At 44.0% G+C, this 58,882-nt stretch overlaps 3 protein-coding genes across 8 annotated transcripts; 2 read left to right on the forward strand and 1 right to left on the reverse strand.

Annotated features, from left to right (window-relative positions):
* Positions 1-248: 248 nt before the first annotated feature.
* On the forward strand, positions 249-31,533 carry NADK (NAD kinase). 5 transcript variants are annotated; one of them, XM_026681535.2, is made up of 13 exons: positions 249-454; positions 9,976-10,169; positions 14,393-14,476; positions 22,660-22,789; positions 23,300-23,408; positions 24,389-24,474; positions 25,550-25,652; positions 27,159-27,313; positions 27,905-28,004; positions 28,482-28,639; positions 29,049-29,131; positions 29,375-29,532; positions 30,617-31,533. In XM_026681535.2, the coding sequence occupies exons 2-12, from the start codon at positions 9,988-9,990 to the stop codon at positions 29,523-29,525; spliced, it is 1,341 nt and encodes a 446-aa protein (XP_026537320.1). In that variant the 5' UTR covers positions 249-454; positions 9,976-9,987; the 3' UTR covers positions 29,526-29,532; positions 30,617-31,533. The 5 variants fall into 5 exon arrangements, with proteins under 5 accessions (XP_026537320.1, XP_026537321.1, XP_087800786.1 ...); XM_026681536.2 differs by having other exon boundaries at positions 30,761-31,533; XM_087944661.1 differs by lacking the exons at positions 249-454; positions 9,976-10,169; positions 14,393-14,476 and adding an exon at positions 18,839-19,597 and having other exon boundaries at positions 30,761-31,533.
* Positions 31,534-33,708: 2,175 nt separating this feature from the next.
* LOC113430069 (uncharacterized) lies at positions 33,709-42,408 on the reverse strand. The gene is made up of 9 exons (XM_087944668.1): positions 42,126-42,408; positions 40,782-40,902; positions 40,268-40,421; positions 39,220-39,365; positions 38,917-39,093; positions 38,197-38,313; positions 37,654-37,740; positions 35,596-35,743; positions 33,709-35,003 (listed from the first exon to the last, which is right to left on the reverse strand). The coding sequence occupies exons 1-9, from the start codon at positions 42,143-42,145 to the stop codon at positions 34,972-34,974; spliced, it is 1,002 nt and encodes a 333-aa protein (XP_087800794.1). The 5' UTR covers positions 42,146-42,408; the 3' UTR covers positions 33,709-34,971.
* A 1,443-nt stretch (positions 42,409-43,851) lies between these two features.
* Positions 43,852-57,540, forward strand: SLC35E2B (solute carrier family 35 member E2B). 2 transcript variants are annotated; one of them, XM_087944663.1, is made up of 10 exons: positions 43,852-43,907; positions 44,887-45,007; positions 47,028-47,507; positions 48,552-48,687; positions 49,756-49,883; positions 51,556-51,676; positions 51,908-51,961; positions 52,399-52,471; positions 53,749-53,894; positions 55,110-57,540. In XM_087944663.1, the coding sequence occupies exons 3-10, from the start codon at positions 47,159-47,161 to the stop codon at positions 55,360-55,362; spliced, it is 1,260 nt and encodes a 419-aa protein (XP_087800789.1). In that variant the 5' UTR covers positions 43,852-43,907; positions 44,887-45,007; positions 47,028-47,158; the 3' UTR covers positions 55,363-57,540. The 2 variants fall into 2 exon arrangements, with proteins under 2 accessions (XP_087800789.1, XP_087800788.1); XM_087944662.1 differs by lacking the exon at positions 44,887-45,007.
* The last annotated feature ends 1,342 nt before the right edge of the window (positions 57,541-58,882 follow it).

The following is a 58,882-nucleotide window of genomic DNA, read 5'->3' on the forward strand; positions in this document are numbered from 1 at the left end:
GAAGATTTTTATTTTTTTAAATATTTGTTTAAAATTATTTTTAATAATCTGATTTCCGGGTGGGGGAGGCAGCGAAGGAAGGCAGAAGGGACTCGCGACGCAACGCCGCGCGCCCCTCTATCTTTTTTAAACAGCTCTCTCGGCCACCCGGGAGGCGCGAGTGCGCAGGCTCGCCGTGACGTCACCCCCGTCCCGCCCAGAGGGCCTCCGCGCGCCCAGCCTTCCCTCACGAGGGGAGGGAGGGCGCTGAGGCGGGCCGAGGGGCGGAGAATGGGGGCGGCGCGTGGCGGGCTCCGCGCCGGCGGCCGCCTTCGGCCGGATTCGCTTGCCTGGAAGCGCCCGCGGCGAGCGGCGACGACGACGGCGACAGCGGCGGGAGGCCTGTGAGGAGGCCCACCGCCGAGGCGCTCCGACTTAGCAGCGGAGGAGGAGGAGGAGGGGCCTGGGCGCGAGGGTGAGTGACGTCAGCAGGAGGGGCGGGCCCGAGCGATGGAGGGGCAACAGGCTGGGACAGAGGGGAAAGTTGGCTTCCCCAACCTGGCGCCCGCGATCCCCTTCCCCGTCAATGCAGTCTGGTCTCCTCCCCCCACCTCCCCAGGGACGCTGGATCACAACTCCCATCATCCACCCAGCTAATACCAACCAGGCTTTACCCCCCCCTTCTCCAAGGGGCTCATCCTGCCCATCATTGCATTGCACACACAACACACACACACACATACAACCTGCCTGGTTAGTTTTCACCTTTGCTGTTGGACCACAACACCCATCATCCACCCAGCCAACACCAACCGGGCTTTCTCCCCCAAGCTAAGGGGCTCATCCTGCCCACCATTGCATTGCACTGCATTGCATTGAATTGCATGCACACACACAACCTGCCTGGTTACTTTTCAGCTTTGCTGGGGCTGTTTTGTTGCATGAAGCGCAACTCCAAACCTGCTTAGTTAGTCAAGGGTTCCGCAAACCATGATGGGAATGAGTTCAATCCCCAATTAAATGTGTTGTGTAATGTAAAATGCTGCCTTTCTTTTTTCCTCCTCCTCCTCCGACTGGGATTTGCATCAACTGAGCCCAGCCAGCCTGTGTGTGTAGTTATGAAACGTGGTTGCGTTATATAATTCCTGACATTCAACTTTCTCGCAATGCATTTTCAAATGTACCGGATGATAACTCTTTAACGTAAGTCATAATTGACATCCCAAAGGTGCTTTTTTTCCCAAAAGATGAGTGGATTTTCTTGCTTCTTTTAAAAAAAATTGAAAAACATTTCGCTTCTTATCCGGGAAGTTTCTTCAGTTCAGAAGTGAAAGGTTTTCAAAGATTTTTTTTTTAAAAAAACTAAGAAAGTCCAGTTGTCTTTTGGGGGAAAAAACACACCTTTGGGACAATCAAGACCTGGATGATTGAGAATCTTCATAGATAATAATAATCAATATATTTGACACCTTCAAACAAGAACATCTGCCTTTTCAGATCCTTGGGAAGGACTTAATAGGTGGATAAAAATGCCAAATCCAGTCTAAACATCTGCCTGACTGTGTGAAAGACCATAATAAATGATATAAGGATATAAATGAAATAATGGATTTCCATTCCATTATGGAATGGTTATAGGCACACCTTTGGATTAAATATAAGATATAATGTAGATTGGAGGGATGTACCATGTTGATCCTAAACATATTAGTTTTATGTTTACTCTTTTTTGATTGTTTATTATATATTGATCTAGAGAAAGCTTAGGATGATAATGAAATATAAAGTAAAATAAAATAGGTGGTAAGCTGAAAATGGAAATAATAGGGGATAAAGAGTTGAAAATAGATGTGTGGATGAAATGATATAGACATTGAACTAATGAATTGAAATATGAAATGGAAATTTATTTAAAGATCAGTGGAAGATTTGAGGTGATATTAAATAAGATAGGTGGAAATGTAATTATGACTATGTGTAAATGTAATCTGGAACTACGTTGCTCATGTGAAGAGATATGTTAAAAACAAAAATAAAAAATCTTTAATTAAAAATAATAATAGTGGATTTCCAGAAAAGAGGTGCCATGTCCAAAGTCTTTTGCAAGCTTTCTTTCTTGGCGAGTATTTGCTGTAATTGTGCATCATTTCATAACTGGTTCTATCCTTTGTTTCATTGCTTACAAAATAATGGATGTTCTTGGACACCTATCAGATTTTCTTTACTCTGTTGTTTTGACTCTTAAAAATGCAGTCTAATCATTTTTGGCTCTTTTGTTAGACCTGGAATGTTTGCAGAAAGAACGAGAATGTTATCTTAAAAATTCACAGTCCAATAAATAGGATGTTATAACACAACTGGTTATATGACTAGATTCACAAAAGAAGCAAAAGCCAGCACTTTTTGTCAAATATCCTTTTCTATCTCTTTAAAGTGTATTTTTTTTTTAAATTAAAATAAACTTTATTAAACATTAAAAAGTATTTACACATTACAAAACATTTAGATTAAAAACAAAACCAAGATGAAAGAACATAACCAATAAACATAAAACATGCACATATACATTTCTAATTGCTTAAACGGTGTATTCCTATCAGATTATTTTCTAATACTTATCTCCTCTATCTGGTTAATACTCCTATTATAATCTCTATATATTTTCCCTTCCCTGTCCTATTCAATTGCTGGTTTGTATCTTTTATCCAATTATACCAGTTTTCCCAAACTGTAAAATATTTTGAGTCTTTTATCCTTTAATTTTGAGTGAGTTTATCCATTTCCGTGCAGTCGTAGATCTTCTAAAGTGTATTATTTTATTTGGGAGTTCAACCAGTCATTTAAAGAAAGTAAATACTTACAGTGCTTTCAGCAGTAAGACTTCAAAATTCGATGGGGTACAATTAATAAAGGGAGAATTCTAATCCATAAATGGACAAATTGAAATTAAGAGCCTATTTGTAAGAGACAACAGTCATTGAGCAAGTGATAGAGATACCCATGTAATAGATAATGGGAATGCTATAGATGTATCTTATCTTACCTTTTAGAAAAATTAGAATAACAGAGTTGGAAGGGAAATGTGTATACTGAACACACAACTGTTTGCAGTTTCATAGTACAAGTATTATGCAAAAAACCAATAACCATTAAGTGGAATTTTGTTGAGCTGGTCATTTAGCAAACCAGACAGGAATTGTGTTACCATCTGCCTTGGTAGGGGGTGAATAAAATCTGCAAGACTAAATCCAACAAGTCCAAAATTTCAAAGATGACTTAAAGCAAGGCTGTTGAAAAAAAATTGTAATATTTGGGGTGTGTAGGGATGATGACTCACTTGAAGCTAACCCTGATTACCTCATGTCTTGGGAGAACTGAGAGCCATAACATCATTTGCTATTGGCTGTATACACTTTGTGCATCTCATCCATAAGTGCGTGAAAACCAGGGTTCCTAACTTAGGTTGTGTCGGCCCAGCCAATTCCAGGTTATTCAGTAAATGTGGCCCAGCTCAACCAGGCAGTTGGCTTAGCTTTAAGGAGGTTTATTCAAGTCACATGCTTAATTCCTATTCCTGATTCAAGTCACATGCCTGTTTTTAATTCCAACCACCCTTTTGTGTTTTTGAGTGGTGCAAGAAAAATAACATAAACAAGAAACCACCTTACTTAAGAGAAGGACATTTCGGTCTTGCAGTTTCCTCTTTTCTGTTTCTTGGCAAGGAAAGATTTTGCAACCGGAACAAGTGAAGAAATTCTTAAGTCCTCTCTGCCCATTTGTTTACTATGCTGTAGTTCAAATTACAAGCAGTAAGACGACGACGCCTAAAAAGCCGGAGCTGGATGACTGCAATAAAACCCAATGTCTGATTCAGTCTTCCTTGCAGTGTCATTGGATGAACTTTGGTTTTTATCACTGTACTAGCTCTATACCTGTGCTTCGCTACGAAACTATGTGGTTGGGCTTAGTTTTGGGGAGGACAATAAGGGGGGAAAATTCTGCCTCTGCCTACCAGCGTTCATTGGTATTCATCTGGCTAGCGTCCTGTCGGTGTGTGAGAGAGTGGAGGGCTGTTTGGAAATTGAAAGAGTATTTGCTAAAATTGAGCTAAAATTGAGCCAGATTGTCCAGCAGGAGGAGGAGGAGGAGGAGGAGGAGGAGGAGGAGGAGGGAGAAGGAGAAGGAGAAGGAGAAGGAGAAGAAGAAGAAGAAGAAGAAGAAGAAGAAGAAGAAGAAGAAGAAGAAGAAGAAGAAGAAGAAGAAGAAGAAGAAGGGAGGAGGAGCAGGAGGAGGGAAGGAGAAGAAGAGGGAGGAGGAGGAGAAAAGAAGAGGAAGAGGAGGAGGAGGAGAAGAAAAAAAGGAGAAGGAGAAGAAGAATTCTTTGTTGGCCAGTGAGGAAACTGAAAACTGAATTTCCAGCCAATAATAAACAGCTGTGCGTTCTTGTAAAGGTGCTCGAAATGGCGCAGAGAAAAGTTGGCCAGCAGAAGAAGAAGAAAAATGGCACATTCTCCAGTTATCTCCTCTTTTGTCTGCCTGAGGGAGGATAAAAATAGAACTGAATGGTTTAGGGCGGTAGGTCTGCATCTTTGACAAATTGTATAAAAGGATGAATAAACCACTTCATTTGCAAAAATAAAAAAAATGAAATAAAAGAGAGGTCCGTGGCAAGATCAAGTCCCCGTTTGTTGTTCTTTTTCTGAACGTCTCTTTGTTTCCTCCTGATGGGAGAATTCAAGCAATTTCTTAAAAGGATTCAGAAGAAAGACAGGATCTTTCAGGGAATATTTTCCTGGCCCCGTTGAGAATAGCATTTGATGTGGCAATGCGTGAACTAACCAACTGGGCTTAAACTGCCAAGCTTGTATCGATAGTCCTCGACTTGCAACAGTTTGTTTAGTGACTGTTTGAAGTGACATAAGGCACTGGAAAAAGGGAATTACGGTTGTTTTCCATACTTAACAGCTGCCCTGATTCACTTAATGAACGCAGCAAGAAAGCTTGTAAAAGGGGGCGGAACTCGTTTAAATGTTTCACTTAGCGACAGAAATATTGGGCTCCACTGTGGTCGTAAGTCGAGAACTCCCCATTCTCGTTCCTAATTCTTGGCTTGTTATGAGAAGAACCATGTAATATTAAAACCACAGGCCATTCCTTAATTAATTTAACCGGCTAGTAATAAAGTAAGAGAGCTGGAAACATCATCACACAAAGGAAAGTTACGATAAGCTCAAATTTCCAATTATCTTTATGGGGGAAAAGGAGCCGATCATTGCCGGATTTTTCTCTCCTTTGAAACCTCAATGTGTTTATTCCTTTGGATTAGGTTCACATTTTTAATTTTATTTTTTTTTAATTAAAATTAAATCCTTTTATTTTTTCTGTGAATCACCCTCTATGTTGGGTATGGTAGCTCGGGTTTTATTCCTGCAACTGCCCCTGAGCTGGCAGCCATAAACATTTCTTTTCATAAATAAAATAAAAACAAACAAATCCTATAGACTGGAAGTGCTGAGTTCTTAACATTGGCCAATTCTCTTCTGCCTTTTTTTTGTGACACGCAACTCCCTATTTCTGTTTTTTTTTTGGCCAGAGTGGTTCTTCATTTTACCCATCGCATAAACAAACACCGATCAAGAGAGCCAAGCATCCTCACCATCTAATTATACGGTACTTATTTTATGGATTTGTGGATCTCCCCGCTGTGAGTGTGTGATCCCTGCCAGTTGGGTAGATCAAATCTAAAGGGTTTCCTGTTTTCCTACCGGTAGTGTTTATATTTTGAGAGATGCCTGCTTTAATAAGCTCGGCTGTCAGTCTGGCCTGGCAATATAAGTCCGGATGGAACAATGGTCTGGTTCTGTACAACAATTTTTTTAATGCACCATTGTTTTAATCTGTAAAAGGGGTCGTCATCATCTTCGTTTAACAACCCCATAATCCCTTAGGGGGTGGGGTCTGGGCAACTGAATGGAGCTAGCAGAGTGTTTACTGGCCGGATGCCCTTTCTATCTCCAATGTGGAGTGTAGTTCAGCAGATATATGTTCTCAAATGTGCCCAGAGAGAGGAATACCTGCCTCTACCTAGGATTGAACTGTGAGAGGGTTTATGATAATAGGTTTAACTTAACTCTTTATAGCCTTATGACCTCTATTTATTATCTAGTTAATAGCAATTTCCTAACTCCTTGTTTACTGTGTTTTTGCCTTTTGTAAAGCTCCTTTAAGACATGGTGTAGTTTACTTAACTCTAATCTGGGCACAGGATACTTGAATTAAAAGGGGAAAAAAAAGAAATGTTTGGTCTGTGGGTTTCTCATTTCAAAAAGTTGGCTCAGCTAATAGATTTTACCAAGACGCTGAAGAATATACGACTGTTGTTCTAATAAGCCAATAGTTGTTTTATTCATCTGTGAATCTGATGCAGAATTGGCAAATACTATAATAGGCAGATATAGATCTATTCCTATGAACTGTAGATCCAGTAATTTTCAAAATTATCCATTGAAAAAGGGTGGAGGACGAAAGAAAATAAATATTGATTCATTATTTTTTTTGTTCTCTTTATGAATATTCGGTATATTCTCCTATTGCGCAGTGAGCCTCGACTTCCTCATAAGCTCTGCGTCTCCACCCGGTTGGGAATTTTATGCTGCTTTTTGTAGATTTTTTCTTCCTCAAACTTCACAAGATTAGCTCCCTTTAGAGTGGGACACAGGTGAATCTGAGCAATTCAGGAAGAGCAATGAAATGCTCAGGCCACAAACGCCTGCCCGTCTCCAGGTATGTCAGAACACTTACAGAGCCCCCCCCCCCCATTTCTTTGGGGGAGGGAACCACTCTGCGAGTTGAAAAGTCAGGGCTTAAATATTAAATATCCTTTAATGTTTCAATCATGGAGTCTTGCAGCTCCAAAACCCTCCGACCACTGCAGCATCTTCAAAAGATTAATAAACCGGGCCACGCCAGCTTAACATATTAGGTTAGCTAATGTCGTCAATCCTCCATTTCTCCTGTTGCAAGCTTAGCTTATGTTTGTGTGTCACGCTTATCGTTAATGGGGGGGGGGGATTGGGGAGGTTTTGATTAGCACCATGCGGAGGCCCAGCTGTTGGGGGTTTACACCCCATGGTTTTATGTCTTGGCACAGTGAGTGAAGTCAGCCAGTTGTGACTTATTCCCCGAGTCACAAATTAACCAGGATAATTACGAGACGTGAGCTGGGGGGCGGGGGGAACCACTTATTTAATCCGATGGTTGTAGCTTTTCAGGAAACTTCAGGCTACAATCTGGCAAGTCTTCAGTTAAGCAGATCATTCATCATAGACACTGTGAAACATCTGTCTTGCAGGAAAGGTCGTAAGACGAGGCCAAACTCACTTAACACGTGGCTCTCTGAGCAACAGAAATGTTGGGCTCCATTATGGTTGTAAGTCAAGGACTAGCTGTACTGAAATACATTGTTATCTGGCAGGGTGTGTGAATGATGGGGTGAACTGAGGATTTCTTTCTCTCTCTCTCTCTCTTACACACACACACACACACACACACACACACACAGGTTATGCTCAACCAAAGCCAGATTTACTGCAATATTTACTTTCACACTACTACCCAGTTTAGCAATTGCACTATGGAAAAATTAAGAACGGCACAGAATCAGTGCCATGTCTTGGCCGTCGACATGCCAAGCCATCTAAACTCCAAATGCCAGCTCAGAATAACACTGTCTTAACTAACTTGAGGTGGGACACAGTGGCTAAGACGCTGAGCTTGTCGATCAGAAAATTCGGCGGTTCGAATCCCTAGCGCCGCAGAATGGAGTGAGCTCCCGTTACTCGTCCCAGCTTCTGCCAACCTAGCAGTTCGAAAGCATGCAAAAAAATGCAAGTAGAAAAATAGGAACCACTATTTTGGTGGGAAAGTAACAGTGTTCTGTGCACCTTCGGTCTTTAGTCCTGCCAGCCACATGACTACGGAGACGTCTTCGGACAGCGCTGGCTCTTTGGCTTTGTAACGGAGATGAACACCACTCCCTAGAGCCAGAAACGAGTAGCATGTAGGTGCAAGGGGAACCTTTGCCTCTTTAACTAACTTGCAGGTGGCTAGTAGGATGTTAGTGCAAGGTGTGAACACTTCTCTTGTTTGAAGGGGTCCGAACATGGTCTGTCCCGGGTCTCTTAATGCCTTGATGATACCGATAATCCTTATTTTTCAATCTTGAACAATGCTCAGTGGGAGGTGGAAGACACAATAGGTTTAAAGATGGTATTAAATCTCACCGAATGCTGACTGAGGAATTCCGAGAATTGAAATCCGCATGTAGCCAAGGCTGAAAAACACTGAATAAACCATAAATATAGGTTGGTATTTGTATCTGGTGGCTGATAAATGAAAAATATCTGCAGCTCAGGATTAAAAGGAGGGTTAGTGGTTTTCTTGCAGACATTTCATTACCCAACTAGGTAACATCATCAGTGCTATTAGCTAAGATAATGAAACGGCCCGCAAGAAAAAACAACCATTTTGGTCAGAGAGCACTAAGGACCCCTTATCTGGAGGCTGTTTAACAGGAAATTAACTTTAGTCTTTGGTATCTATAAATCAAAATATTTCTCTCAGATTTGTCTGTATCCATACTTCCTTTTCCTTCCTGATAACATTTCGTATACCAAGCTAAATTGGCAAATCATTCTTACATTGGATAAAAATAGACACTGGTCAGAAACTTGCACCAAAACTGTCCTTTTTGTTGTAGCTGAAGAATTAGGAAATTTTGGGAGATAGCACTGTCTTAAGATGAGAGGGTGGTTTCCAAAAAAAGGAAAAAACAACCTCCACAGGGGGTGGGGAATTTCCAAATTTCTGATCATTCACCACTATTTTGACTTCTTTTTTCTTTTTTTTACTTCTGGCTCTGATTTATTTTTTAAATCGGCGGTTTGAAATGCAAGCACTGATGTATTGGGGCTGTGCAATCACGGTTTGAAACAATGACATCGCTAGCTGGTTTAGACTGAAGGAAGGCAAATTAGAAATACAGGTGGTCCTCGGCTTACGACCAACAACTGAGACCCAAATTTCTGCTGCTTAAGCTAGATGATCGTTAAGTGAGCCTCTGCCATTGTTAAGTTAGTCGGACAATCGTTAAGTGAATCCGACTTTCCCCATTGATTTTGTCAGAAGGTCACAAAAGGGGACACTGTGCAACCGTCATAAATACGAGTCAGTTGCCAAGCATCTGACTTTTGATCACGTGACCCTGGGGATGCTGCCATGGTTTCAAGTGTGAAAAATGGTCATAACTTAACTTTTTTGCAGTAATGATGCTGTAACTTCAGTCACTAAATGAACTGTCATAAGTCAAGGACTACCTGTGCCATCATGGTTTGAAACGAGGATGTCGCTCGCTAGCTTAGCCTGAAGGAAAAGCAAATTTGAAACACACATGCAAATACAATACCTAGAGTGGTGCAGTGGCCTTAGAGGTGGAGCTCTCACCTCACAATCAGGAGACTGTGAGTTCAATCCTAGGTAGAGGCAGATATTTCTCTCTCTGGGAATATATCTGCTGAAAAAAGACTCCACACTGGCGACAGAGAAGGGCATCCGGCCACTAAACACAGCTCCATTCAGTTGCCCAGACTCCACCCCACAAGGGATTATGGGGTCGTTAAAAGATGATTGATTGATTTCTTTATTGGCCAAGTGTGATTGGACACACAAGGAATTTGTCTTGGTGCAAATGCTGTCAGTATACATAAAAAGAAAAGATACATTCATCAAGAATTATAAGGTACAACACTTAATATAGTCATAGGGTGCAGTAAGCAATCAAATCATACTAGGAAACAATAAGCAATCAGTGATGATGATACAAATACAATACCTAAATGCATGCAGAAGCTTAAATTCTGAGTTTTCTGGGACATGAACCCAAAAGTAATTATACATTTTATTTCTTTTCTTTTCTTCCTCTCCTTTCCCTCCATCAAGTCCCTTCTCAACATGGAGTTGCAAGCAGAGGCATTTGGCCCAGCTGGGGAAGACTTAAGCCCCGGCACCATGTGCTACCAATGCCCCACCTGTCACGCTGACGAGGAACGGAGCTGTACGAATTCCCTGCGAGGACGGACAAAGACGCGGAGTTTGTCTGCTTCTCCTGCCCTGTGCAGCACCAAAGAATTCAGGTACCACATGACAGCATGATCCAAGATCACGCAATCACGGGAGGCTTTTAGTGGTGATCTCGAGATAAGCTCCTGAGCTATGAATAATCATCCTGAACGGATCTCTCAGAGGGCAGGGCCCAGCCCAATTCTCCCTTCATGATTGTCCCCTGATTAATTGTACCATCCAGTCATTTAAAAAACACACTGTTCTGATCAAGGCTTCCCGAGACTGTAATTAAGAACACGCTTAGTTAAAACAACTCTTGTTTTTATGTTCATTCCCAGCCGGTAATGAGTCCCAGTCCCTCGAGATAAGCACCCACCTTTCTCTCCTTTGAATTGCTGCCAACAACTAGAGTGCCAAATGAATTATAAAAAAACCAACCAAAGTACAAAGTCCACACAGAGCTTCAAGGTTTAATCCTAACAGAGCGAATGACTTTGCTTAGCGGCTTAAAAAAACTTGGCAACTTTGAGATTTGGACTTCAACTCCCAGAATTCCCCAGCCAGCCATGCTCCCCTCTCCTCCATGAAACCATCACGGGCTGGACACCCTAGGCTGTAAATCTCGGGTTTGTAAACCAACAGCGAGGTTCTGACAGCAGGCCAGGATGAAGCACTGGCGCGAAACCCATCCATTTGGGGGAAACGAAGAAACCAACGGCGCTTTGCTTATAAACCATGTTCTAATGTATGGCTCCTCCCCAAACTTTTCAATCCTTTTTTGCATCCCGCAAACCGCTTTTTTTTTTTCCCCCTGTAAGAAAAAGTCCCTTTTTTCAGTATTTGATTTCCTCTTGGTTTTGTTTCTTGATCCCTTTGCAAACAGTTGAGTAAGGTGGGAAGGTTTGGGCTTCGGCTTTGTGGAAACCCTGATGCAAATAGAGAGAGGCTGATGCAGGTACACGGAGCCGTTAACTCTTTGACATCACCATCATCCCGTTACTTAAGGGGATAATCCCCCCCCCCCGGGGAAGCGATTGGTGTCATTGTGACACGGTTCTTCTTCGCTGGTTCAAGAAGATCTGCCTTCTGTATACGTGAGAGCAGACCTTACCTAAGAGCCCCTGAGCTAGTCGGAGGAGGCTGCAGAAGAAAGGAAATAAATCCGTGTTATGGAATCTCAGCCTCAAAGATTTTCGCTGGACCGTTTTAAAGCAGCCTTCGAAATCATCTGTGCAGAATTACTCCGTAGCAGCTGTATTACTCTTTTTTTAAAAAAAAAAATTAAAATAGGCTGTGAAGCTAATTAGGCAGCCAGTTTGGTTTAGTCTAGTAGGTAAGGCACCAGGTTAGAAACCTGGTGGGTGACTTTGAGCCAATTAGACACTTTCAGCCCAGCCCAGAGTTGTTGTGGGGAAAAAGATAAGGAAGAAGGTTTGTGGGATACGTTCGCCACCTTGAGTTATTTGTAAAAATAATAAAGGCAGGATAGATTAGGAGAGGGTAGGGTAGGATAGGATAGAAGAGAAATAATAGGATAGAAATAGAATAGAAATAACATAATAGAATAAATAGAATATAAGATAGGAATGGATAGGATAGGATAGAATACATGAAGAATAGAATAGAAATAATAGAAATAGAATAGAATAGAATAGAATAGAATAGAATAGAATATAGGATACAATAGGATAGGAATGGATAGGATAGAATAGAATAGAAATAATAGAATAGAATATAGGATAGGATAAGGATAGGATAGGGATAGGAAAGGAAAGGACAGAACAGAATAGAATATAAAATAGAGTAGAATAGAAATAGAATAGAAATAGAATAGAAATAGAATAGAATAGAATAGAATAGAATAGAATAGAATAGAATAGAATAGAATAGAATAGAATAGAATAGAATAGAATAACAGAGCAGAACAGAACACAATACATAAAGTCAAATAATAGCATGTTTTTCCAGGCTGACAACAGAGAAAGGAATTCCCTTCACGAAAAGAAAGGAACTTATGAACAAAGGGGTTTTAGGAGGAACCTTGAAGATTATCTAGTCCATCCCCCTGCATTATTGACTTCCAACAGGGCAATTCGGTTTGTGTTGCTTTGATCCTCAGCCCGGAAAGCAGTGTGTAAACCCGAGCTTTGGGTTTTCAGACCACGGGGATGTAAAAAAAAACAAAAAACCTCATCCTGAGGGCCTCTGCCTTGCCATACAAATGCACACTCACACGGACCTCTGAGGCATTCCTTATTTGCGGGGACATAATAAAGGAGGTGGTGTGGGTTGACTTCAAACGTGCAAGAAAAAAAACCAAAACAAAAGATCTGTTGTCCAACTCTGACCTTGGCCGCAAAGACCAAGGGTGGGATCAAGCTGGCAGAGAAAGTGCTGGCCTGCGTTGGGAGAAGATTTGATAAGACCACCTGCTTCAAAAGCTGTCCCTGCCTTAAGATACCAGGTTCTGCCGTGCAAAATTTCTAAAAACCAGCATAAACCTCCTTCTTTTCCCAGGCATACCTGGACAGCCCTTTAATGATTTATTTTTATTGATTACACACACACACACACACACACACACACTTCTACAGTCTGCCAATCTCTCGCGGTGACTCTGGGCAGCGTAAACAATAAAACAAAAAGCAGATAACAGCCAAAATAAATTAAAAAGATTCCTAAACTGGCCCCCCACAAATACATTTTAAAAAAGTCCCAATCAGTTTGGAGGTGCAGGCAGTGCCCAAAACACACACCCCTCTGGTCCATGGAAAAAAAAACCCCTCCACAGAACCTGTCCCTGGTGCCCAAAAGGTGGAGAGCCACTGCCCTAGTCGATGGGACCCATAACATGCGTCCTCTGCCAGATCTAGTGGGATTGGGTTGTTATAACTGGGGAGAGGCAGTCCCCCCAAATACCCTAGCTAGCCCCATGCCAGGTAGGGCTTTAAAAAGTCACAACCAGCGCCGGAAACAAGCTGACAGCTCAGACGTACCCTGTGTTCTTTATCCATTGCTGCAGGTGACAGGTGAAAAGGTTAGGGACAGGTAATTTTTCTTAGTCCCCCGGGGCGAAGAAATATCACCTCCTGGTGACCACAAGGCATGCCGTTCACTTGGTTCATTTAGATTGCTAATCGCCCCGTGAGGATTATTGGAAATGGGGGCGGGAAATGCGGACAGGTTTTGTAAGGCTGCCTGACTCACAGATGCTGGTAGGTTTGTGACGGTAATCTGCTTTAATTGCCGTGACATAAGGCGGAAGGATGGCCCCCACTGATCTTCCCCCCCCCAAAATAGCCCTGAATTGCTTGGATTGTGACACCAAACAGTTATGCACATTTTAAAATCCCATTGGACGTATTCACTCGTCTTGAACCATATTTCCATCCAAAGCCAAGTACTCGGAGGTCAAATCCGTGCCAAAATTGGGATCCACCCCAGAACAGTAGCCACACCTGGAGATCTCTGTGAGCAGTGAACCATTGTTTTTGCAACATCTAAACAACTCCAGGGATGTCTTTAAAATTGTTTTAATGATCGGGAATCACACGGTTTTATTTCTTTTCCTGGTGGGCTGGAACAAACCAAAATGGCAGCTCTTGTTTTGTCAGCTCTGAATATTGTAAAAATGCGCCACTTTTGTTGCGCCAGGACAACCTGTTCTAAAATCCCTCCTTTGGAGGTAACCTTCTGTCGGAACAACAACTGACAGAAATTTCTAATTCGTGGTCAGAAATTCTTGTGGCACCATACCTGCAACAGGAATGAAGAAAGCATTTTGAGAGATTACAACGTTCCTAACTGAAAACTTCTATTTCCACCCCCAGCAGGAACATTCGGATGGTGACACCGGATGTTTCAACCTTGCAGGAAATGGCCTCTTTTGCCATATTTTATTTACCGTTCGTTCTTTTCTTGGCGTTCTTTTATTCTTCCACATGTTGATTTCTCCTGATATCTTACTTACGCCAATGTTTCTCGACCCTGGCGCTTTACAGACGGGTGGGCTTCCACTCCCAGGATTCCCCAGCTGCCTGGGGGAATTCTGGGAGTTGAAGTCCGCCCATCTGTAAGCTGCCAAGATTGAGAAATACTGAATTAAGCTGCAAACTATAGTTTCCAGGGGTTGGATTCTCCTGCACATCCTTAAAGTCAAACTCACCACATTGTCTTGGCGTGATGGGAACCCATTCTGTAGACTAGAAACCGATGCTCTTTTTTTAAGTCCTCGAAGACAACGCTGCATCTTTTTGAGATGTTAGGAAGTAAATCCTGCCGTTTCTCTTCCTAGGAGGACACGTTCCTTACATGGACCATGCCCAGTCACTACCTTTGGACCAAAAGCTTGCATGTTGCAGAACCCGCAAGCCATCATGTAAGTAGAAATTTCCTCTTGTCTTCTTTATCTTTCCAGGAAGAAAGGCCGATTAAATTAAGGAAATGTCGCAGAGGATTCCAGACACCTTGATCTAAATGATATAATTTGTTTGTACTTTGCTTGGTTAAACACAGCGGCTCCTTAAACAGTTTCCTTGTTTTTCTCCCATAAAAGCTCTGATTCACTCCTTTAAGTGCTTTGCAAAGATGGATTTATATGTCTTTGATCGTGTCTATAAAAGGGCAACTGAGACACATTTGTTTCTGAATGGAGAGAAGGTGGTAACTGATTATCGAGGTGTGGTTTCTCCAGGTAGATGTGATGTCTTCTGTTGTCTACGGAAGACTTGGCTTGAGTTCCATGTTTTGGAATAAGTTTTGGAGAACTTGACCTCACGAATTTTTCAACAGAAAGGGCCTCAGAAGTAGATTGGCTCTGACCAAAATCCTCTCCCAAAAGGGACATTTAAAATGGGATAAGGTAAACTCACTATATTAGACTCATATATACTATATTATACCTAATAACGGTGGCTAGAATCGTTTTTGCACAAAATTGGAAACAGGACAATACTCCCATAGAGAGTAGGGTGATTAAAAAGGTGCTTGAATGTGCAGAGATGGACAGACTAACGATGGAATTAAAAGATAAGGGAGAAATGGAATATTACATGATTTGAGACATATGGTATGAGTGGTTAGAGAATAGATGTAAAGACTAGATATAAAGGTTACTCAAGAGCGACAGGAAATGTGTGTGTGTGTGTGTGTGTATTGTGAAAAGGCAAAATATATATGTAAGAATATTACAAGAATAGTACATAAGAGGAAAGGAAGAAAAATGAAAATACTAGTGTGTAATTATGAGTCATACCGATACTGAAGCGGTGTAAAGATTGGAAATGTGGTGTAAATGTTGGAAAATGTGTAATAAAAATCATTTATAAAATAAGATGGGATGAGGTATGTGTACATAAGCGTTTCGACTCGCATTGGAAAGGATTGTACATTTCCCATTGCCTGTCACCTTGCATATACTTTGGCAATATTCAGCGGCATATTTACAGTGGCCCTTAGAGTGAACAGGAATTAAGACAGGTCCATGGAGTGAGTGGACGACTTGGAAGGTCATTTAATTGATTTTCCTACACAACGTCGAGGGGTTGGTTGGTTTGCAATCGTGCTTATAGAATTGTATGATTCTCGCATTCAGTTTTCTTCGGCTGCTACCGAGGGACTTCTTTGATATAACAGCTTTTTTCTGACTATGAGTCTCCAAACATTTAGGGGGCGTAACCTTGATCTCTAACCAAAAACCTAGTCGGCAGGCCTTGGTGGGAGTTGTTGACAGATGTTGGCAAAGTCAAGTTTGGGAAGGAGGTTGCGTTTATGAGGTCAGTCATGAATTTGGGAAGAGGAGAGAGAAACATTCGTATGTCACTTCAGCCTTTCAGTGTAGAAGATCCATAAAAAAATTGTTTAATCATGAGTTGAAAAGCATCACTTCTTCTTTAGCTCTGCCAGCTGCTAACTTTGTTTGAAATGGGGAAACAGTTGGGGGGAAAATGGTGCAGTATTTTCAGCCTGTAGTTCCAGTCATTAAGAGAGGCTGGTCAGCACGGTTGGCGTGAATGCCCATTCTTATTTTTTAGCATGTATTAGGCATTAATGAAAAGGTTTTATACCTTTATATAGGGACGCGGTGGCTCAGCGGCTAAGACTAAGGAATTGGAATATTGAAATATTAGTCTAGGATTGAACTATTAGTCTAGTTCTCCTGTTTCTTAAAGAGGTTGTTGGTTTAATATGATGAGGGCTAGGTGGTATTCAGCAGGTTCTGACCAGTTCTGGAGAACCGGTAGTGAAATTTGAGTCGTTTGGAGAACCGGCCAATCCCATTTCTGACTGGCCCTGCCAACCCCATCTATTCTCTGCCTCCCATTGAGTCCCAGCTGATCGGCTGGGTCTTCTTTGGTTGCCCTGCACAGGAGAACGGAGCTGGAAAGCAGGTTAGTGGGGCGGGGAGGGAATGGGGATTTTACAGTAACCTTCTCCTGCCACGCCCACCAAGCCACGCCCACAGAACTGGTAGTTAAAAAAAAAAATGAATCCCACCACCGTGTAGAATCTTGTTTTGTGTTTAGGGTCATCAGTCAGTAAAACTTTGCAAGCTGGTAACAGGGCTTGTGGGGAGGAAAAAGTCTGTAGAACTTTAATCAGCCGGTAGAGAAAATTCTGCATTCAGTGGTTTTGTTTGGTTTCAGTTCCGTGGATTTCGTTCACATAATGCAGCAGATTTTCCTGTAGCTTTACGTCATTTTTGGCAGGTCTGCTTTCACAGTGAATGGGAGTCTTCGGGGTAATAGACTATAAATGTCTGACTTGAATTATACTTGTTGAAGTTTGATGGCTTTGGCCTGAAGTCGCCTTATTCCATCTCTTGCCTGGATGAAATTTGAGTTCAGGAATATTCCCTTGTTTTGTAAGCCGGAAAATCCAGCGACTGGGGAAAAAATGGGTTCAACCCACCGGACACTAGCTGAAAAAAAGCAAATAAAAATAACTTTGCGACGGGACCTGCTCAAGGTCTGAATTGTTTTTTTTCTTTCCATCCCTTGAATTTTCCAGAGATGGAAACCTTGGAAATTCTCAAAGACCCATCTCATCCTGGGCACCCTTTTTTTTTTTTTAACTATTACCATCTGGCAGACGGTACAGGATAATAAAAACAAGGACAGATAGGCTGAAAAACAGCTATCCCTCCGCAGATCTTGGATAAAACCTGGTTCCGTGCTAATCTGCTGGGGAAGGCTGGTTAGGTGAGCAGTGAAGTCAAATTGAGGCTAATCTCAACAGCGTAGCCTCAGCCACCCAATGCCAGCTACATTCTCACAATCCGGGGAAGTTATTTGGGCCAAACCTACCCACCCCCAAACTCCGTTGCTTTCTGCAGCTGCTGGGTCTTGCTCTCCCACTCCCCTGGGAAAGTGCCAGCTTTGAGCAGGTTGTTAGATCAACTGATCCACTCCTGGGGGTTTGGCATCTTGGTTTGTTTTGTTTGTCCCCCCCCCCCTTGGCAATTTAAACTTCATTCTCCCATTTCTCGGCTCCTTCGAAACAATTCACGACGAAGGCAAGGACGCAAAGCAAGCCGAATCGGGGTCATAGAGAGACAAGACAGGGTTAATATTTGTTGACTCGCCAAGCTACGTAATCCGTGTCCTTCGTTTCTTCCCCTCTGAGTCAATTGTGGTTTAACTTGATTCCCCCTCCCCAAACTCCCCAATCTGCATCCGCAATCCCGTGCATTCATTTTAAGGGACTGGCTTCTTATAAATTGGACAATGAGCTGATTTGCGCTCCTTCCCATTCCAGCTGGGGTTTTTTTTCCTTTCTAATTCCTGCGCTTTTGCAGATTGCAAAAAAAGAAAACAGAAAAAACCAACAACAACCCACCTACCCACAAATTCCTTGTGCGTCCAATCCCACTTGGCCAATAAAGAATTCTATTCCTATTCTCTATTCTATTCTATTCTATTTTACTTTATGTATTGTGTTCTGTTCTGCTCTGTTATTCTATTCTATTCTATTCTATTCTATTCTATTCTATTCTATTCTATTCTTATTCCTATTCTATTCCTATTCCTATTCCTATTCCTATTCCTATTCCTATTCCTATTCTATGTACACTGAGAGCATTTGCATCAAGACAAATTCCTTGTGTGTCCAATCACATTTGGCCAATAAAAGAATTCTATTCTATTCCATTCCGTTCTATTCTATTCTATTCTATTCTATTCTATTCTATTCTATTCTATTCTATTCTATTCTATGTACACTGAGAGCATTTGCACCAAGACAAATTCCTTGTGCGTCCAATCACACTTGGCCAATAAAGAATTCTATTCTATTCTATTCTATTCTATTCCTATTCTATGTACACTGAGAGCATTTGCACCAAGACAAATTCCTCGTGTGTCCAATCGCACTTGGCCAATAAAAGAATTCTATTCTATTCTATATCTGCACAACAGAGCAAAGACCCCGAAGCTGACCAACCTCCCAGCAAGACAAAGAGAAAGGAACAATACTGACTCAGTCCCATTTTGCCAACACCCAACACACACACACACACACACACACACACACACACCTCCCTCCGTTCCAGGTGACAGTCAGGCGCTCCCGTGGTTTGGGAGCCCACGGGTTAAAGGCAGGCTTGTCACTTATTCAACTTTGGACTCACATCACTCGGGTTTTTTTTTTTTTTTATTTTAATCACCAGGTTAGGACAGCTGAGACGTAGGTGCTCCTCCTCCTCCTCCTGGGATTGTACAATATGATAATGTGTGCTGAGATTAATCCACTGGCCAAGGAGGCACCGAGAGCGTTTAATCTAGACTCGAAAAACCGAGTGTGAAACATCCAGGAGGAGGAGGGGAAAAAACCAAGAACAGGAGGTTGTTAGGAGGAAAGAACAGCTGAGCGATTTGAACTTTCCGGCTTCGTTTCACACACCCTTTTCTTTCAGTTTTGGATTTCTCTGGCTATTTTTAAAAAGTCCACACCGACTTCTCCAAATTGTTTTCTTTTCCTCCTCGAGAATCCCAAGCTGCCTGTTTGAGGAGGCAGTAGCCGGCCTCGCCATCTCTCTTTTTCATCGGAAACTCCGACATGAAGCCGAGGACAGTTGTGGTTTGTTATGCAAAGACTCAGCTGAGGTTGATGAAAACTTGTTTGTAAAACCACTCTTGTTCGTGCAACAAGCAGCTGGAGGAGCAATAGGATTTTTTTTTTAAAAAAAAAAAATACTTAACACCGAGCACTTTTTTCTTTTCTTTTTTTTCTTTTGGAAAAAAAATATATTTTATGATTTGAGAGGTCCTGGATAATTCTTTAACGGTGGGCTTTTCCCAAAAAAAACAGCAATAATAAAATAATAATACAAATTAAAAAATGGAAGTCGGACTTCAGAGCGCTGGGTTTTGTCTAAGGTAGCTGTTTGGCTCCCAAAAGATTTATTTCGAGGCTCATTCCTGCCTTTGGGTTCACCGTGTGCCTGGGAGAGAAGAATGAAAATTTTTCAGCACTGTTCCTTTGGTCGGGCAACCTGGAAGTGGTGAGTCTTGGGAGGAAATTGTTTTGAGTAGAAAATAGTAGAGAAAGCGAAGAGAAAAGGATTTTGATTTGAGTTTTTGGCAAGGAGATCCTCCGAAGGGGTTAATTATCACCGGGCTGGTTTGTCTTAGAAAAAGTTACTCAAGTTACTGAAAAGCTGGGATGATCTTTTCGAAATGCTGAATCACAGTTTTCCTGGTTCCACCTTGAAGTAAACTGCAGGTTAGGATGAAAATACTTTACAGGGTAAAAGTTCTCCGAAGTACAGTTTCTAATTCTCTTTTCTTTCTTTTCATTATTTCCCAGTCTTCCTTCCTTTCCTCCCTCCCTCCCTTCCTCTCTTTCTTTCCTTCCCTTCCTTTCCTCCCTCCTTCCTTCCCACCCTCCTTCCTTCCCTTCCCTCCCTCCCTTCCTTCTGGATTTTTCTGATTGGAAGTATATAAGGAGCATCATGTAAAAACTTTAAAACCAAGTTCAATGTTCTGTGTTTTGTTTTTAAGACAAATGTTTGTTAATTTCTTTCTTTTGTCGTGTTTGTGGTGTTGTAGCCTGCCTGTCTTCTGTGCAGCTTTAAAGTTGGGTTTTATAATCACCTTTTGGAGGTTATGTAAGGTGGTAGAGAGATGGCTTAGGATTTATCCCGAGTTCATTGCCAAAGCCTTTCTGGCTTTCTTAGAAACACAAAAAACAAATTTATGTCCAGATTGGAAGTCTTGCTTTAAGAGAGCAGATAGGCTACTGATTTATTTTTAAACATTTGTCTCCTGCTTTTTACTGATAAAACAGCCAGGGAAAATATTTGTCTAATATTTTGTAAGTGTTAACTTAATGGGAATGATTCTAAATTGCAACACCACATTTAGTTAATTGTTAATATAATATAGAGAGAACTATATACTGTAACTCAGTGAAGAATTCTGTATTCCTGCCCTAGAAATCATGGGTTTAGTTTAATAGAATTTTTACAGGTATATGAGATAAATAGATTAGATAAATAGATTAGATTAGGTAGGTAGGTAGATAATAGACACAGACAGACAGATAGACAATTTGCCACTGTAGAAATACTATATATATAAATATAAATATATGTATGTATGTTTAATTACCACTGCTAGCAAAGTTCACATGGAATCCCCCAGTTTGCAGCCTGCAAATAAATGTCACTTTTCATCTCCCTTTAAGAAGAAACCCAGCCTAATTTCTTTCTCCACATGCAGAAAGATTTTCAACAAATACAAAGGATTAAGCGTGAAATATCTTTCCTCTTCCCTTTGGCTTGTATTCTTAAATACCCAGATTCACCCCAAGCTAAAACTTACTTTAAAAAGAAAAAGGAGAAGGAAAGCATAAGAATGCCGTTTTTTAAAATCAAGAACTGCCCCTTTTTTTTAAAAAAAAATGTGCTAAATGAAACTTTTTGCGAAGTGATAAGAAAACTGGTTTGATAATAAAAGCTCTGTTGGATTGCAAAACATTCACAACTCTAGGCTGGCCAGCTTCTCCAAAGGAGACATCAAAACCGCATGAGAAAAAAGGAGATTTTTACCACTGTGATTTGCCAGTTTTATCGAATTCTCAACTGGGACACAAAGTCCTTGGGAGAATCCTTGCATGGTTGCAACCGCTTCCTTCCCAACAAAACTTACTAACTTGATCTCAGATTCCTTGGGTCGATCCCTTCTAGGCTTAGCTACTGCTGCAGAATCTGGCTAATTATTTCACTCACCGGTGGGATTCAATTAATTGAACAACCAGGTTCTCTGCCCTCATGATTTCTGCCAACAACCAGTAACACCAAACTGCTCAGAAAGTTAACAACCGGTTCTTGCAAACTGCTGCAAACCGCTGAATCCCACCAGTGATTTCACTGTTTCAGATCGTCTCTAAGAGCTGAGTTTTAATATTTCCCTAACCTTCTTAATGGAAAGTCTGTGGTGAGATCTGAAAGCATCTAGCCATGTCCTACTTCCTTTATGGCAAGTATTTTAGGGACATGTGCTATAAACTTTATTTCATATCTTTAAAAAAAAAAACAACCACATACACACACAAATGCATCGACTCCATTTCTAGATTCTCCAAACCAGCATTGCCTTTATTGTTTGAGCAGGGGGTTGGACTAGAAGACCTCTGGGGTCCCTTCTGACTCTTGTTATTCTTTGACAGAAAGGTATGCCTTTCCTCTCTCCCCCACCCCACCTAAAATGTAGCTTATCCCCAGGATTTAAGATTACTATCCTCTGCCCTTAGCACTTGAAAACTCAGAACAGCAAGCTTCCTTGTCAACATCTCCACCCTAGAAAAGGAGCGGATTTAAATCACGTGGGATTTTTGATAACAGGCCCTGGCTTACAATAGCGCTCCTGTCTTTACGAAGCAGAGATTTTTCACGTACCATGGCGTTCGATGCTGCTTCTACCCTCTCTGCACAGTTGCTTGGCATAAGGGAGAGCTTTTGTCTTCTTATTGCTCCACTCCCAAAATGTAATTTGCGTGAGAACGGTGCGTGGGGTTAACCTGTTCAACGACCGGCAATCCAGAAAGAACACCTTCCCTACATTGGCATATTTGCGCATTGCGTAAGGCAGAGGCAGAAAACTTTGGTGTGGGCAGCAACATGGGTGTTTGGGAGCTGGAATGTCCCTTGGGAGTTCAGCTGCCTTGGGCAGCGTTTCCCAACCTCGGCGAGCTTTTAGGATGGGTGGACTTCAACTCCCAGAATTCCCCCCCCTCCTGCCCCGGCAATGGGGCATTGTGGGAGGCATGTAGGGAGTCTGGCCAGGATGCCAAAGTTTGGGAAACCTGAATGCAGTGCGACCTAAAGTATGGGCAAGCCAACAGGTTTAATAAGCAAATAAAACGGGATGGTTTGAACTCATTCCGTAGTCTCTTTTTTTGCAGTTGTAACTCTTTAAAAGCCCCTCCCCCCTCTTAAATATTGGGGTTTTTTTTCCTTCAAAAATCCAGGCCTGGAGAAATTCACATTTCAATCCATATCGTTGGAAAATTCTACTTCTGGCGCCAACAATTTGAGCATGTCCTGGTCTTGTCTTCCCACAGGCACATTCAAGACCCGGCCAGCCAGCGGTTGACATGGAACAAACCTCCAAAAAGTGTCCTTGTGATCAAGAAGATCCGAGACGCCAGTCTTCTGCAGCCCTTCAAAGACCTCTGCATCTATTTGACTGAGGTGAGCTGGACTTCGCTTGGTCCCCCCCCTCTCTCTCCTCCCTCCCTCCCTCCCTCTCTCTCTCACACACTCTCTCTCTCTCTGTCTGTCTCGCTGTCTGTCTCTGTTTCACTCTGTGTGTGTGTGTCTATCTGTCTCTATCTCTGTCTCTCTCTGTCCGTCTCTTTCTCTCTTTCTGTCTCTCTGTCTCTCTCTCTGTCTGTCTCTCTCTCTGTGTGTGTGTGTGTCTCTTTCTCTCTCTGTGTGTGTGTCTCTGTGTCTGTCTGTCTCTCTATCTCTGTTCCTCCCTGCGTGCCCTAGGATGAAGAGGGAGGGTGGGCCTGGGTCTTCCTCTGAACTCCCTCTCCCTTGTTCTACCTCTTCCCTGCTTTGCCCAGTCAGACTTTGCCCTTCCCCAGTTTCCTCCACAGCCAACGGGAGCCACACTCCGGCTCCCTGTCAGCTGTTCGTCTTCCTCCTCCTCGGATTCAGACTCTGACAGGGGCATGACAGCCACTTTCTCCTTTCCAGGTGAACAACATGCTGGTTTACGTGGAGAAGAAAATCCTAGACGACCCAGCCATCATGAACGATGAGAGTTTTGCGTCTGTGAAGAAGCGGTTTTGCACTTTCAGTGAAGGTATTTAGGAACTTCCAAGTGGATCACAAGGGCTGGTGCACCTCTTGCCACCTAGGAGGAAGTCTACGAGAAAGAAAATCAGAAAGATAGTAGAGGTGGTGGTCCTCAGCTTACGACCGGTTGCTTACTTACAACCTGGTTCAAAGATCCGATGTTGGGGGTGGGGAGGCTTTATGGTCATGTGACCACCTTTACAAGGTGGGCTTGGTGCAAGCCAGCCATGACCGCAGTTCGTGATGATATTGCAGGAAATTGGTGGAGTGGTGCGGTGGCTTAAAGGTGGAGCTCTTTCCTCACAATCAGGAGGCTGTGAGTTTGATCCTAGGTAGAGGCAGATATTTCTCTCTCTGGGCACACTGAGAATATATCTGCTGAATAAAAAAAAACTCCACACCGGCGACAGGGAAAGGCATCCGGCCAGTAAAACACTCTGCTAGCTCCATTCAGTTGCCCAAACTCCACCCCCGCAAGAGATGAAGGGGTCTACGTGAAGATGACGATTGCAGGAAATTGGCATTTATTTCCAGTTTCCAGCAAAATCAGCCCATAGGGAACAAAGGGCTCACTTAACGACTTAACCACAGAAAATGTCATAAAATCAGGGTCAGGCATGTGTTGACCTGCTTTATGCCTGTCACAACATACAGCTAAATGCAGAGAGCTCAGTTACGGTCATAGCTCAAGGACTGCCTGCATATGGAGATATACCAATTCTATGGGACAAATAGGTAGGATTCTTGTCACCTTATCCCATTTTTCTCAACAAATCTTATTAAAGAAGAGTCTGTTAGAGTCTGGAAAGAATAATTTTTGGTGTCCAAAGTTGCCAAAGAGCCCGCCGTGAACGGTTACAGTTAAAAGAGGACCAGAGAAAAAGGATCTTTCATTCTGTCAGCCCGGTGTATCCTTTGCTTGTTTAATTGGTAAGGTTAAGAATCAAAAGATCTTGAAACGTTAAATTTGTTTTCCTTTTCTTGTAGATTATGATGATATCTCCGATCAGATAGACTTTATCATCTGCCTGGGCGGAGACGGGACTTTACTGTACGCTTCGTCGCTTTTCCCGGTAAGCTCATCCCTCCAACCCAGTTCTTTACAACGCTTGGTCCACTTCCCGTTATCTGCAGTTGTGTGTTCAACATCCTTTTCAGAATTTTTTTTCCCCTCTCTGGTTTATTATGGGCTCACTTCCTATCCCCTTTCCACATTGGCAACAGTTAAATTTCCCTTATGAGCTCAAATACCCATTTGTTTTTGTTTTTAAAAGAACCGCACATTTATTCTACCAAGACCTTGAGGGGGGGAAAAAAAGAGTCCAGATTAAATTAAACACAGACAGACATGTAGAACACAAGGACAGTGCAGCTGCCTTAAATATGCAATAGAAGAGCAAACAGCAATTATTATTATTTAACTCCAACATGGTCTGTCTCCCAGTGATAATTCTTAAAATTCTTTGCAAATTCTTAAAAATGTTTTTTTTAAAAACAGGAACGGTACCCCCAAAAAACCCAACCTCATAGCAACACAAAAAAACAGAGAAACATGTCTAAGGACTGCTACTTTCTGCAGGTGGCTTTAAAAACTTAGCATAGTTAGCTTGGTGTCAGGACTCCATTCAAATCATAAGTCTCTAGCCGAATCTCTCAGAGTAAAAAAGATTGATTTATTAGGAGTTGACATGTCGGCATTTCCGGGTTGCAGCCGACTCTAAGACACATCATTTATTTCCCCCTTGACTCTGGTCTTTCACCCCCCCACCCCCTGGATGTATATTCTCCAATGGGACACATCCATAGCCAAGAGTCATCAATCACGCTCTCCAGTAATAATCTTGTACGCCAGCAGCTTCGGCTGCCAAAGCGATTATCTGAAGCATTTAAGGAATGCACTGCTTTCCCCACTCAATTTCTGCTGGCAACTAAAAAGACCACAGAAGTATTTTTAGTTGGCATTTGGCGTATTTGACCCTGGATTTTGAACTCATTCCCCATTCATACAAAATAACCCAAGGGTGTTTGTCCCAGATGTAAGAACGAGGACAAAAATGCCCAGAAGATGCTGTTTTCTCCAACACTTTATCTGCGATTTCTAATATCCCTTTCTCCCCCCCCCCCAATTTTTTTTGTCTTTGCCAACAGAGGAGTGTACCCCCAGTCATGGCTTTCCATTTGGGGTCCCTGGGCTTCCTCACTCCCTTCAATTTTGAAAACTTTCAGTCTCAAGTCACCCAGGTCATAGAAGGTAAGTTCGTAAGGGTCCTTCAGTGTTTTCTAGGGGAAGGTGTCGAATGGGTGAATTCTGTCTGCCTCTGCACTGATTAATTCAGGATCCCCAAAATGCTCTCTAATGTACTGGAGGGAGGGAGGGAGAGACACAGACACAGAGAGGGAGACAGAGAGAGAGAGTCAGAGACAGAGAGGGAGACAGACAGACAGATAGAGAGGTAGACAGACAGATAGAGAGGTTGGTAGGTATGAAGGTAGGTAGGTAGGTAGAGAGAGAGAGACAGACAGACAGACAGACAGACAGACAGACAGATAGATAGATAGATGATAGAGACAGAGAGACAGACAGATAGAGAGGTAGGTAGGAAGGTAGGTAGGTAGAGAGAGAGAGAGGGACAGACAGAGACAGACAGAGAGACAGATAGATAGATAGATGAGAGAGAGAGAGAGATTTCTGCGTAGCAGACCGCATAAATAAATTCTAAAGTGTATTTATTTGTTTAGTCTCCATTTTGATGCCATCTGACTCCAGTTGATGGAGTTCTGCAACCTCTGGGCACCTTAAGTTGCCATCCAGGTTTTTTTAATAAATAAAGAAGTAAATAATAATAAATTGCCAATCCATCCTCGGGCTTGTCCGCTGCTTCATTTGCAGAGGATGCCTGCCAACTTTGCGAGGTCGTGCAAACACGAGGCACGCCCAGAAGAACTAGCTCAGGTGTCTTGCAAGGTGACATTAGCAGAATCTTGAAAGTCTGGAAGTACATCGCTCGCCCCCTCCTTTACAGCACAAGCTACTAAGGGTGGGGGTGGGGTGGGGGGGCCTCTTCTGAGATGTCTGCCATGCCCACATTCCTGCTGTGAGCTCATTTGCAAAACTTTCTGGAGGCAAATTGTTCTGCCAAGAAATTTCTCCTTAGTTCTAGGTTGCTTCTCTCCTTGATGAGTTTCCACCCGTGGCTTCTTGTCCTGCCTTCAGGTGCTTTGGGGAATAGCTTGACTCCCTCTTCTTTGGGGCAGCCCCTGAGATATTGGAAGACTGCTATCCTGTCTCCCCTAGTCCTTCTTTTCATGAAACTAGACATACCCAGTTCCTGCAGCCATTGTTTATATGTTTTAGCCTTCAGTCCCCTAATCATCTAATCGTCTGGAAGAGAGCAATGTCACCAGTTTGCCCTCTGCTCAGGGGTGATTCCCTTGGTGGCAGCCATTTTGTGAGGGTGCCCATGACATGCTTTCAAAATCCCAGATAGATCCCCCCTTTTAAGATCACATGGCGGGCACGGTGAGACAGTGTCCCCTGTAGCAAAGAAGTCCAAATTGATTCAATCCAGAGTATTTTTGCCAGCCGAGTGATTGTCTGACTGAAGGCCGTTCTTCTGAATTGACTCAGATTGGAAGCAGGTGGTGGCTGTTATCGTTCCACAAAATGGATCGTGTCGGCGGTTATTCAGCGGAGGTCCTTCTCTTGCCGATGCGCATTGCCAGTTTCATCCCTTCTTGTCTTAATTCCTCCTGGCAGGCAACGCAGCCCTCGTTCTCCGAAGCAGGCTGAAGGTGAAGGTGATTAAGGAACACTGGGAGAAGAAGGCCGTGATTCAGAATGGGATCGAGGAAAACGGTGTGGTGTCTTCAGGTCTGGAAAAAGAAATGTTTAAGCAAGCCACTCAATATCTGGTAGGCATCCCTGGAATGCTATTTTTATTTTAATTTCATTTTATTATCTTATCTCATGAGTGGTGCGGTGGCCTAAAGGTGGAGCTCTCCAAGGTAGAGGCAGATATTTCTCTCTCTGGGCACAATGAGAATTTATCTGCTGAATAAAAAAAACTCCACACTGGCAACAGGAAAGTAAACACTCAGCTCCATTCAATTTCTCCGACTCCACTGCATAAGCGATTACGACGTCATGTTAAAAAAAAACACTCATCTATCTTATTTTATTATTTTCAAATTCCTGACTCAGCCAAGTGAATGATAGTCATCTTTTCCCCTTCCTTCCTTTCTCAATATCATTCAGCATGAAATGGATGAGATTGAGATTCCTCAAATGAAATGTTCACCTGTTGAACTGGTTCTAATCTAGACACCCCCTACCCCCAGAGTCCTTTACCACCGGCGTTTTTCAACCTTGATCCCTTTAAAACTGTGGCTGGGGAATTCTGGGAGTTGAAGTCCTCCCGTCTTAAAGGGGCCAAAGTTGAAAACATTGCCCGAGGCCAAGTTTGATGCATTTCACTTGTAATATTCCTTTTTTCTGTATTTCAGGTCTTGAATGAAGTGGTCGTGGACCGAGGCCCTTCCTCTTACCTTTCCAACGTGGATGTCTTCCTTGATGGTCACCTTATCACCACTGTACAAGGCGATGGTGAGCCCCGCAAGCTAACAAGTCTGTCTGTCTGGAAGATGAATAGTTCTCTGCCACATCTATTGATCTCCGCCCCCTGCCTCTTATCCCCAGAGCGAGGGTGGGGCTTTGCTAGCCGCGGTGGCTCTTCCGTCCCAAGGACCGGCCCATAGATTTCCACTGCTCTCCTCTCCTCTGCCTTCCGTGCATCTGCGCGTCAGGCACTGGGCCCAGCTGTTCCTCCTCTTCCAGGGGGTTGTTGACTCTCCATCTGAGGGCTGATGGACCGCCCAGGTTCCATCTCTGTCTCTCTGGCAGCTCCGTTCCCTCTTCCCCCTCGGAGCTCTCAGGTTGCCTTGAGGCTGACCCTGACTCCCACGCCTCCTCTCCTCCTCCTCCTCCTCTGATTCAACTGCTGGAGAGGCCGGCGGCCAACAGGCCATAACACACTAGTTGCTCCTTCCCGTTGTTCTTAAGATGCTCATTTCTTCCCGCTAGGCGTCATTGTCTCCACGCCGACTGGCAGCACGGCATACGCAGCCGCTGCGGGCGCGTCAATGATCCACCCGAACGTCCCCGCCATCATGATTACCCCCATCTGCCCTCATTCACTGTCCTTCCGGCCTATCGTCGTTCCAGCTGGAGTGGACCTGAAGGTAGGTCGGCTTAATTGGTTGCCCTAAAAGAGAAACTTTTTGTTTCCGGGCTGGTTTGAACACGGAGACCCAACCCCTGTGCTCAGCCCGAGATGCTCGAGAGTTGCCTTTGAGCCAGTCCTGTAGGAGGTGAGCAGGCTAAGCGGCTGCCTGCAAAAAAAGAAAAAAAGTCCTTAAATGAGGCGTGGCCCCTTGCTTAACGATCCTGATGGCTTACAACCGAAATATGGGCTTAATTACAAGTGTAAATTTTTCTGGCTTTGCCAGAAAATTTGGGTAATACCAAATTTTATACCAAAAATCGCCATCTTGTCTAGGATCTCTTCTTTCGCTCAAAAATATTTTTCCATCACAGAATCTAAACTTGGAAATCATGGGTCCTTTCTCTCCCCCCCCCTTTCAATCCTAGATCATGCTGTCTCCGGATGCCAGGAATACCGCGTGGGTTTCGTTTGACGGGAGGAAGAGGCAGGAGATCTGCCACGGGGACAGGTGAGGGTGTCTGAATGATCCCCGATTTGGCCAAAGAAAGGGCTTTTTCCCTAAACAATCAAGAAAGGCCCAAAAATAGAGGGGGAGAAAGGGGTGGGCATTCAAAACTGGTTCTTTGGCCTTAGAGAAGCCACTCTGATTTAAACCCCAAACAACTGCTCAATCCGAAGCAATGCAGATATTTGTGGAGACCAAAAGCCTGGCTTTGTCTTTAACTGGCCTCCCTTCTTGGCTTCCCTCTAGCATCAGCATCACAACCTCCTGCTACCCTCTCCCTTCGATCTGCTTCCAAGATCCTGTCAGCGACTGGTTCGAAAGCCTGGCTGAGTGTTTACACTGGAACGTTAGGAAGAAGCAAAATCACTTCGCCATCGATGAGGAGGAAGGATTTTGAGTGTCTGGTATGCATCGGAAGAAGAGGGAACAAAAGGGAACTTTCCTAGTCTATAAGTATTTGCAGCCTGTAGCCTTTTAAGAGTAACTTTCCCCTTATCCGTATATATCCATCTCTCCCTCCTTCTCTCTCTCTCTCTCTCTCTCTCTCTATCTATCTATCTATCTATCTATCTATCTATCTATCTATCTATCTATCTATCTATCTATCTATCTCTATACCTACCTCTATGGATATATGGCTATATATAGATATATAAATGGATATATAATATAAATGGACATTTATAGAGAGGGGGAGGGAGAGAGAAGTATATATGGGTACATAAATATATGGATATGGATATATAGTTGTACAGATGTAGATATATACATATATGTAGATAGAAAGTGATAGATGATAGATAGACAGACAGACAGACAGACGGATAGATGTGGTTACACACACACACACACATGCAGATGCAGCTAAAAAGTCCAAAAGAGTATCTTTTAGTTGACATTGAGTCCTGACAGATAGATAGATAGATAGATAGAGAGAGAGAGAGAGAGAGAGAGATCTACACACACACACATATATATTTAGATATATAGATATATATATAGAGGTAGCAATGTACCTCATATCAGTCTGCCCTACTGATGCCCAGCTGTGCTGTTAGTTTCCTACCTTGTTAAACCAACTCTGGAGAGAAGAGGGACAGGCACAACATGGCTTAACCTGGCCCACGGAAAGAAAGCAGCAACTTTGTGAAAAACACACCATGCTGCCTTCCCAGCGACCGATTCCACGTCCAGCAACAAGGGAAGCTGTCTTGAAAGGAACGACATTTGCTCAGTCGGTTCCCAAATATTGTCAAATCCACCCACGATTCCCAAGGGCCGTAGCGAGGGGGACAGGGGGGGAAGACTGGCATACAAACAGCCTCTTATCCATCGGCAAATTTGCCACCGCTAAAATTTCTCCTTACCGCCGGTGCCTTTTCTTCCTTTCTCCTCTTTCCTCAGTTTACAAAAAAAAGGAGGCGTGTTTTGGAGGTTTTTTTCCCCCCAGTGGCTGCTTAGAACCCCTTTTCCCTTTTTCTGTTTCAGTGAGCCTCTTTTTTTCTATCTGTCTTGTGTGATCCGTCTGTCCTTGAAGGGACCAAGGCAAGCTGGACTCCTGTTCGTTTTTTGTTTTTTTTTTCAACCCGCTTTCGGCATCTTCCAAAGTAGTTTTGTTGTTTTTTTCTTCAGTCTCTTTCGGATGTAACAAACAAACGAACAAACTAGCAGGTGAAGCCTTCCATTTGGAGACTCTGCTCTCGTGTGAGAATTCTTGGCATCTGAAATAATTCCGACACTCTGCTCCAAATCCATACTTTGAGTTACGGCGGGGTTGAAAAACCTACCACGGTCCAAAAAAATGAAAGAAAGGAAAACAAAAAAAACTCTTTTGCAGACATTCTTCCAACAACTCAACTTTTTTTCTGTGGTCAGGATTCCTGCAATTTGCTCCTCTTGAAGTCATGGCCAAACATTGACATGGTCAAAAACAAAAACAAAAAAAAACGGATGGAGAGTAGAAATCCTGATTTAACAGCTGAGGACAATCCTGTGAAATTCTGCCAGACACGGAAATAGCTAAAAATTCCTATCCTTCTCTCTGAGAATCCAGTGTTGCTGAGCTGTTTCCTTCTGGGCCACTCAGGGCTAAAGCTGTTTGAGACAAGGATGCCTTCGATAGATTTTAAGTCCTAAGGAATATGAAGCTGTTGCTGATGGAATGGAGGATACCGACATCTCTTCGAGATCAAACCACTGCAAGAATATCCAGCTGAAGTTGGGGGGTGGGGAGAAATCCTTCCTATGTTTCAATTGTCTTCAAACATACTGTGTGTCCTTTTTCCCCCCCCTGTTGTTATATTATCTTCTCTTGTTATTGTCTAAGTTTCTATCTCATGAATATGGGGAGAAAGATAAAGAGACGGCTTTTACAGAGATAAACAATAAAGGGGATTTTTCAAGAACGGGGAACATCCATACTTTTGAAATTCTCCATCTGTATCCAAAGTCTGCTTTTGTTTTCGTCCAGGAGAGGACAAAAGAGATCATTCCCTGATTTCGAAAGAAATATATATATATATGAATTTTTTTCCTTGCAGGAAAGGAGTTTGCTATTCTTGTGTTTGGTTATTTTTGAAGGCAGGAATCCTTAAAGTGAATATTATTATTATTTTTAAATGGGTTAGCTGCTTGCTCCCTTGATCACTCTGTCTGGTGGAAATAAGAGCATAAGTTATTTAGAATTCTTTTTTTTTTACTGTTCTCTTCAGTATTAAGAATTCCCAGGATCTCCAGCCCTGTGTTTGGTCTTTTTCTCTCTAGATAGATAGATAGATAGATAGGTAGGTAGGTAGGTAGGTAGGTAGGTAGGAAGGAAGGAAGAAAGAGAAAGAAAGAAAAAAGAAAGAAAGAAAAAAGAGAAAGAAAGAAAGAAAGAAAGAAAGAAAGAAAGAAAGAAAGAAAGAAAGAAAGAAAAAAAAAGAAAGGAAAGAAAGAAGAAAGAAAGAAAGAAAGAAAGAAACAAAGAAAGAAAGAAAGAAAGAAAGAAAGAAAGAAAGAAAGAAAGAAAGAAAGAAAGAATAGAATTCTTTATTGGCCAAGTGTGTTTGGACACACAAGGAATTAATTTGTCTTGGTGCAAATACTCTTAGTATACATAAAAGAAAAGATACATTCGTCAAGAATCATAAGGTACAACACTTAATAATAGTCATAGGGTACACTAAGCTATCAAATCATACCAGGAAACAGTCAATATAAATCGTAAGGATACAAACGACAAAGTTACAGTCATACAGTCACAAGTGGGAGGGGAGAGGTGATAAGGAGTGATGAGAAGATTAACAGTAATAGTAGTGCACACTTTGTAAATAGTTAAACAGTGTGGAGGGAATTATTTGTTTAGCAGAGTGATGGCTTTCGGGGGAAAACTGCCCTTGTGTCTAGTTGTTCTGGTGTGCAGGGCTCTGTAGCCTCGTTTTGAGGGTGGGAGTTGAAACAATTTATGTCTGGGATGTGAGGGGTCTGTAGATATTTTCCCAGCCCTCTTTTTGACTCCTGCAGGATACAGGTCCTCCATGGAAGGCAGGTTGGTAGCAATTGTTATTTCCTGCAGTCCTAATTATCCTCTGAAGTCTGTGTCTGTCCTGTGTCTGTCCTGTTGATTATAAGGGAGATTGTCATAAAACTGCAAAGTGGGATTAAGCCCCCAACGATAAATAACTTATCACAATCATGTGATTATAAGCATCCCAACACTTGCATCTGGAAAACAAACATCTGTCTGGAGCCGTTGATCCCGCGATAACCCAGGGAAAAACAGCAAAGTAAATGAGTGGCCGATAAATGTTTTCCCTGGAGCAGAGTTCTAGGAAAAGGGGTAACATTTTTCCACTTAGCCTATTGTGTGTGTGTTGTTGTTTTTTAGCAAGAGCCAGTCGGTGGAGCAAATAGGTATTGAGTTATAAATCAGCAGGGAATTATGAAAAGGGCAGGCTCTTCGTAAATGGGGGAAATGCCAACTTGCCGTAGGAAATATCAGAGTTAGCATGAGAGGTTAAGAAATGCAAATGTGGTGCCTTTAGTGCAAGTTGAACTAAGCCATTGCAAGTTTTTTTTTAAGAGTAATAGAGTTGGAAGGGACCTTTGAGGTCTTCTAGTCCAGCCCCCTGCCCAAGCAGCAGACCCTATACCATTCCAGACAAATAGCTGTCCAGTCTCTTTAGCCTCCGGTGATGGGGAAGCATCTACAACCTCTGGAGGCAAGTTGTTCCACTGATAAATTGTTCTGTCAGGAAATATCTCCTTAGTTCTACCTTGCTTCTCTCCTTGCTTAATTTCCATCTTTTGTTTCTTGTCTTCTGATTGCTTTGGAAGACAGCTTGACCCCCTCTTCTTTGGGGCAGCCCCTCAAATATTGGAACATGGCTATCGTGTCACCCCTAGACCCTTTTTTTTTCACTAGAGAATAAAAAATAAAAATAAACATTTGCAGGAATTGGCAAGGTAGCCAATTCCTGCAAATGTTTATTTGAAGAGCAAGCTTTTCTGTCTGGAGGAGACGAGGTCAAAAAAAAAAAAATTACAAAACACAATCGTGCCATTGATCCTTTATTGAAAAATACAAGGCCGGTAACAAATTTTTTTCTTTAAAATTTATTTATTTAAATAAAGCATTATGGTAGAGTATGAAATACAAGGGTTTTGTTAGAAAAAATCACTTTGTTATGAAGAATAGCTCAGCTAAGATATTCACATCGCTGGGGAGTGTTTTGAAAAAATAGGACCAAACTTTGTTGAACTTTTTAAAAAGAGAGCTCTCTGGAGTCAGCAAGAAATCAGCCATGCTGATATTGACCCGAAGGAAACTTTTAGCTGGGAAGACCCTACGGTTAGAGCCAAAAGTTTGAGAGATAGAAACTCAACCTGGGTCTGATTTAGACGGAGAAGCTGCCCCCTTGCAAGCGCCCAGTTGGCGCAACACAGATGGGACAATTTTAGGCGAACGGTTTACCGTTCATTCTATTCTGCCTTCGGTGGGTCCTGGCCCCGAAATTCTTCAGGTGGGATAAAAACTTGTGCCTTTTTTTTTTTAAACAAAAGGAAAGGGGTGTGTGCAAAATGGAGGGCGACCAGTACGCTGTTCTTCTCTGCTTTTCTGGCACCACACCAGAAGGGCAGAGATTCTTCCTTTCCAGGTTTGCAGGATCCGAAGCGATCCTTGCAACCTTGGAAGCGTGAAAAACAGGCCGTAGGAGAGTGCAGCAAACCACAAGCGATGGAAGAGAAACCGGTTTTCTGGTGTCACACTGGATCGGAGAGCAGGTTCAGGCCAGGCAAGCCGGGCCTGAGGCTCTTTTAGGGTGAGAAAAAGGTGCGTTGTTTTTTTTTATTGGAACGACGGCCGCATCCCAGGGATTTGCTTTGCAATTTGGCAACCGAAATCTGCCCCACTGGTCAAGTTCAGACATGCCAACCGTAGCAGGGCCCAAATTAAGTTAAAATAAATAATGGGGCTACAATACAGCCAGGGGAGCAAAGGCCAGACACCTCCACACACACACACACACACACACCCCAGCACTAGAAAGGCCACTCGTAGTTGCAAGCTACATCTTAAGTTCCTTTGGGAGAATTGGGAGGATGTGTGGTTTCGTTGGCTTTCCTGCGTTGAGGAAGGCTGGCGGGGTGGATCCCAGAGAAACAGCGAGGCAGCGTGGGATCCTAGAAAATGCAGCAAAGGGTCTCCCTTGGGATCCAGTCTCCGCTGTGGCTTCTCTTTATCAGATTCCAGAGTCCAATGGTGGAGCGGGGAGGGGGGCAGAAGGGAGAGAAAAATCAAGATTTTCCCAACTTGGTTTTCACTCTATAAGAGCACACTGGTTTGGCGATGGAGCTGCAGGTCACGAATCGATCCTTCCATAGGAAGAAAACACTGGAGAAAGAGAGAGAAAGAGACAGACAGAAAGAGAGAGAGAGAGAGAAGAATGTTAGTATTAAAAACAGGATCCCCTCCAAAAATACAGAAAGTCCTCAATGTACCACAGTTCGTTTAGTGACCAAAATTACCACAGCAGCAGAAAAGCGGTGCTCATTTCCGTTGCAAAGCCGAAGAGCCAGCGCTGTCCGAAGACGTCTCTGTGGTCATGTGGCCGGCAGGACTAAACGCCAAAAGGCGCACGGAATGCTGTTCCCTTCCCACCAAAATAGTGGTCCCTATTTTTCTACTTGCATTTTTTTTTTTTACATGTTTTCAAACTGCTAGGTTGGCAGAAGCTGCTGGGACAAGGAACGGGAGCTCACTCCGTTCGGTGGCGCTAGGGATTCGAACGGCCGACCTTTCTGATCGACAAGCTCCGCGTCTTGGCCACTGAGCCACCGCGTCCCTGAGGAATCGGTCTAGTAGGGGATTTGGAAAAGGAATTTGCCTTGTTCTCAGTCCCCATGCCAGCTGTCCGTTGAAGAGACCCAGCCCACTCTGGAGTGAGGTTACCCCCAGAAATCGTTCCTCTGCCTCCAATACTCACTCCTCTCTCTCAGGCCTTGCCCAAAACTCTGATAGACGTGAAACAGTGCCCAAAACAGGACGCTTTTGATTATCACTGAAATGCAGGAGCAGGTGATGATGGCAGCTTCCAGGGCATAAGAATTCCCTTGGCCCCATTCTGTTATCACCTGGAGGTGGAGAAAAAAAATATGGATAAATACATTTGTCACTGTAAAACAATCCTTGGAGACAAGATGGGATGAAATTCACGCCTGTCTGCATATAAGTGCATCCCACCGCAGACCCACAGCTTGTTCCTCGCCAGCAGCAAAATTTAACCAGCCACGGTTTGCAGCTGCAAGCTGGGAAAATCATACACACATACACACTAAACCACTGTTTCTTTTGATCCTGGTTTGTCAGTGGATTTCCAAAAGTGGTGCTTTGCCTCTACCTGGCCTAATCTCTCCGCACCATCTACCTTGCAGGGATGTTGCCCTAGGATCAGAGTGCGCTCTCTTGGATCGGAAAACCGAGGTCCACGGGTATTCTGAGGTCTAATTGGGAGATTTTGCCCATCCCAAGGTTTGCAGGGCTTTGCCGGAGAGGGGAGGGGAGGGGAGAGAGAAGGGAAAGGAAAGGAAAGGAAGAAAGGAAAGGAAGAAGAGAGAAGGAAAGGAAAGAAGGAAAGGAAAGGAAGAAGAGAGAAAGGGAAGGGAAGGAAGAGACAAGGGAAAGGAAAGGAAGAAAGGAAAGGAAGAAGAGAGAAAGGAAAGGAAGAAGAAGAAGAAGAAGAAGAAGAAGAAGAAGAAGAAGAAGAAGAAGAAGAAGAAGAAGAAGAAGAAGAAGAAGAAGAAGAAGAAGAAGAAGAAGAAGAAGAAGAAAGAAAGAAAGAAAGAAAGAAAGAAAGTTAGTTGCTCTCTATCTCCCTTTGCTTAATCCTACTGTTGAGGTTGCTGAAAGATTATCTCTCTTTTATTTATTTTTTTAAAGAATGTGATTGTTCAAGGCTGGTGGTTTTTCTGCAGTGACTAGGAGAAACATTCCAGAATGGTTTGACGTTAAAAGGGCTTTGCAAGGCCTCAAAAATCTTGTGTTTTTGTTTTTCTTTACCTTGAGGGCCTGACACGGCTGCTCCCAAAGGGACCTTCAGCCGGCATTTGGAAAGCTGTCCAAGTTAGCTCGACCTATTGGCATTTTTATTTTTATTTTTTTTAAGATCGGCGGTTTTTCAACTTTAGAAACTCTTAAAATGTGCGGACTTCAAATTCCCAGGAGTCTGGAAAATGGAAGGCCACGCATCTTAAAAGTTGCTAAGATCGCTTTAGCTTTGCTGCCTGAAGAATTCTGGGAATTGAAGTCCACAAGTCTTAAAGTTGCCAAGGTTGGAGACCCCTGCTTTAGACAACGGAGTTGTGACACACAAATCACTGAAGGAGGTGATTGTGGCATTCAGAAAAACGTTTAGCTTTGGTGCTTCGCTCTCTAGAGAAAGGAAATAGAGGGCAAGGTTGCACTTTTAGAGAACTGACTAGAAAGTAACTGGTTCTCACTTAACAACAGAGCTAACAAACCAACATCTAGAGCCACAAAGTATGCAAAAAAATACCAACGGCTTTGACAAATCACTATGACAAGACACCAAGTTGGTTGACTAGCAGTTGGATTCACTGGTTCATAAAAGCATGTCTGAATTGGGCCTATTGTTGGATGTCCTTGGATAGGAAGGATTTTAGGTCTGAGTTCTGAACATGATGGATGGAGACCAAGCTTTTGTCGTTATCGTACAAGCAAGGGGATGCCTGCAAATTTCAAAACGGACAACTGCTTTTTTTGTTGTTGTTTCCTCCACGACGGTTTACCAGCCTTACGTGACACGTATCATGCTTTTATCATGCTGGGTACTTTTAAAAGAAGTGATACGCTCTGGGAATTTGCATTTTCTTGTTTCTTCGGGCTCCACAATTCCATTTCAGGAATTTCAGGGTACAAGTTGCTGCCATCCTTTCAACTTCCTTCTTTCCCAGGGTTGCCTTTGAACGAGCAAGAAATTCCCCCTTATCCTCCTGAGATCAGCAAACTGTTTGGCAAGACTTACCGCGTACAGAAGGTATGCCAGATAAGCCACTTCGGGTAAATTCTGAATCACAAAAATCCAGGCGAGAGGTTTTAACTCTTTTAAGATCTGAAAAAAAAAAAACCAACAAAAGGCACAAAGTGACTGAAGGCTCACAGTTGCAAAAGAAACCTATCACATCAGTTTTACCTGGGTGTGGGGGAAACTCAAAATACAGCAGCAGATGACATCTTTGGAAGAAAGAAGAGCTAATACCAGAGGTCTCCAAACTTGGCAACTTTAAGACTTGTGGACTTCAACTCCCAGAATTCCTCAGCCAGCTGTGCTGGCTGAGGAATTCTGGGAGTTGAAGTCCACAAGTCTTAAAGTTGCCAAGTTTGAGGGCCCCTGAGCTATACAGTTCTCCACAAATCCTGTAGATGGAGAGAATTAACGTAGGGAGTTAAAAACAGCCATTGGCAGAGCTGGACAAGCCCCCAAATTCTACACGATAGGAAAGCAACCGAAAGAAAATTCCTTTTTTTTTCTCCCGCCCACCTGGTAAGCATGATTGAAAATACTCACTGCGGTGATGCCGCAAGCTACCTTCAGAACAGCCCAGCAAATCCCAGCAGCCAGGAACACGCTGTGCAGATTGGAAATCTCCCGGGTTGTGGTCAGCAACAGGACAGACAAACAGAGCTGGGAAATAGGATAGGACCGTGATGGCGAACCTATGGCACGTGTGCCACCGATGGCACGCAAAACCATTTGTGCCAGCACGCAAGCTGCAGGCAAATTTATCTCACTGGGCATGTGCGCACCTCACAGCTGATTTTCGGCTGGTTTGAGGCCTTTTTCAGCTTCCCAAAGGCTTCAGGAAGGCTTCTGCAGGCCGAAAACTAGGCCCGTTTCGTCACTTCCTGTTTTTCCGGAAATAGTGGAAGTGACGAAACGGGGCTAGTTTTCAGCCTGCAGAAGCCTTCCCGAAGCCTTTGAAAGGCCGATAGCTGGCCCAAAATCAGCTGTAAGGCGCAGTGCAGGTAAGGGGATGGGGTGGGTATTAATGCACGCATGCGTTGGGGGCGTGGGGGAGGCGCATTGCCTTCTGGGTGCTGGCACGTGAGTGTGAGCATGCAAGCACGCACACAATTTTTGGCACAGGAGCCCCCAAAAAGGGTTAGCCGCCACTGGAATAGAACAACCAGCGAGGAGGAGCGTTTTGTTTGTCTTTGGTGGCAGAATGGGGGACATCCGTGACGGACAGGCCGAGGACTCAAACGTGGTTTGGTGCCGGTGAGTTACCTGAGCCTGGAGGTCAAAGGTCAGCATGGAAAAGCAGAGGTTCAGCATGAAGTACTGGGTTTGGAGGCTCTCCAAGGCGCCGCCCACTCGGAAGGCCATCCGGCTCTCACTCTGGATCAAGATCACGGCGCAGCAGACGTCAAAGGCCCCCACCAGAAGGATCAGGACGAAGCGAGCCTGGTGGGAGAGGGGAACAAAAGGGACTAGAAAGGGGATCCCCCCCACTTCACCCACCGGAGGGCCCTGATCGTTCCCTCCTCGCCATCTCTGGCCCTGGAAGAAGCTCTCCAGCCAGATGCTCACCAGCAACTCCGGCTTCTGCTTGGCGGGCAGGACGGTGAAGTTGATCACGGAGCGGAGCATGACCAAGGCGATAGAGAGGACAAAGACGAGCAGCTCCTGCCGATTCTCCTGCAGGATTCCCCGGCTGATGTAATAGATGCCGAAGACTGCCGCAAAAGAGGGGACGGGTTATCAAGTAGCCAGCGAAGAGGGGTGGAAGAGATTTCCCAAGGAAAGCAGAACCCTGAGATGGGTTCTGGGTTTGGATCTGCCCTCCCTGTTTTCAATGAGGGCCGGAACCTTGCTTCCTTTGAAACGGATAAAGCAAAAGGGAGCACCTGCTCTCTTGGGTGGGTAGATCCATCCAATCTGGAACATTAATTTGAAGACGCTCTTTAGATTCACCGCTTGCCTTTCTCAAGGACCAAAGCAACTAGCAGTAACGCCCCCCCACCCCCCCCCAAGTGGCGAAAAGCAAAGCTACAAAGGAAAATTAATGATAACATTAGCTATTAGCTATTAGCTAATATTTACTTTCTATGGCCAAAGATAAGATTCTGGAGGGACACCAGGCCCAAATTTTGGGTTTTTCTTGAAAACTGTTCCCGGCCATTCAAAGATCTGTCTCTGTCTTTGGATCTATCATAAAATGCCAAAATACAAGCTGGAAACGCTTGCTGAGGGCAGGATTCAAGTGGCAGAGACGTTTGAGAGGATTCCTATAAAAGTTAGGACAGCGATACCACCTACTGCCTGCAGTGAATATTACACTGCTCTAGGAATTGACCGGATTAAAACCTGGACCTTGTACCAAAAGTAGAATGAACAGATCTAGCAAATTGGGGTCTACACAACTATAGCCAAATATAAAGCAGATTAAATTATACTTTATTTGTTTTGAAAGAGTCAATTCCCTTCTTGCCTTTTATGCAAGAATTAGATCAGCCTAGATGTCTGTCAAAAATATATAATTTATATTTAAAAAAGACCTCTTTTGAGCCATCAGAACTCCTCCTTTCCCATTTTTCTAGTTTATAAGGTTTGCCAGTCAGGACAATGGTTTGATTACCAAGGCCAATGATCTGGATGACAGACACAGTTAAATCTTCGTTTTTCTGCTGGATGAGGGTCTCTATAGTTAATCCAATGACGCTCAACAACGAAAGGATGGTGACACAGAAGTAGATCTTGACAGGGGATGATAATTCGGACCATCGTTTGATCTGGAACGATAAAAAGTGCAAGTAATGTAAAAAAAAAATTCTCCAAGTTGGACTTCAGCTCCCTTGTTTAGCCCCCAATCCTCAGATTTCCTAGTTAAGTTCCATCTAGTAATTTGCTTTCTGAAGTTGGTTAAGGGAGGTGCCCTCAGCTGCTGCATGCTGAAGTTGGTTAAGGGAGGTGCCCTCAGCTGCTGCATGCCATGTTTGTAAAATTAAGCCAGAAAGGAGTTGATGGCAGTGCCTCAACGTACCCTCAGGTCAGAATTACATCTTTCTCTCCAGATATTAAAACACACAAGGTCCAATGGCTCAAACCACTTTAATTTAAATTAAAAAGATTGGTGAAGTTCAGATACTTACAGGGCCACACGGCGTGGCAATCAGCTCTTGGTGTCTTGGTGTTAGGTTTGGCAATGGAGAGTTTATGCTTTCGTTTGGCAAAGGAGAGGCCAGTGCTTCTTCTGACTGGGAAAGGAGATCCCTAGATGAATAAAAAAGAGGAAAAATAGATGAAGAAAAAAAGAGAGTAAAAATATAAGTGGAATTGCGCAAATATATATATATGGAAATGTGCCGGTCCATCATGGTGTGCTAAGTCAGCAGGAAGGAAAGGAATTGGGGGAATCAGAAAGGCCTCAGGGTCCTTTGTTTGGGACAGAACTATCCATTTTCAATGTTTGTAAAAAAAAAAAAAATGAAGTCGAGATTTGGCTGGAGGATCTAAGACAGATGTTAGATGCTTAGAGGTGGAGCTCTCGCCTCACAATCAGGAGGCTGTGAGTTCGATCCTAGGTAGAGGCAAATATTTGTGTCTCTCTGGGCACAATGAGAATCTATCTGCTGAACAAAACTCCACACTGGCGACAGGGAAGGACATCCGGCCAGTAAACACTCAGCTCCATTCAGTTGCCCAGACCACCCTGCAAGGGATTATGGGGCCGTTAAAAGATAATGTTCCAAGACAAATGTTTGGAGGAAAGTGTTATTTCGAAGCCATTGATGGAGAGCAGCACTTGAATCATTTGCGAAATTGCACAATTGGCACATTTGTTCAAGTGAGGTGGATGTGTGTAGGGGCCAGCACTGAAATGTTGGCTTGCGTTGGCAGTTTCCTGGCACAAGGGCCAGGAAAAACACCAGGGCCATCGGCTACCCAGCTGCCCAAAGTTAACTTAAAAAGCTAAGTTTCTAGTCCTCCTGAGGTGGGTGAGTCCATGCTGAGGTTTATTTTGCAGGGCGCATGGAATTACCAAGCTGGCCAATGATGATGATTAGCCCCAACTACTGTGCCAACCGGATTAGGATTCACACTAATCCCGCAAACTCAGTTGGGCTGATTGAATAAATCATGATTCCCGAATAAATCATGATTCCAGGTCCTAGCGGGATCCTGGCATCTCCCAGATGCACTGAGACCCCAGTTTCCATTATCCCCTGGAGTGATGGGGACTGTAGTCCCACATTTCCAACCCCTCCTTTCCATTTTCTAACCCACCCTCACATCAAAGGGCCGTGACGTCAAAACCCACCCCCACATCAGAGGGCCGTGACGTCAGAGGAGACGCATCGTGACGCCCCTCCGACGGCACGCCGCGGCCAGCGAGACGGAGCTGTAACGGAAAGATCGGTCGGATTTCCTCCCCCACCCCGCGACCCCCAACCGTCGTCTCCGGATCCCCGCAAGGCGCAGTGACCCTCTGCTACCTCGTCCCGGGCGTCTCCATAGCGACGGCGACCGTTACATGCCCCAGTCGACCGATGAACCGGGCGCTTCCAAATGCGGGAAGTGCTCTTGGGCGGTGGCCATAGAGAAAGGAAGGGCCCCATCAGAGCAACTTCCGGCCGAGGCGGAAACGCGCCATTTTCAAGTCCTGCCCCCGCTCTCCGGGTGGGTTCGAAGCCGAGGTGCCATAGAGAGAGAGAGAGAGAGACACCTAGACTTAACTTCCCGCTCTAATTGTCTCTAGTCTTTTCTCATTTATGTGCTAACTTGTGACGTCACTTCCTGCTCTCAAATAACTAGCCGTTTCTAAGCTGAGAGGCTGTGGACGTCATAATTTAAGCTGATTTAGAAGGCAATAAAACCGTCCCCCCACCATAAGATATCCTGACATAAATATTCCTTTCCTTGCTGACCTGGATAAAAGAAAGCAGAACAAATCTGAGTGACGCTTGAGTGTTGCCTCAAGAGGACTAGAAACTTGAGTATACGTGTAAATGGGAGCATGGTAGAAAGCAAAGCTTCCACTTTCAGTAACCTCAACCACCATTTCAGTTTGGTTTTAGTTCTCAATGTAGAGACTGGTATCTAATAACTGTGAAGACTTGGTGTCTAGTATCTCAAACAGGACTAGAAACCTGTTTGGCTTTAGTTAGGCATGGTTTGAAACTCACCTCGGGGAACTCTCAATATCTCACTGGCTTCCAAAGTGGATGAGCAATTTTTGAATTTACTTGTAAACTGCCTGGAGTCATTTTGGGAGATGGGCGGTCTGTACATTGGACAAATTAAATAGAGTAAAATTAATAAAACTAAAAGATTAAGGGACGTTTCTCTCGTTCCTTCTCAATTTTTAGAGTCCAGTGGTAAATTGTCTCTGGATTAATCCCTGCATGACTTTTCTTTTTAATTCCTGCATCCAAAGCAAAAGAAATCATCGTCCCTCCAGTTCAGAAAACTCTTTCTTTAAACATCGCCAGGATAACAGAATAATAACACAATAACAGAGTTGGAAGGGACTTTGGAGATCTTCTAGTCCTGCCCTCCCCTTTCCCACCCCCACCCCCCAAGCAGGAAACCCTGTAACATTTCAGACAAAATAGTTGTCAATTTCTTCTTTAAAATCTCCAGTAATGGAGTGCCCACAACTTCTGGTGTCAAGTAGTTCCACGGGTTAATTGTTTCTCACGGTCAGGAAATTCCACCTTAGTTCTAGGTTGCTTCTCTCCTAGATGAGTTTCCATCCTTTGCTTCTTGTCCTGCCTTCAGGGGCTTTGCAGAATAAGTTGACCCTCCTCTTTGGGGCAGCCCCTCAAGTATTGGAAGACTGCCCCCATATCACTTCTAGTCCTTCTTTTCACTAAATTAGACATACTCCATTCCTGCCATGGTCTCTTAAGGAAAAAAAAATGATAAAAGAGTTTACTCCAGTCCCTTCTTCCCTGAAGGGGCATTTCTCAAAAAGAAAATTGCATTACTGAGATTTGTTCTTTTCCCCACAGGGAAATTTGAGTCTGAAAACCAATTGGCATTTTACGCATGTTCAGAGAGTCATCATCACATGCAAGTTAAATCTGATCTATGCCGTGGCTCTTGGTAATTTCTCTCTCTTTTGTCTTTTTCTCCTCCTCCCGCTTCTGGCTTGCTCCGCCCTGCCATAGGAGGAGCAGATTGTGTAGCAGGCAGCCCACCTCCCTGTCTGATGGAGTTAGTCCCGGTAATGGCTGCGGAAGAAGAGGACAGGATCTGTCAAAGAACAGAGGCAGGTGTGTGTTTGTGTGTCTGGGCACAATTGTGTTGCGCTGCATTACAAGTAGGGGCATAATTTGCAATCGTGGTCGGAAAGGGCTGTTCGAGAAACATTTTGACACGCCGGCCTTTTCTGGCTCCACAACTGCAAAAAGAAAATTGATTTAGAACCAAGGACGCTTTTGGATATAGTTCATTGTTGGTGTGGGCTGTGTTGCAGTTATTTGTTCATGAAAATCAATACCTTTGACAAAGAGGGGCACAGCTGTTGAGTTTTGTACCTGCCGAGAAAAGTGAGCGGTATGCGTGAATTACCACCGAGTTAGATAGAAGGTAGTTTGGAAATCATCTGAACGGATCCCTTTTTTAAAATTGTTTTACAGTAGGAATGTAATGTGAATCGCTGTGGCATACACCTTCGCCGTCTGCTAAAGCTAAGCCCAGTGAGATTAAAGAGGAACCCAGAAAATCGAATGAATTGCTCAAACTTTTCATTATTTATGAATAAACCTGTGTTGTTTCTTTAACTTATCTTTGGCAAGAGTTTTATGGTAAGGGAGGGAGGGATAAAATATAGTTAGTATATCATTATGGCTAGGTTACCGTACAGTATTCAAAAAATTATGACAGCCATATGCAATTGTATTTTTGTTTATTTTTTTGTATTCCGGTGTATGTGCACATTTGATTTCTGCAACAGGACTATACCATGAATAGGGCATATTTACAGTGTTTATGGTACACATGCCAAAATACAACATTTCCACTGTTATTGGCAGTTGTACATGAATGAATTCATAGTAACTGAGGAAGGTTGTTGCCATCTCATCCTTTAACAATATTAAATAACAGAAGAAGGCTAAAAGGTTTCCATTATCACAGCTCTGGCCTAAAAAAGTTCATTCTTGATCGATTTGCTTTTGATGCTTTCAGGGTTTGGAAATTGCCAAGAAAACAAAGGCTCTTTCAGCACGTGGGTTCAATTTTTTTTTCAAGGGCAGAGCTATCTGCACAAAGGATCTTCATTTGGCAAGTACCTTTGTACACCTGGACATAAGGAAAAATAACGCACAGGGGAGAAAGCACTGTCTCAAACCAGAGAATCAAAACGCTGCTGGTACTTAATTTCTTGTGACTTTTGATGTTGAAGGATGTGGTCCCATGTCTTGAAACAGGCAGTTTTCAAAATTAGCAAAAAGTTCCCTGTGTTGAAAGGGTCTTTGGTGGTCTCTGAGCTTGGTTGTTTTCTTGCAGGCGTTTCATTGCCCAACTAGGTTACATCATCAGTGTTAGAAGGGAGCAGGTTTGCTCTCCGGTTATATACAGTTCTATCCAGTCAAAGGACTTTGCACTGGATTGGACTGGATTGAACTGTATATAACCGGAGAGCAAACCCTGCTCCCTGCTAGCACTGATGATGTAACCTAGTTGGGTAATGAAACATCTGCAAGGAAACAACCCAGCTCAGAGAACACCAAGAACCCCTTGTTTCAAATATTCTCCTTTATTAGTTCCCTGTGTTGCCAACCGTTGTATATATAATTTCTGGTATCATAAATTTGAAGTTTCTTGGCTTTTGTTTTTTTTCCCCAACAGCCAGGCGAATCCAGTGACTGGTGAGTTATGCTCACCTTGTTTTTAATTTCATTTGTTTTTCATCGGACTGTTAATTTTCATTGGGGACCGAGTGTGCCTGCCTTTAAAACTCTTTTTTCTGTTAAACTTTGAACTTGGCTTATTAATCTGCCCTCTGCCCAGGGAGATGTTGGCGTTAGACACACCTAATCTCATTGACAATGACAACGCCCTTGTCTTACTTTGCCACCTACCCTATTTCATTCCTCTCTGCTTGTTTACTTCTCTACAGCCTCTCTCTTCGGCTGCCTGCTTCCTCAGAGGGAGAAGGAAAACAAAACATCGTGCTGAATTTCATTGCCACTGTACTACCAGTATTATATCTTTAGGTGTGATATTCTGTCTCACTGAGTGCACAGACCTAGGTGGCCTGCTTTTGATGGAAATCTGTTTTGACAATCACAAAATTGTTCCCTTTTTTGACGTCCTTTTCTTAGAACTTGCATGGAATTATTTTTTTTGGCAGGGATGGGATTTGAAAGACGTGGCACCAGATCACAGCTTGGTTTTTGTTTTTTTTAAATAGCTCTCCCTCCTAACCATTTGACTCCCAGCCAGGCTTGTTAAGGCAACTGTTTTCTTGGCTCTGTTTTGGGCGTTCTTTTTGTCTGGAGAAGCCAGGATACTCCAGGGTTGAATATCTGCCGCTCTACAAATCCATTTTATGTGAAGCTGCAGGAGGGGTTTGGGGAAATTTAGAACAGCCAGACGGTGGCAAAGGGGTGAGGTGGATTGGGTAAGAAAGCCTGGTCTAATAGGTCTCTTGACAGATGGCTCTTGTTTGAAGGAGAACTCAGCGCTTCATGTGGCAGCCTGTTCCGCTGGCTGACAGCTGGAAGGTTCTTCCTGGTGTTTAGGCAAAATCTCTCTCTCTTTTTTTTTGTTCAGAGTTTGGTTAAGCCCTTTGAGAATAAATCCCTTCCTTCTGTATGATGACCCCTCTTTTCTTTCTCAAAAGCCCCCCCACCCAAGATTCAACAGATAAAACTCCACAGGGAATGCCAGTTTGGTGAATCTCAGAACTCAGTATACTTTGTTATGCTCTGATGTCCAAACTTTTCTCTTTCCTTCCTTTTCTTTCTTTTTCCTTCTTTCCTCCCTCTCTCCTTTCCTCTTCCCTTCCCTCCTTTCCTTCCTTCCTCCCTCCCTCCCTCCTCCTTTCCTTCCCCTCCCTCCCTCCTTTCCTTCCTTCCACCCTCCCTCCTTTCCTTCCTTCCTCCCTCCCTCCTCCTTCCTTCCTCCCTCCCTCCTTTCCTTCCTTCCTCCCACCTCCTCTCCTCTTCTCCTTCCCTTCCCTTCCTTCCTTCCTCCCTTCTTTCCTCCTTCCCTTTCCTCCCTCCCCCTTTCCTCCCTCCCTCCTCCTTTCCTTTGCTCTCCTCTCGTTTCCTTCCTTTCCTCCTTCCTTCCTTCCTTCCTTCCTCCTCCTCCTTTCTTCCTGTTCCCTCCTCCTTCCCTTCTCCCTCCCTCCCTCCCTCATTCCTTCCTTCCTTTCTTCATTCCAGGCAATGGAGCAACGTGTGACCAAATGCACCTGAAACTCTTCGCAAGCCAAGGGAATTTGGAGGGCCCCCCCGCTCAAGTTGGAGGGCTCCGCTTTGGCAGTTGAGCGTCCGGGGGGCCCCCACTTCCGAACATGGCCACGCTAACCAGCAGCTCTCCTTTGGACCCGGCCGGCTCCGGCTCTTCCACCTCCCTCGCTTTGCCTCTGTCGGATGACAAGCCCAAAGCGAGAAACCATTTCCAGTTCGGCTCCCTCTTCCCTAGCCGGAGTGAACGCTTCGTCATCGCCCGGAGCGACAGTGTGCCGGAAGAGAGCGTCCTGAAAATCACCATCACGGAGACCACCGTTATTGAGTCGGACCTGGGCGTCTGGAGTTCTTACGCCCTCACCTACCTCACTCTCTGGTTCTTCTTCAGCTTCTGCACTCTTTTCCTCAATAAGTACATCTTGTCACTGCTGGAAGGAGAACCGAGTATGTTAGGTAAGTAACCCGAACGCCATCACTCTGCTAAGCAAATAATTCCCTCAACACTGTCCAACTATTTACAAAGTACCCGATGATTCTTGACTCTTGATGAATGTCTCTTTTCTTTTATGGACACTGAGAGCATTTGCACCAAGGCAAATTCCTTGTGTGTCCAATCAGACTTGGCCAATAAAAAGAATTCTATTCTATTCTATTCTATTCTATTCTATTCTATTCTATTCTATTCTATTCTATTCTATTCTATTCTATTCTATTCTATTCTATTCTATTCTATTCTATATATTCTCTATTCTATTCTATTCTCTGCTTCTCCTTTTCTCTTTCTCCTTCTTTCTTGGTTCACACACTAACCTTGACTTAGGTGTTCTCCCGTTTCCCCCCCCCCTCAACGACCCTGCGAGGTAGGCCAGGCTGAGAGATTTGGTCTGGCCCAAAGTTATTCAATGAACTCCCCGAGCCAGAATATGAGCTTGAATCTCAGCATCTTCGCCATTATCCCACATGGGCCCAGAACCCAGGTTAATCCAATCACCAGACGACAACCCATTGTCAGGACTCCAAAAAATCCACCCCCATTCAAATCATAAGTCTCTAGCCGTGTCTCAGAGAAAAGAAAATTGATTTATTAGAAGTGGCCACGTTAGTGTTAGCTGGATGCAGCCAATACTAAAATACTTCATTCGTTTCCACCTTGACCCTGGTCTTCCCCCCACCCCCTGGATGTATATTCTCCAATGGGACACATCCATCGCCAAGAGTCATTCATTGTGCTCTCCAGTAATATTCTATCGCTCCGACAACTTTGGGCTGCCAGGGTGTTTATCTAGGCACTTAAGGAATGCATTGTTTTTCCCCCACTCCTTTTTTCTGGCAGCTAAAAAGACCAAAGGAGTCTCTTTTTAGTTGACACCCATGTTTTTAACTTCTGACAAACTGACTCTGTCCATATCGTAGTTTCTCGTCTGGCTGGAAAGGGGAAACATCAGGCCACTTTTCATTCTGGGTATCCTAATTTTAGGCACCCTCTGTTTCTTCCAGGCGCTGTTCAGATGCTTTCCACCACCTTCATTGGCTGCATCAAAATGTTTGTCCCCTGCTGTCTTTATCAGCACAAGAGCCGTCTCTCCTACCCTCCGAATTTCATCATGATTATGCTTTTCGTTGGACTGATGCGGTAAGTCCTGGGCACATTTGGGGAAACCGAGTCATTTCTTCATTGGTGGATGCCTGTCTTTCTTGCCCCTCCCCCAAATCCAGATCTGTGTTGTGTTCCCCCTTGGAGAAAACTAAATTAATTGGTTTTGTTAGCATTTTTGGAGGAATCCTCCGGGACAAACATTGGAGAATTTCCTTTTTTTTTAAAAAAAGTTATCAATCTGCTCTTGCATTGGCTCTTTTAAAAAGCCAGATTTCTCCACCTCCGAGCTTTTCAGATTGTTCTGACCCAAACTTTGTTCCAAGGAAACAAACACCAAACAGAGGTAACAGCAAAACCTTTTAATGATTCTCAACGAATTCTGTTCCTTCCCGATTAAAAGGCTGTTTCAAGCTAATTGTCTCTGATAAGAACAAGCCTTGCCAAGGTGGTGCAAGGCTGCCAAGAACACTAGATAAAGTTGCCAAGAAATATTCCAAAGGCAAAGAGTCTCCAAACACAAACTAAGAGAGTCTGAACGTCCACAAGGCTTGAGTGCAAAAAACTTCTTTGCTTCCTGCAAAGAACTTCGGTTTCTCAGCTGGCTTTTATCTCTTAAGGGAGGGGCCATTACCTTGCAGCCTTACTCCCAAGTCAACCATGCTACTGCAGCTTCAAGTAGCCCTGCATGCATGCACACTGGGCACAGGCTCCTCAGGGACCTCTTCATCACTGCTGCCAGCCTCCACAATCTCTGAAGGCAGCTTTTCACTCCCTGATGGTCCTGGCCCCATCCCTGCATCCCATGCAGGCCCCTCATCTGAGTCCTCGCTCTCCGAGAACTCAGCCATCCTCACTTGCTGCTGGAGAACCACAACACAGATATTTCTGGACTACATCTCTATAATTAGCTATATAGATCAATCAGGGGTGGGGGGGGAAACCCCAGATTTATAGATTTAACTACTGGATAAAACTAAAGTCTTCCATTGCTAAGAACTTTGTTTTTCTTCTGGGAACGGTTTGGGTCAAAGAAGAAAATAGTTTCCTGGGTGTGTTTGGGCTGCTGCAAAGTTAAACTGCCTTCCCCCCCTTGTTGCTTCTCAGGTTTGCAACTGTGGTTTTGGGGCTTGTCAGCTTGAAGAACGTGGCCGTTTCCTTTGCCGAAACCGTGAAGAGCTCAGCACCAATTTTTACCGTTATTATGTCGCGTATGATTTTAGGAGAATACACCGGTATGTTTTTGCTGAAATCAATATCCCTCAAACGTGAAACCGAGTGTAGGATGTAGGTGAGGTTTTGATATTCCAATCTTTGGAGCTATTTTTATTCATGTTCAGGGAAAGCTTCCCGCACAGCCTGAATACCTGGTTGCTACAGACAATCAGAAATTCAGCCCAGGTGAGTCTTTGAGCTGATAGTCACTCCATTATTTGCCAACCCTTCAAGGTAGGCTACAAGAAAACAGATTCCTCAAGAAAGACTATAACTTTATTGAAACAGACAAATAGTGTTTGGCTCTTGGAAGCTTGGCTGTGTTTTCCCTCCCTTTTAGACCCCAAGAATTTAAAACAGTGCCAATTTGAGTTTCTAATGTTTTCTTCTTTCTCCCGGCTTAAAACATGTTTTTGGGAATTGTCATCTCACTTCCACTGGCCTGTTCGATGTTTGTGTCATCCTATAAGGGACATTTCCTGCACCAGCACTGTAAAAAATGCAAGATCTCCCCATGTCCCATCTCCAGTCTCCTGGCAAAAGGCATCTACTTGTTCAGCCATCTTGGCTGCCGATCTGGCTTTCACGTTGGAAGCAAGTTGCAGGCATCCTTCACTCCTCCAGATGTTGCTCAGCGTCCTCTCCCAGAAGTCCTCACTGGAAGAACTGCTCACTGACATCTGGAAGAGCCTATCCCTCCATATCATCGAGAGCCAGTGTGATGTAGTGGTTAAGGCACCAGGCTAGAAAGCAGAAGACCATGAATTCAAGTCCCACCTTAGCCAAGGATGCCTGCTGGCTTGGCCCAGTGTCTGTCTCTCTCTGTCTGTCTGTCTGTCTCTCTCTCTCTCTCCCTCTCTCTCTCACACACACACACTCCCTCGCTCCCTCTCTCCAAGCCACCTTACAAGCACTTACTTATATTTTTTGAATATTTTCTGAATATTCGTTTTCTGAATAGTTTTTATCCCAGAGCTATAATCACACTCAACAATGAACTTAAGGACCACCATCAGTGAGCTGTTGGACAGTATTACTTGGTCTGTTGCGTGGATGCTTGTGTGTTTTTAGGAGGCGGGGAATTTTGGCGGGTGGGGAAGTGTTTGGGGATTGTCACGTATGTGTGCATGTTGAGTCTGGTCTCTGGGTGTTGTGTGAAATCTCATTGCATGTGTATACTGTGTATATATACGTACAATGGCAATAAAGATTTCAATTCAATTCAATTATATACCGCTTCACAATGCTTCACAGCCCCCTCTAAGCGGTTTACAGAGTCAGCCTTTTGCCCCCCCCAACCATCTGGGTCCTCATTTGACCCACCTCGGAAGGACAGAAGGCTGAGTCCACCTTGAGCCTGGTGAGATTCGAACTGCCAAATTGCGGGCAGCCGGCAGGCAGCAGAAGTAGCCTGCAGTACTGCACTCTCACCACTGCGCCACCGTGGCTCAAGTTGTTGTGGAGAAAATAGGAGAGGAGGAATATATGTTGGATATATTCGTAGCCTCGGGTTGTTCCTAAAAGCAGTAAGGAACACGAAAGAATAAAACACATTATTCAGCCCTCTGGAGACCCCTTTTCAACCTTCCTGAACCTCGACCGCAAGTCAAATGGGCCAGAAATCTGTCACTGGCTACGCTTCCATTCCCTTTGTCCTCTTCTGATTCCTCCTCCTGTCCCCAATTGTCTCAGGGCTGTTTGTAAATCTCTCCCTGGTCCCTGTGATGGGCGGGCTGGCCTTGTGCACCGCGACCGAACTGAGTTTCAACATCCTCGGCTTCTCGGCAGCCTTGTCGACGAATATTATGGACTGGTAGGCACCTCGACAGCTCAAAGGAGGAGGCAGGTGGGAGGTGGGGGGGGGGGGGTGGATTTGCACAAACAGCTTCCGTCCTGGCCTTATTTAGACAGGGGGAAACATCTGCAGGGTGTTAATTTTAGCTGTTTGGGGCAGGTCTCCCCCCTTCGCTCTTGGCGATTTCCAACCAACTTTTGAAATGAATGTGGCTTCCTTCTCCCTTTTTTTTGTTTTTTGTTTTTGCAGTTTGCAGAACGTTTTCTCCAAAAAGCTGCTGAGTGGGGACAAATACCGTTTCTCGTAAGTATCTGGTCATTCAGCCTTCGCGTGATTGAACAGAAGCTTTTGGGAGGGGTGCGGTGGCCGACGAGGTGGAGCTCACGCCTCCCAATCGGGAAGGCTGCGAGTTCGATCCTAGGTAGAAGCAGGCATTTCTCACTTTGGGCACAATGAGAATATTATCTGCTGAACGAAACTCCGCCCTGGTGACAGGAAGGTCATCCGGCCATGAATCACTCTGCTAGCTCTAGTTCAGTTGCCCGGAAATAATCCCCGCAAGGGTTGATGTAATTGTTAAAAGAAGATGATGATGATTTAATAGGAGCTTTGCCTCTCCGCTCTGAGGGACCAACATTAATTTCTTTGGGTGACCCTTCAAATCCCCAGAATGTTTGGGTTGACTTCATTGATTCCTCTTCGTCCCTCTATCCTTTTTTCTTTTCTTTTTTCTTTTGCAGTGCTCCTGAGCTTCAGTTCTACACCAGCGCAGCTGCTGTGATCATGCTTATTCCAGCTTGGGTCTTTTTCATGGTGAGATGTCCCTCCCACCCGGTACACACACACCCACACACACCATTAGGGAATGAGGTGGCACGTTGCTGTTTATATAAAACAGGCCACAACTGAGATTCTGTCTTGTAGTGTAGTGTAGAAATGCAGGTTTGGGGAATGTTGTAAACGGTTGCAAGTTAGAAGCTGACATTTGGCAGGTGGGACCCAAACTGAGTGGAACAGTCATTTTTCTCTTTTCTGACTGGGTTGTTTTTTGTTTTTTTTTTGCTTATGCCTTCCTTCCTTCCTTCCTTCCACCCTCCCTCCATCTCTCCCTTCCTTCCTTTCCCCTTTTTCCTGTTCTCATCTTTCTACCTTCCTTCCCATCTCTTCCTTCCTTCCTTCCTTCCTTCCTTCCTTCCTTCCTTCCTTCCTTCCTTCCTTCCTTCCTTCCTTCCTTCCTTCCTTCCTCTGCTCTCATCTTCCTTCCTTCCTTCCTTCCTTCCCATCTCTTCCTTCCTTCCTTTCCCCCTTTTCCTGTTCTCATCTTCTTCCTTCCTTCCTTCTTCTTCCTTCCTTCCTTCCTTCCTTCCTTCCTTCCTTCCTTCCTTCCTTCCTTCCTTCCTTCCTTCCTTCCTTTTCCTGTTCTCATTTTCGTTCCTTTCTTCCTTCCTTCCCATCCCTTCCTTCCTTCCTTCCTTCCTTCCTTCCTTCCTTCCTTCCTTCCTTCCTTCCTTCCTTCCTTCCTTCCTTCCTTCCCCCTTTTTCCTGTTCTCATCTATCTTCCTTCCTTGCCATCTCTCCCTTCCTCCCTTCCCCTTTTTCCGTTCCCATCTTCCTTCCTACCTTCCCTCTTTTTCCCGTTCTCATCTCCCTCCCTTCCTTCCCTCTCTACCTCTCTCCATCTTCCTTTCTTACATTCATTCTTGCATCCTTATTTCATCTCTTCCAATCTCTTTCTCTTCATTTCTTTCCCTTCCTTTCTCCCGCTCTTGCCTTTTTTCCCTTTCTCCTTTCTGCTCCTTCCAGCCACCTGCTGGGAAGAGGGGAAAACATCCCTTGAGCAACATACCTATATGCTGGAAAACGACATAACACTCAGCTTTGAGTTGCCAGTCCCAGGTTGATAAAGGGCTGTTTCATTCAGCCCTCCTACGGCCTTTCATGCCGTATGACGTAAAATTGGGAGAAAACAGGGCAGGACTCTCCGCTTTGCATCCAGAAGGCCCTCAAGCTGAGCTCCCGACGCTCCCTCCCTTTTAACCTCCTGCCCTCTCCTTCTCTTCTGTTTCGTTCCTTCTCTTCCCACCGGAAAGGATATGCCAGTGATTGGGAAAAGCGGGCGGAGTTTCCAGTACAACCAGGACATTGTGGTGTTGCTCCTGATGGACGGAGTGCTGTTCCACCTCCAAAGTGTCACCGCTTACGCTTTGATGGGCAAGATTTCCCCCGTAACCTTCAGGTAAAAACTGAAAACCCCAGAAATTCCATAGGGTCATTATCCAGCGAGAAGCGGAAGAGTGGCGCGGTGGCCCAGAGGTGGATCTCTCACCTCACAATGAGTTCGATCCCAGGTAGAGGCAGATATTTCTCTCTCTGGGCACAATGAGAATATATCTGCCGAACAAAACTCCCGCCCTGGGGACAGGAAAGGCATCCGGCCATTCAGTGTTCTGCTAGCTCCATTCAGTGTCCCAGACTCCACCCTACATGGGATTATGGGGTCATTAAAATGATAATGATCATCCGATAAGAAGCTATTTCAGGGGGAGAGTTACAAGGAAGCCATGGGGTAGCTTCATCTAGGTTGGCAAAGGTTCCCAGCTCCCATTTAGCATGGCCTTCCCGGGACCCTCTGGGGCAGCTGGACTACAGTACCCATCATCCCTAGTCATACGGCAAGGGGCTGTAAGCTTGTCTTGTTTTGGCAACGCTGCTTACAACCATGCAGAGCCGGGGAGTAACAGCCAAAGGGATGTTTCTCTTTTCTCTTTTCATATATTTATACTAGCTCGATCCCCGTGCTTCGCTACGAAACTAAGTGATCGGGCTTAGTTTTTGGGGAGGAAAATAAGGGGGGGAAAAAATCTGCCTCTGCCCACCAGCATCCATCGGTATTCATCCCGTCAGCGTGTGAGAGAGTTGAGGGCTGTTTGGAAAGTGAAACAGTATTTGCTGTGTGAGCAAGGAGACAGCAAGGAGACTGGGCGTGGCTTAGCTCAGCTGTTCTGTACTAAAGCTGCTTGGTGCTGTGAAATTAAAGCTGAAACTCCTCTCCTCTGCTTGTGTTTTGCATTGGGAAGAGATTTCTTTTCTTCAGGTGCGGAGAGGGAGTAGAACTCTTTAGCATCAGAGCGTGTTAATAATAATAATAATAATATAGGAAATACTCTAATGGCTCTGATGGTCATTTGGAAAAATCCTTTCTTAGCGAGCCCCTAGAAACCAAGAGGAACCTACGTGGCAAATTTCAAGTTTGTAGGCTTTGCGATTCTGGAGATTTTGTGATGATGCGTGAGCGGCATTTCGCTTTTATATAGATAGATTTGCAGTAGGTTTTCTGAGGCTATCTAATTGGGCCTTGATCCAAGCAGAACCTCCTCCTATTACACACAGGCACCTCCTGAGTAAGTGATTCTTCTCAGTCCCCTCCTGTTTTCCTGTCCTCCCCCCGCAGTGTGGCCAGCACGGTGAAGCACGCCCTGTCCATCTGGCTCAGCATCATTGTCTTCGGGAACAAGATCACGAGCCTCTCGGCCATCGGGACAGTGCTGGTGATGATCGGCGTCATGCTGTATAACAGGGCCAAGCAGCACCAGCAGGAAACCTTCCAGAATCTGGTGGGAACAGCCTCAGCCTCCCCACCGTCTCCGGCGATCAACGAAGACGCCGAGCCCCTCCTGTCCAAAGACCCCCGTCCATTCGAATGAGACCGCCGCCTTAATTTTGCTACGCGGAATTTTAGAAGAACAATCTTTTTTTTTTTCCTTCTCTTGAAGCCCTTGGTTATCTCTGCCCACCCCACCCCACCCCAAAGGCCCATCACACTTCCAAGCCAGGGCCTGCTATGATAAGAAAAACGGGCGAGGAGGCGAAAACCACAAGCATCAGGTGGGAGAATTCTTCCTAAGACTTTGCGCTCCGCCGCCCGTGTTTCGAAAGTCCGCTTTTGGTCCCTCATCCGCCAGACCGACGTGGAATCCAAGTTTGCTATTGTCAAAGGTTGCACAATAAGAGAAAACAACCCCCAGCTGGATCCATGTGTTGGCCCAAACCTCCCAAAAGCTGGGGAAAGAATCCACTTCACAACTCTCCAAATCGCCACATTTCCTTGCTGGGAACAGCAAGATCTTAACGACCACCAGCATGGGTGCATGTCCAGCGTGCAACTGGTCTTCCCTCCTAGGACATCCTTTGCTCTTCTTTGCCTTCCAGATGCCACTCTTAGGATGAAACCCTTTCTGAGGAGGTTCTGCTGAGAAGTCATCAGCAACTCTGACCTACTGCAGCCTCTCTCGCCCCCGTGCTGACCAAGCTACCTCCCCACTCAACCCCCAGAACGGACCACGTTGGCTGGTTTGTGGGGGAAGAGCTGAGATGGCAAAAAAAAGAGACGGCTTCGTGGGTTTTTTTCTATCATGATTCATTTTGTTTCCGTCCCGTTGAGGGCTTTGCAATAAACCCAGCCAAACTTCCACATCTGAAAGCCCTGCTAATAGCAATCAAAAAAGTGATTTGGGGGAGAGGAAACAAAAAAAAAAAAGGCACACTAGAAACTCCCTCTTTCTAGCTTCTCCTGAGTTTGAAAACCGGACACCTTCGGGATTGTAAAAAAACGAGGAGAAAATGGTGCGTAATCGTGTCCTGGCTGGATCCTGTGGTGTGATGATGCAAATCAAATCAAATCAAATTAGCCAAAAAAAAAAAAAAAACCACTGCTGGAGAAGGCAATGAGGTTTCACCCAGCCAAGTTTTAAAACTTGACGCATTCGGGACTGTAAAAAACGAGGAGAAAATTATGCATTGCATCATTGTCTCCTGGATCATGTGATGTGAATGATGCCACTTAGCAATCAGGATAACCAAAAAGCCACTGGAGAGGGAAATGAGACAGGGCAAATCCCTCTCAAAATAATGTTTGGAAATCCCATTAAATGTTTGGGAAGCTGTCTTTTATGTCAGCTCCTCACCTAGTTTTGCTACCCTGGGACCATTGAAAGTAATTCCCTCCTAGTTAACAACGAATCCATCCACGTCCTTGTGGCTTTGGTATTGATAGCCCAGGACTGAATTCTTCTTTGTGGGCTGTTAACAACTTCCTGGGAAGTTAAAAAAACCACTGAGCTGGGGAGATTCCCATGAATTGAGCAGCTTGAAGCTCTCAGCCTGTACATTGATTGTCTGTGCTTCAATCGGTCTGCACTAAACGTGGTCAGATATTCATCGTAGGAGACCAATAACGTTTACCCTGATGCCCATTAATATGTTTTTAATTTTGGAGTTGGGGGTGGGTGGGAAAGACAGCATCCCAAGTTTCCTGATTTGCCAGGAACCTAAATTGGCTGCCCCACTCCAAATGTTTGACTCTGCTCCTTCTCAGGTGTGTAGTCTTTGTGAGAAAAGGGTAACGCAGGCCATGCTTTGTGTTAAAAGAGAATATGAGGAGCACTTGGAGTTGGATTCCAAGGAATAGGCTCCTTGCTGTTTGACCCTCCAAAACGCCGAAATTATTTTCTCTTGTCCTGGGCATACTTGAAAGGCAAACTTTTTTTTTTGACAGGTGCTTGTGTGTTTGGGGCCAAATCGTCCTTATCTCAGATGCCAAGATAAGACTGCAAAGAATTTGCAGACTGATTTAAGAACAGGCATGCTCTTGCTTATAAGCAACTTGGCATCCTTCTGATGACCACTTTAAAACCTTGTCTAGAGACCAATCCTGTGGATAACATTTCATGACCTGTGTAAAGCACGAATCATTTAGGATTTGCTTGATGTAGGGAGTTTCCCCCTTAATCCCCCCAAAAAGAAACTTCACCAGTGAGGTATAATCCTGTACCTGTTTTCTTCTCAGAGGTCTGCATCAAAACATTAAAATGTCCCTGAAGGTGCATCTGTTCCTCTTTGGTTTATGATCATCAACCTGTGGTGTTTTTTGTTTTTTTTATAGTCAAGTCGTACGGCATTGAATTAAGAATAGAATTATTTATCGGCCAAGTGTGATTGGACACACAAGGAATTTGTCTTTGATGCATATGCTCTCACTGTACATTAGAATAGGATAGGATAGGATAGGATAGGATAGAATAGAATAGAATAGAATAGAATAGAATAGAATAGAATAGAATAGAATAGAATAGAATAGAACAGAACAGAACAGAACAGAACAGAACAGAATTCTTTATTGGCCAAGTGTGATTGGACACACAAGGGATTTTTCTTGCTGCAAATGCTCTCAGTGTAAATAGAATAGAATAGAATAGAATAGAATAGAATAGAATAGAATAGAATAGAATAGAATAGAATAGAATAGAATAGAATAGAATAGAATAGAATAGAATTCTTTATTGGCCAAGTGTGATTGGACACACAAGGGATTTTTCTTGGTGCAAATGCTCTCAGTGTAAATAGAATATGAATAGAATAGAATAGAATAGAATAGAAGAATAGAATAGAATAGAATAGAATAGAATAGAATAGAATAGAATTCTTTATTGGCCAAGTGTGATTGGACACAGAAGGAATTTTTCTTTGGTGCATATGCTCTCAGTGTCCATAAAAAAAATACATTCATCAAGAATCATAAGATACAACACTTAGGAATAGTCATGGGATACTAATAAGCAATCAAATCATACTAGGGAACAAATAAAACAATATAAATTGTAGAGATACAAGCAACACGGTTATAGTCATAGGTGGGAAGAGATAAGTAATAGGAAGGATGAGAATGAAGAGGAATGAAGAGGAAAGGTACAGAGCAGATGAGTCAATCACTCTGGATGTGCGGCCTGTCGAAATTAAACCGGAAGCTCCGATGCCCTTTTTTGCTCAGAAAGCCATTTGAAAACACACAATATTTCCAGCTTGCTGCCCACTTGTGAAGGGGGAAAAACTGCTTTTTTGACTGTGGTTGTAGGCAGTCCTTGACATTCAACAATTCATTTAGTGACCATTCAAGTCACAATGGCATGGAAAAAGGTGATTTATGACTTTTTTTTTTTTACACCTATGACCATTGCAGTATCAACATTCGGACACAGAAACTGACTCATATTTATGACAGTTGCCTGGGGAGTCACCTGATCCCCTTTTGCAACCTTCTGACCAGCACTTAACGACCATGGCAAGGAAGGTCATAAAATGAGGCAAAACTCACTTAACACCTGTCTCACTTAGCAGAAAATTTGTGCTCAATTACGGTCGTAAGTCGAGGATTATACCTGTATAATG

The sequence above is a fragment of the Notechis scutatus genome, chromosome 16 (genome assembly GCF_049901735.1).
Source record: "Notechis scutatus isolate UNSWTSFEM ecotype Mainland chromosome 16, rNotScu1.2, whole genome shotgun sequence".
NCBI classification, from domain to species: Eukaryota; Metazoa; Chordata; class Lepidosauria; order Squamata; family Elapidae; genus Notechis; species Notechis scutatus.

What these genes read in the sequence shown, in the direction of transcription:
- NADK (XM_026681535.2), top strand. Translation starts at nt 9,988, where the DNA reads ATGGAGTTGCAAGCAGAGGCATTTGGCCCAGCTGGGGAAGACTTAAGC. An exon ending in TCTGCATCTATTTGACTGAG is followed by an intron (nt 22,790 to 23,299) that starts GTGAGCTGGACT and finishes TCTCCTTTCCAG; the next exon opens with GTGAACAACATGCTGGTTTA. An exon ending in ACGCTTCGTCGCTTTTCCCG is followed by an intron (nt 24,475 to 25,549) that starts GTAAGCTCATCC and finishes CTTTGCCAACAG; the next exon opens with AGGAGTGTACCCCCAGTCAT.
- LOC113430069 (XM_087944668.1), bottom strand. Translation starts at nt 42,145, where the DNA reads ATGGAGACGCCCGGGACGAG. An exon ending in TTGCCACGCCGTGTGGCCCT is followed by an intron (nt 40,422 to 40,781) that starts GTAAGTATCTGA and finishes TTATCGTTCCAG; the next exon opens with ATCAAACGATGGTCCGAATT. An exon ending in AGCAGAAGCCGGAGTTGCTG is followed by an intron (nt 39,094 to 39,219) that starts GTGAGCATCTGG and finishes CTCTCCCACCAG; the next exon opens with GCTCGCTTCGTCCTGATCCT.
- SLC35E2B (XM_087944663.1), top strand. Translation starts at nt 47,159, where the DNA reads ATGGCCACGCTAACCAGCAGCTCTCCTTTGGACCCGGCCGGCTCCGGC. An exon ending in TCGACGAATATTATGGACTG is followed by an intron (nt 51,677 to 51,907) that starts GTAGGCACCTCG and finishes TTGTTTTTGCAG; the next exon opens with TTTGCAGAACGTTTTCTCCA. An exon ending in GGGGACAAATACCGTTTCTC is followed by an intron (nt 51,962 to 52,398) that starts GTAAGTATCTGG and finishes TTTCTTTTGCAG; the next exon opens with TGCTCCTGAGCTTCAGTTCT.